Here is a 72,089-nt window from a genome sequence, read left to right as displayed (position 1 = left end):
TGTTCTCATTTTTAGTTATGGATAGTCTTTATAGCCGGCAAGATTATCACAGTCTTTCTATTCTGAACGTGCTGTGGTTTTCCTGCATCATTTATTGATTATTTGAAGCCTGTTTAGTCTAATATTGAGCTGTATCCTCTTTTGAAACTAGTGATAAGGATATCTATTTCATTATTTAATGGTAATATATGCCATTTTCCAGACAAGGTACAAATTCATGAACTGCTTTTTAAAGAAATAAAAATGCATAGACTCTATTCTTGTTATTTAGTTTTTGATTTTTTTTCCTTAATTTTACTTTTTTTTGTTTTTATTTTGATTGACTAGACAGATGGAAGCTGTGTTGTATCTTTTATTGTATTAGTAAACGATTTTGCTTTGGTATGTGTACTAGCACATGATTATTCTTAAACAGAAACATGACAATTGAATAGGCAAGATAATAAAATCTTCTTCTATTTAACTCATTCTGTGTTTTTTTTACGTAAATCATCAAAGGTTGCTACAAAAGATTTACAACCCATATATTTTTTTTCTTTGCTTTAGGAATGCACTCTTGGAACACCTTTCGAAAATTGAGCATGCTCCTAGTGTGCAGTTTCAGGAAAGGCCACCAGCTACAGATCCTCCAGAGGAGGTGGTTCACTACTATGATTAAATAATCTCCAAACATGTTTTGCATATACTTGGATGCTATCAATTTGTATTTTAATAAGTGAATCATACAATACAGGAAGATGAAGCTATGGATTGCCGCCCAGCTCCTCGAATATGGAATGGTGGATGTTATGATTCAGACCCTGAAGAGGACCAGAAGTCTCAAAATGAAGACTCAAACATGGAAAGTGATTCTTTGGCTGATTCTGAGATACCGGTGACTATCTAATACCTTAACTAGATTTTTTTCCATTATGTGCTCCATGCCTGATTTATTTTCAAATCTAACGATAAAATCCACAGTAGTTTCTTGTAGGATTTCTGCAATTTAAAGGTGTTGTAACAGTATTTCCTTGACTGTTAATGCTAATTATCTTACTAATCACTGCAGCCTATGGTTTGAAAAAAATACCTCTATTCAAATAGAAATTGAACTTTTTCTTTCATCCTTGCTATGGCTTTACTTTTAGTTGGTCATTTTCATCTACCGTGCTATTGAAACAAATTTACAGAATAGCAACTTTCTGAAAAATATGGAAAATATGAAGAAAGCGGGGGCCATTTTGTTTTAGAAAATAAAGCTCAGGAAATGGTATTCATTTCTTCTTGTCTTGTATTCCCTCTTTTGAATTGCTTTCCTGAAAAAGGAAACTATTCCTCCTAAATCCATTTGCCCAAACCCAATCCCCTCTTGAAGTGGGTCATTAAAAACAAATCTAAACCACAAATATCTGGGACATTTCCTGGTTGATAGAACTTCACTAGTTTCTGACTTCTATGAAAGTAACATGCTGAGATTTTCTCTCTTCACATTTCTTTCTTTCAAAATGTTTACAAGTATGCTGTATCTTGCTATTTTAAAACATTTGATGCTTTACCCTTTTTATGAAAATATTGGTTACAGCAAGTATTTAATTTAACTAAATGGCGTTAAACTAACATATAAGCTAAACAGCAGAATTAATCCTCAATTATTTCCTACTATAAGGGAGATATATAGATGTAAAATTGTTACTTTGCCACGATATGGTTTAATACTTTTCGCCTGTAGAGAATATTTTATCAATTCATATAGATGTGAAGGTGTTATTTGCAAAATGACCCGATATTTTGACCTTTTTTTCTTGACTGTGATCACATTGGTACAATCACATTGTGTAATTGAACATTCAGTTTGCATTCAGCTTGATTCTGATTTTGATTTTGATACAACATGACCTTGTTTGATCTGAATTTATTCTAAACCTTGTGATTTTTAATCTGAATAGGAATCTAAAATTTGTTTTAAGTTTTTATTTATTGAAGCCCTAGTGATGGATTTGTTAAAATCTTGAGGGGTTTGAATGGGAAATAAGGATGGATGTGATTAAGGCACCGAAAGGCCTTTATCCCTTTCTTTATTTCTTTTGGTGTTCTAAATGGAAAGAAGGGAAAAGAAGGAATGAGAAATGGGTGTTTGGGAGAAGAGTGAGGTAGGGATTAAGGGGATTTTTTTCTTCAAATTTGACGTTTTACCCTATATTTCACATGAATGATATACGTTGATGCCAAAACTAATTATAGTTATGAGTGTCATTATCATTATATTAGCATCAGCGATTCAGCATAAACTCATTAACTAACAACTATAAATAATAGAAAATATCCAAAAAATCACAAAATAATGGAATGAATGGGCAAATATCCAAGAAACTCACAAGCTATGGAACACAAAAGAGTTAGAAGAAATGGGCGCAAGAGGAATGATAACGAGGTCCTACTTTTGGTTGTGGATGATGGAGAAGAGAAAATAGAAAAAAAGAAAAAGAGAAAGAGAAAGAAAAAGAGAATGCACATGAGATGTGAGAAGGCAAAAGGATAATTTTCTCTATACCCCTTAATTTGGATTAAGCTATTCCTAGGGCGCGGTAGAAGTAGCTTAATCTGGATTAAGCTTCTTTTTTCCACCAAGAGTGGATTATGCCTTTCAATGGATGTTTGGCAAAATGTTTATGATTAAGGGACTTAATCCACCCCTCAATCCTCTATCCAAATATCCCCTAAGGCATGGATAGTAATGTGGTACTAGAAATGGTTAGTGCTTAAATGGATAGAGAAAATTGTTTGCAGGCCCCTTGTAAAAGTAGTGAATATTTGTTAATTTTCCCTCATAAAAATCATATGTGCTTATATATCTCTACAAAATGTTTTTATTTGCTTATATACTTCCCAAAATGAATGAAGAGAGCATACAAAATAATTAATTTTTTATTAAAATTTTTAGTTGACTTTCGGTTTGAGTGGTATATATTATATAAGCAAATAACAAAGATTTTAGGGGTATATAAGCAAATATCATTTTCACATGTTCATATAAGCAAGTTTCCATTTTTGCAAGGGCATCTAAGCAACAAACTCATTTTTTTACTGTTATATCATGAACAAAACTTGCTAATTTTTGGTCTTTAAGGCCACTGGCCTTATGGTGGTGCATACATTTCACCATATTTTAATTTGACTCTTCAATACATTTCCAATATCACTTTTTTTTTTTTTCTTTTTTGTCTTTGTATGATCCATTTCTTTTATTTTCTTTTTCTCTTAATAACCTACTTTAGTAATGTGTAAGACCTCATCATGTGTTGTCAAGTCCTTTCATTTTGATGACTGTAATAGTGACCCATTTTGGGGGAATCAAAGTAGATATTTTATTTTAGAAAGCAAAGTTTTCTTTGCATTAAATCATGTTTTTCTTTAATTACTGGATAATAAATTGATTGGATCTACTTGACTAACTGAAATTAATATCAACACATGGTAAAGTTATGAATTATGAGTTAATGTGAGTTCTGCTGCACAACCTAGGGATAAATTTATTGTAAAACTTAAGTTAGTCTATAGAAGTTTGAATAGAAGTAGTTGAAAATGCAAGACTAGTTTGACCAGTTTAATTCACATCTTGTGGCCTCATGCATAATTTAAATTAATTATAAGGCAATACAAACAGGCCCTTTGCATAGTAGGATGCAGTCTCTTGTTCTTTTAATATTGTACCCTTCCCTATAACTATTGATGACAAAGTGAAAAAAAAAAAACTATCCATGTCATTTCTTCACATATCTATAGCAGACCCTTCCTTGGTTGATATCACTTCTTTCAGACTCCACTTCCTTATTTCCCTTATCTTGTTTCAATTACCTTTTAATTGTGTTGGGTTGAGTTGGAATAAGTTGGAGCAAATTAGGTTTGGTTTTTAAAGTTCGAATTCGTTTTGGTAGGAAACTTTTAGACCAAGTTGATCAACCTTTGGCCTGACTAATGTTTACTAAAATAAATATTTTGTAATTAAATTTTTATTATTCCAATTAAAGTTTTATGTTTAGTAAAATCTAATATTAATTAATGATTCTTTTTATATATTCAAGTTTTTGTTAAAAAAAATGTAATTCCTATTGCAATTTATTCCTTAGTAGGTGTTTGGTAGGAGGATTTTTTTATCCCGAGTTATTGTGCAGTTAAACACTCCAAGTGTCTTGATTTCTCTTACATTTATATCATGCTACTTGTTCTGTTGCGCAAATGGAATTGTGCCCCAATAGTTCATCCTTCCTAAAGGAGTAATAAAGCTTCAAGGCAACCCAATATAGTGCAACTCTTATTGCTTGCTCCACTAAAAATATAGAAAGACATAAATCTTGTTTTGGAAGCTGGAATTGCCTTTTGTTTTCAAGTGTTAGCCTATGTTTAAGCTTAACCATTTTGGAACCTTCAAATGCTGACATTGACTCACTGACTTGTGTTGCTATAGACTGCAGCAAAGCTGCAACTCAGATTCTCATAATTGATAGTGGGTTACAGAACCCACTATCAAGGCTGCAAATCAACACAGAGGCATATAGTCTGTCACGCTAAATTAGGCCTATTTAAGTTGAGGTCAGTTTGACTAAGAATGTTCTGATTACACATGTATTAAATGTTCTTTTACTAGATTATGATAGAATTTTCCGAGGTTAATCGGCCACTTGTATGACCATTGTAGATCAGTTACACAATTTGGATAATTAGTCTGAACAGTAATTTGCTCAAATAGGCTTAATGCTTCATTTAAAATGGATGAAAGTAAATTTGATTTCATTAAACTTCGTTGAAGTTGGTTTGTCTAAAGGCATTTTATTTGAGCGATCATTTATCATTGATGTTCATTTGATAATGTATTGCATAATCGATCGTAAATTATAAAAAGATTTACTTGGGTAATTTAATCCAATGGGAAAACTTTTGTGATTGTGATTTTGTGTTAGATAAAGGCAAAACTAACTTTAATTAAAGTAACATGAGCACGATTAATGGACTGATTATGTGATTCAGGATTACATGAAATAAGAATTAACATAATTATGGCAAATTGCAATAAAATATTTAACTAATTAGCTAATTAGCTGTAAATTTATATAAACTTTGTAATCAATCTTTTCTCTGGCATTTTCATATGTTTCTTCACTAGACGGCATGCACTAGCCCTTGCTTTATTGTTTATAATATAAATTTTCTTCTCCAACACATATTAGAAGGGTGAAGGTCTAGTGTGTCATAATATATTACATGAGAAAATATTGCTTCATCTCATTTGGAGCAATAAGATTATCTCAAATTTGAAGTAGGACATATGATCTTTCTCACCGATTGCCATCTTATATATGTTCAACAGTTACGGATTATTATTTTAGATCAGTATCTATGTAGATTAAGACTTATTGTGTTACTTTAATTAGGCGTATCTCTCTGTTAGGAAGTTGTTATGTTTTGTATTTCTCGTAAGTCTAGAAAAAGGACCAGGTACCATTGATGAGTGACAGTAACGTTTGGTGTTTTCTATTATTTTCTTTGATTTTGCCACTATTTTTGAGTCTATTTTCTTTTGACCTTTTGCCATTGCTCTCCTAACTTTTAAGAGCATTGTGCTGGTTGTTAAAATTGGTCGGAAAGGAAAGCTTATTACTCTGTGTTGATTTGCAGCCTTGATAGTGGGTTCTGTTTTGGATTTTTTAATCAATTTATGAGTTTTAGTCATTGTAATCCCACCCATATTTGTTTTGGAGATTAAAGCTTTTTTCGTCCACCCTGCGCTTAAACAAATGATAAATTAAAAGGCAAAGCAGGGTAGATGCATAGCTGGCCTTACTTAACTTGGGCTGAAGCTGTCAAATGGGACTTGTGTAATGGGTTCATGACCCAAGCCTAATAAGGTTGCTTTGAAAGTCTTGCGTAACTTAAGTGAGATATTTAGTATAATACGGATATGGTCTACTGTAATGTGCTCATCCATTAACCCAACTTGTTGGACATGTACCCATGTTATTTATTTTAAGCACATAATATTCCATTTTAAATCAGGCTAATGTGCAATGTAGTATTAACTCTTTGTGCCAATCAAGGGGTTACCTATTTTACTAAAGCCTATCTATGTTCATTCCAAACCCTTTTAGCTTGTGTCTGGTTCACAGGTAATGTTCAATGTTGGCGGCCCGAGCTTTACTAGCTATTGTTCGGATTCCAAAGCCAAAATTGTTGGCATGCTTTGGTGATTTTCGTTTTTGTAAAAAGACACTCTTTAATTTCGAAGAACTTGCTTATGCCTTAATACAACCATGGACACATAGCAATGGTAAAAACAACACAAGCTATGAAGATGTATTATGCATAATGCCCTTGAAATAGATTTTTCCATAGCCAAAATTGTTGGCATGCTTTGGTGATTTCCTTTTTTGTAAAAAGGCACACTCTTTAATTTCGAAGAACTTGCTTATGCCTAAATACAACCATGGACACATACCAATGGTAAAAACAACACAAGCTATGAAGATGTATTATTCATAATGCCCTTGAAATGGATTTTTCTTAGAAAAGAATAACCCTCTTTTATACTGCACTTTTAAGAATTAAGAAATTTGAGGGCCTCCATTGTCTATGCTGTAAATACTGAAATGCCTACATCCATGAAGTTGGTGTTCTAGAACTTTTGGACACTTTCTGCACTTTGGAGTCACAAATCTTTTTTTTTTTTTTTAAATGCAATGAACCACTAGTTTTTCTGATGCACTACAGGCGAAGGAAATTCTCAATAATGAAGATATTGGTAAATATTATGTGGAGCAATATGCTTATCTTAAAGTCAGATTTGGTTTGTGGAATGCAACATTCCACTATGGATTCACATTCATAGGAATTAAAAGATGGGGATCAATTTGGTGAATATATTGCATTGATTTAATTGGTTCACATTAGAATATTTATAGGAATGTTACATTGAGTTGTTTGGTTCCTTAGATGGATGCCTGGGAATGTAACATGGTTCATATGTGATTTCCATGTATACAAATTTTGAATAATAATAAAACAAATAACTTGGCAATGCACTATATGTACAGAAAATAAGTTAATAGCTAACAAATAAGCGAATGAAAAGTTGAAAATTAAATATATAAAATCATATGCATTCTTATTAAACAATAAAAATTACCCAACAATTCCTAATTTGGAAAGTAGAAAGTCACTAGATGTTTGAGATGCTAGATCTTTAGACACTATGTTTGATCAGTAAGTGCAGGGCATTAATTGTCGTTGGTCTACCTCTTGCCAGTTTTATGATTTGGAGTCTAATTTCAGTTGTAAGTTGTAACTGTGATTGTATGACACAAGGGAGTGTATTAAATCATCATAAATTGAATTGGAGAGAAAATATCCAATGCTATATATATGCATGTCTTGAGATTAATACTTCCACATGGTCATGTAGGCAGATGAGTCAATTTTACGTTAATTTCAATTTTAATATGATTTAAATCTCTTCTCCTATGTTCTCTATTACTCTAAAGACATTTTTACTATAATGTTCACCATCCTTCAAAAAACAATGTGATTCAAACACTGAATACCCTGTGATACTTGGATACTTTAAACCTGCGTCTGTATGTTAGTAACGTGAATTATCATGTCATACATTCAACAGCTTTGGTGCAATGCACTTACGGTATGGTGAGAATTTTCCACGTTATGCATTGAACATTTTTTCGCTTTGAGGTTTATAAATTTTTCAATATATATATTATATATATATATATATATATATATATTTTGCATGAAATAAATCCTGTTTTCCATTATTAACTTAAGAGCAATGTGGTGATACTTTGCAAACACAAACATTATTTACTGTCTGAATTTTTCTGATAGTTTTTGTTACTAAGACTTGTTCTTTGATTGAAGCAGAACCACAATGATACTTAGATGCACCTTACCAGACTAACATCTTTCAAGGATCACGTCAAGTTTAAATTTTGTGCTCAACCAAGTAGCTATTTTTGATCTTTTCGGCAAAGGGACATGCTGTCAAGCTTGCACAGATTACCGATATCATGATGTGGATTTTGATTTACTAATATATTCTGAACTTGTGTAAATGATACATGTTTGGAAGGTGTAGGTTATATGCTAGTACTTGATCCAAATCTTTTATCGGTCAATTTAATTATGTAGCTCTATCATTTTAAATCTTCTGTGGATATCAGCTGTATTATTTGTTAGGTAAATGTAATTATGTTTCCTAATCAGAACACAAAATCAAAGTTGTGTGCACCTTTTCATATTTTACAAAGAATGGTTCTCCTGAAATGTCAGGTTTAACATGAAATAATTTCTCATCTTTTGGCCATGCTTGTATTGTAATTAATGTGTTGATGATTAAGAGCAGGTTTGGTCTATACTTTACACCAAAGAAAAGATCCAACTATTTGTTTGTAATGTGAAAGACAGTCTTATCCTGTTTGATTTATTTGAATGTTCGTCATTATTGAATTGATTTATTGAATCACAGATTCGGAGGATGAAAATTATTGTTTGTGATCAACTACTAGTGATTGTGCAGGTGGAGAGATTGGCAGAAATACTTGTTTTTCAGTGACCAGTTTACCAATGTCAACATGTATTATTTGTTATATTTATTTATTAATTTTAATTAGTGGGTTATGCTTGATTTCTGGAATTTGGAGTTCTTCTATGTTTGAAGTTTGGTATAGATTCAGAATTATGCTGAATTGGATGAAGCATCTATAAAATGATTTTAGTGTTAAATATAGGAGATAAATTATTCACTGATTTAATTCAGGGAAATGCATTTAAACCTGGTAATATGTTATTTTACCCACAATTTGTTTTTGAAGTGCCATTTTTGCCAATTGAATGTTGTGTTTTTTAGATTTCTTATAATGTACTCTTTCTAGTGTTTTTTTTACTTGTGTATTTTAGCTAAATTACATAGATTAATAAATTTGTTAAAACTTAGTTGGTAATCTAAAGTTTATAAAATTTTAATAACTTTTCAAGATTATATTTATTTAAAATATGTTAAAAAAAATGTGTAGTTGAATATGATTTATTGGAAGTTGTAAAAGTATATTAAATATAAAAGGTAAAATATAAAAAAAATAATATTTAATGTTTCACAAATTTTCTACGTGGACAAGTAAAAAGGGCCAATCAAAATCTCTAAAATGGGACAAAAAAACCGGAGGGATTGTTGTGGTAATATGTGATTACTACGTTTGGTTGAAAACTTTATATTACTCGTAATCTGTCATTACTATGTTTGGTTAGTTATGGTAATCACCTCAGTAATATGTCAAATTTACCAAAATACCCTTGTATATAAAATTTTGAAAAATTTAATTTAAAATAATTAGATAATTAATTAATTAATTAATTAATTAAATGATAGTAAAAAAAATTATTTTTTTTTTACATTTTTTAAAAATACCTTCGTATTAAAAATTTTGAGCAAATTTACAATTCTTTGCCATTCTTTTAAAAATAACTTTGTATTTAAAAGTTAATCCAAAGAAATATAATTTCAACCATTCTTTTGCTGAATTTACCAAAATACCCCAGCATATAACTTACAATTTTGAGCAAATTTAATATAATATATCAAATTTACCAAAAATATCTCCGCAGACATAGTCAATCTAAAAACTCATACATCTACCAAGATAATATTATCACAATTGAATACATAACAACACAAAGCAAATAAAATGTTTTAAGCATATAAAATTCAGCACACCTAACTAGTTGCACCAACACAAAAATAATATGTAACAAGCAATCCACATAATAGTACACACATTACTTGTTTTACTCAACATACATCACACAATTTAAATAGTCATAAAAACCCATCAAGTTTTAACTCTCATGGCAACCCCTAACACCCAAGTAAGATATTCCTTCTTACACTTATTAGGAAGTGAAAAGAAATATGACACCTTACTAGTGTCAGATATAATTAACCCACCAGCTCTGATTCTTTCCTGTTGGGACAAGCCTTCAATCTTCAGTAGCTCAGTATAAACTTTTTTCTTTGCCTCTGCCTCATCAGATAGGAATTGGAAGCAACTAGTAAGTCTTGAAATGTGTTATCCAAAACTATCAATCCAAGTTCCAATAGAGCTAATGGTGCTTGAGAACTCATCATTGCCAACGTCTTGACCTAATGGGCATTTACGCTTAACTTTCTTTGGATGCGCATCTTGTGATGGACCTGGTTGTGAAGTGGCAGTGGAAATGGCATTAATTGGGCTTAGATCAGGGACACTTGTATTTCTTCCCCATCTTAGTCAACAAAAGCAGCTCCTATAGATGGTTCGATATTTCCTACAGTTTCCTCGTTTGCAATATCTTTAACAGCATCAGCTGGAGTTTCAGCACCCTCCCCGGTGGCTGGATCTTTCCCAAATACCTGGCTTAACTCTTCTAAGAAGGCAAAAGGCTTGTTTCTTAGTCCAACAACACCCAGGTGACTCTGAAAAAAACAAAGAAATAAATTGTAAACATCAACAAGATTAATAAATTGTGAAGAAGTGTAACAAAAAATTTTAAAAATTATAAATTGTAATTAGATCAAAATTACCTTCACCTAATCATTAAAGATAGTAACATCACATATGATGCATTTTGTGTTACATTCCAACCAAAACCACTTGCATTTGGGCCCAACATCTCTTAAATGGCATGGTATTGTCTTTTCCTAACTTTACTCTTGACTCAATATGGGGTGAACCCTTGATATTAGAATTAGGTAGCTTCTCACGCATCCATTTCTTAAGCTGTACTAAATAACCAGGACGAAATTGACCATTATCAGCGTTCCATTTGCCAGATTGAGCAAGCCTAGTCAATCATTCAACTAACATGAAATCTTTTTCTACAGTCGAAACATGTTTGCTTCCTTGTTTTGCTTGTCTCTTGCCTTTTTTCTCTCTTGTATCAATCTCATCATTATTCACATTTTCAACCATCCTATGTCAAAAAATAAAAAAAAATAAAAAAAAATAAAGAACACATACACAAGTATTAACATAAAAAGGAAATAACAATATTAAATTAGTGTTATTTAAATAAAAAGCAGTTATACAACAACAACAACAACAACAACAACAATTAAACATATAATAACACATGGCTATACATACAAGATTACATGTCTATTGATTACACATGTATATCAATTAACCTACACTATATTGGCCTCTACTACGCCTCCACTGATTAAACATATCAACTGCCAAATTAGCACGCCATGTTGTCCAAGCATCAGACGCTTCAACAAAGGTAATTCTTTCACCATCTACGTCTTCTCCTACAATATCTTCTCCAATTGTTTCTTCTAAAGGATTAATAGGCATTTCTCTAATAACATGGTTGTGTAGCAACACACAAGAAGATATAATCCTACATTGTGTTTTCACAGAATAACATGACCTTCACCTCAAAATGGCCCACCTTCCTTTCAGTAGACCAAAACATCTCTCGATGACATTTCTAGCAGAAGAGTGCTTGTAGTTAAAGAACTTCTCAAGTGTGGTAGGTTGGCTACCTTTCCTCCAGTCATTTAAGTGGTATCTTTTCCCTCTAAAAGGAGTAAGAAACCCTTCTCCATTTGGGTAACTAGCATTGCATAAATAATAGTAACCTACAACCATGTTAAAGGTTGTTATCACTTTAACAAAACCAAATTTGAAAGCTAACTATGCTAAGCAATTGTATAACTTGTGGGACTCCTAAACCATTTCTCCTAGAAATCTCATCACACAACACCCAAGAATCAGCTACTGAACCTTCCCACCCCGGTAGAATATAATTAAACACTACAAGAAATTTACAGTTTTGCAACGGCCGAATCCATTGCAATTCTGTTGCAGCTATACATTTTGCAACGGTTTTGCAACGGATTAATGCCATTGCTATTTTGCTCGTAGCAAATTTTTGCAATGAGAACTAATCCGTTGCAAAATGGTTGGAACGGATTGGCAACACCTTTGCAACGGATTAGCATTAGATCGGTTGCAAATATATTATAAATTGGTAATGAAATTGTAATGGACTTGCAACCATTTTATTGCAAAGTTTGTTACAACTAGGTTGCAAATTTGTAAGGGATTTGCAATAGATCTTTTGATCCCAGACAAATCCATTGCAAATGTGTTACAAATTGGCAATAGATTTGCAACGGCTTTTCCCAAATATGTGCCAATTCTTTGCAAAGAGGTTGCAAATTTGCAACAACTTTGCAATGGATCCATAACAAGTCTCTTGCAAAGTAGTTGCAAAATATGTAACAGATTTGCAACAGATCCATAAACATGTCCCTTGCAGATTGGTTACAAATTTAAAACAAATTTGTAATGGATCCAGAACAAGTCCCTTGCAAACCGGTTGCAAATTTGTAATAGATTTGCAATAACATTTTGGATCAACCACTAATCCAATACAAATTCACTAATACCTTGTTATCATGTACATTAATGAATTCTAACATTATCATCTTAATAAAATATAGCACACACAAATTCTAATGCATTTGATAAAATATAACATAGTAACAAAAAGTAGTCATAGTAACATGCATAAAAAAAACATATAGTAGTAGTAATGTGCATAAAGACAAGTAAAAAATACATATAGTACTAGTAATATCCATAAAGGCAAATGAAAATACTCATGCCATAACTATAGGTCATCATCATCCTCATCATCATCATCATCCTCATCGTGATCCTCCTCGTCCTCCTGAGGTTGTGATGTTTGGCCTGGTCCAGATTGTATCATCATTGGCATGCGCTTCCATTCATGGCGCATCTGTCTCATCATCTTCTGGTTCTGCTGTAGCAAACTTTGGTTTTGCTCTTCCAAATCTGTCATTTTTTTTTCATGCCCTCCATCTCAGACACAATCTCTGGGGGGACCGTAGATGCTGAAGGTGGTGAGGGAGCTGATGTAGCACCACTACACAATGACTCTTGATACATGCTTGATGCATGAGAACCAAGACCATAAACTCTCTTCTTCTTTTCTCCACCAGAAGCCTCGAAGTACATAGCATCCATATCAAGTGGTGAAGGTTGTGAGCCATCTGGTAATGTTTGAGAAGCAGTCTCAACTATCTTCTGCATAGCATCCTGTAATTAATTATAATAACATTAATTACAACATGTATGAAATAATGTACACATAAATAAAATAATATAAGATAAATTTTGAAAATTACATAAACCGCCTGTGCTCGTGAATCAACACCTTTGCCTTCTTTATTCACATGAGTCTTGCAGAAGATATCAAACGCAGTAGGTGTCCTCTGAAGTGTCTTACTCTAATAAAACAAAATCATAACAAATTATTAATAGACAATAAAAATCATATATGCTTTTGATATGATTAGGTTGGAACACTCACATAATTATCAAACCACAAAGCAAACTTGGCAATATATGCTTTTGATATCACCATCATCACTTTCACCATGATGGATCCAGGTTTCATAATTCTCCACAAATCCATACTTGGCAATGTGTGCTTTAACAGTATTTTCATCCAAAAAATTCCGATTCCGACATTTGTTATGGTTGCATGGACATCTCATCAAATGACCATCAAGACAATTCGAGTGAGCCTTAGCAAACTCCACAAATGAATTTACCCCATCTATAAAAGTTGGATCAATTAATCCTCTTGTTCTCCTTTGATACATCCACTGTCGGTCGGGGCGCATATTTTGTATCTCTAAAGTAGCATTCACAAAGATGACAATGGAAGAATATATTAATCACATGAGAATTATAATTAGAAGGAAGAACAACTAATAATCTTTTTTGACATGTGTATCACTTTTCAAACAATGTATTCAAGGAATAAGTCTACTGTGAAAATTTGCATCACCAAACATTCAAGCACCAATGAAGATTCCCTTTAATTTAATAAGAACCAACACATCAATTTCAATCATATAGAGATAATTATTTATTAATAAAAAAACATATATATATATATATATATTAAGCATGTGACAATTAAAATTGAGCATCAAGATTTATCAAAGTTAATAATGGCTGGTGGCTACAATCAAATATTGATAGTTCATTTGGTTAAACTATAAATTAAGCGATAATTATTGGTAAAATTAAAAAATTCACCCAAACACATTTGATTATTTAGAGATAGAAAAAAAGAAACATTGATAGAGAGATGTATTACTATTTTGTCTGTACTATATATATATATATATGTCCACCTAAAAATAATAAAGAAGGAAAGAAGATAAAGGTGAGTGGATAATATGATGGAAGAGAGACAAAGTATGATGCACATCAATGATATGGTATGATAAATGTGTTGAGCAGAGCAAGTGGGATGAGAGGGGGCCAATGAGCAGGTGGGGCAGTTAGCCTTTTCATCAGTACATGCATTCTATTCTCCGATTCTCAATTTTATTTTATTATATTTTTTAGATAAAATACGATAATCATGTGTTTTATATATATATAACAAGTTTAACAAGTATTTGTGTTTTTTTTAAATTACTTTCAGTTTTGTTTTTCAGCTTTCAACTCTTTAATTCTCTATGTATTTGTATTTTATTTTATTTTTGTATTTCAAACATATACATATATACACACACATGCATGTACATCAATCCCTACTTTTTGTTCATTGCATATATGCATGCATGTTGGTAAGTAAATGAGAATGGCAGACCAACATATATAATATTGTCTGTACTCTATACTAAACAAGTGCCAATAATGCATGCAATTGGAAAGTTTAATTTAATAACATATAAACTCTAAAAGTTCAACAACTTAGGAAATATACAAAAAGATTCAACTATCAATAATGGCTTAGAAAATAATATTGTCTTGCATCAGCATAGAACCCATGTATTTGACTTGTTATTTTAATGCTTGATCCCTAGATGAATAAAATAAAAGATAATTGGATTTAAGGATGTATAAAAGGACAATTTTTGCATTTGAATATATATATATGCACACACACATATAGTGATAAAGATTGATATATTGAAAGAATAAAAATAAAAATAAAATAATGTAAATAGCTTAATTACTTGTTTGAGAAACATGAAGAGAATCCAAAGAGGGAGATCTTGGAAGGGATGGACGAATGAATGGTGGATGATGGTCTTCGAATCTTGTGAGTTTGTGGGTCTCTTGAAACAATTCGGATGTCAGAATGTAATGTTCTTATGAAGTGATCCACGTCAATACCTAAGAACTCACTGCATGCATCCATACATGTATAAGAAACATATAAAGCAAATAATATAAAAAAAGAGTAAATATTAATGCAAAATAATAGGAATTGATAATTTTTGTGAGCTTTGTATTTGTAGTAAACAAACTGAGATAGATTCTTGTATGTAGTAAGGAATGCAAAAGAAGTTTTGTTGTTTTCGATTGACCTTGGCTTAGGCCATTGGCTGAAGTCTCTGGCTACTATTAAGAATGTTACACAAAGGGAAATACAAGTATATGTAAAGCTTCCTCCAGGTAAGTGACTATTTTTGCATATGAACATCATGTTTTGTGCCTTTGCCACTTACTCAAATAATGTTTTCAAATCCTAATGAATATCAGTCCACCTGCATCCTATTCAGAAGCTCACCATGTCTTCATTTAATTAATTATACTCTTTATATATATATATATATATATATATTTGAAGAAATTTTAAAAGATGTAAAGATCTAGAAAAAGTTATTATAATGAAGATAAGACAATAATAATTCATTTATGTGTGTAGGGTAATTAATATTAGTTCTCTTCTAATTCAATCCAAATACATTGAACAACAGCAATATGTTTGTTATTTCACAACACATGATATCTTTATAACTTTTATTGTGTTTTACGTTAAGAGAAAATCAAATTATTTCAGATCGATCATTCAATTATGATGAACATGGTTGAGTTCAAATTCAAGACATCCACTAATTTCCATTTCTTTTATAATAATAATAATAATAATAATAATAATAATAATAAGTGACTCGGTTGTCTTGTAAGTCAAGAACTTGTTCCGTCACCTTAATACACAATTAGAAGATATTTTGAGGCAAATGAAGTATGTTTGACTGACTTAATTTTGTAATGGTTTAAGCTTGTACTTTGACACTGTGTAGCATGAGTCAGACAGTAACAATGTAACAAGGGTTCGTTCACCCAAATGAGTTGATGACACTAGAGGACAGTAACATGGGGTCAATTCAGAAGCCATTCAATTTTTTGCTGTCCTCCCTGAACACTAGTCTAAGTTGAGTGGCAGACAAAAGCTACAAAGTCCAACACCCAGCTGTCTCTTAGGTTAGAAAAACATTCACAGAGCCCCAAAACATGTCTCAAAGAGATAACATACTTCTCGGCCACTTAGATGACAGATAACTCACAGGAACAAAAGAGCAAAAAAAGGAACAAATAAAGCACTTGATTATACAAACAAATTAAAGTGGGGGATGCTAACCTGATGGTGGTGTTGTTGCTGGTGCTTGATGATGACGCATGATGGTGTTTTTGTTGCTGGAGATGGTGGCGACGATGGGGGCGGAGAGTCGGCGTGATGGTGGTGTTGTTGCTGGAGATGGTGGTGAAAAGCTTTGCCCTAAAATTTGGTAGAAGTGAAAAGTCAAAAGTTATAATTTGGACTAAATAAGAACTTGGGCCATGTGTTGGATTTCATCCAGTTATTTGGGTTCTAATTAATGTGAAACTTAGGGTCATTTTTATTCTTAATTTAGATTTTGGTTTTATTTATTTATTTAATTTTGGGGTGCACCATTGTCATTTTTATTTATTAATTGATTTTTTAATTGTACAAATAACTGATTTGATATATATATATATATATATATATATATATAATAGATTTAAAACTATAATTTTATGGAAAATATTTTGTAGGATTTTATATGTCTTGGGTTTTATTGTTTTTTTTAATTATTTTTTAATAAATTTCTAAGTTAAAAAAGATAATTAAAATTATTTTGGCATGTTCTTTTGGACTAAAGTGTATTATCTATACCTTAAATTATTTGGTAACCGGCATTCCTTGTTGGTGTAGATGCACTTGATTTTTTTTTTTTTTTATTAAAACATAACGAGTGGTGACGATATATATGTCGCTTAAAGAATATATATATGAAAAAGTTTAAATTTTTCAAAATTAAAAATGGATTTTTTTATTTACAAATATTTTTGTTGAATTTATATTTTTGGTTATACACCATCATAAATTACTTGTGCATGTTTATAAAGGTTTGTGGTGAGTAACAAAATAAAAAATCTAATTTAATTTTTTTAGAGTAAAATGAGATTTAATTTGGCTTTCTTAATAATTCTCAAGAACATAAAGTATATACAGTTAACAATGAGTTGTACAAGATATGACAAAATACGATTTCTATTTTCACTGATTCAATAATGACTGAACATATTAAGGAAAATATGGAAATAGTTTTGGGACTAATAACCAAATTTAATACTTAATTATGAAAATACTCATGTGATTATTATTTTAATGTATATATCTTAAATTTATCAATTTTTGGAAAAAAAAATGAAATAACTTAGTATTCTATATTATCATTAATTAAATTTAGAATATCTTAGTAGGTATATTTATATATATATCAAAAGACGGTATTGTAAGGCATCATAATTATATCCAAATTTTGACATAAAGTACATTTAATAACTCTAAAAATTATATAATATAAACAAAATTAAAATTAAAATCCGTAGCAACTTTATTACAATTCTGTTGCAACTTTGTAATGTCATAAGTCCATTGAAAGTATTGTTACAAATTTGCAATGGAACTTTGCAATGGAATCATTCTGTTGCAAATTCTTGTTTCAAAATTGTAATGCCTTTGCATACATTATCAGGCCGTTGCAAAGTCATTGCAAAATGTTTCCTGCGTACTTCCCTCCATATTTTTGTAACGGAAATTTATGTCATTGACAATCCATTGCAAACCTGTCCCAAACTAAGTTGCAAATCCGTTTCAAAATCACTCACTACTTTTGCAACAAATTTTTTGACTCGTTGCAAAAGCAATTGCAAATATTCAATAACGTTGCAAAGCTGTTTCAAGTATGTTGCAATTTTGCAACAGAATTCATCAGTTGCAAATATCTGTTTCAAATCTGTAATTTTTTTGTAGTGAAATTGCATGTCTTGGGAGCAGACACCTAACACATTAGTCGCGATCTCATATTTTCTTGTTCGATACCTAGGTTTGTCAGTTGTACGGGCATTTACTTTGATGTATGTTCCATCTAAAGCCCCGAGACAATTCTAAAAAATAGACTAATGTTAGAGTTGTAAGCTTTGATTTTTTTTAAAAACATTAAACAAATTAATTTTTTTACCTTAAACTATCGCCACCTGTCATCGGTTGAGTTCTCACGAATTGGTTCTGGTTGTTTGAATAAAACTTCATGGCATTTCAAAATTGCATTTAAGACACTTTTAAAATGTCGACTTATTGTCTCACCAAATCTAACAAATTCCCTTTTTGCTACTCTATTTATTTGGTCATATGAAATGGTATAGAGGAAAGATGCAACCATTTCTGCAATACACATGTTCCTTGTATCTCCTAGTTTACCAATTATGGTAAGTAAATCACAAAGATGATGAAATGCCCTTCGATCCATACGAATACTCTCAATGCAAGCTAGATCACTCTCAAAGACCAACCTATATATATTGACGTCCCTAATCAATTGCCTACTCGCTCTATTATAGGCTATTTATGGCCTCTTTCTTCTACGCCTACGCTCCAAGGCAATGACATAAACTAGTATAGTTAGTTTATTCATCATCTCCACATACAAATAAGCTATGGTTGCAAGCAAACCAAAATTTTCATGAGAGAAAAGATCCATCTACAGGGAATATAAGACGAACATCTTTGTAATATTTGAAATAGTCCTTATGAAAAAAAAACACAATAGAAAGTAATTGCATATAAATCAATGATGATCAAAATTTAAATACAATAGTTAATCACTTATAACATTAGAAAAAAAAAATTAAAACTAAATTCTTAAGTATACATTTACAATAATTGTAGTACATGCCATAGGATGACATGGAAAAATACATTGGAGCACATTTTCTATCTTGCATTTCATTGGGTTTCATTATACATATATAGCACATAGAATAAGGCAAATGACATAAAAATTGCAGGAATATGGTCATGCACTCTTATGTTTTTTCATGACATATATGAATGAATGGAAGTACTTTGTTTTGATTTGATGCTTGTGTTTAATTTCTTAGTTAATGTTTAATCTCTACTCTTTGTTTGCCATCATGAAAACTTTTTCTTTTCATCAATTTGCTACTTTTGCTGTCCAAGTTATCCAATTCCATTTCATGTCAATGACTGCATAATGTCTCTTCTATCTATCTTTGAAATGTATCATGGATCATAATTATTATGTATAAGAGTCCAATGTGTTGGAGACATTGTAGTAATGTTTTCCACTGGTTATGCAACTTTATCATGCTTGGTTCATGGCATGCATCTATATTTGGCCTTGTTCTTGGTATTATTGGGCTTGTATGGAATCATTTAAATATTGTTTAAGTTGTGGCAAAAATGATGATTGGTGGCTTTTTTCTATCCACAAAATAATGTTTTTTTTTAAAAAAAAAGAGGAACTTGAAAGAAGCTTTTATTAAGAGAAAACCTATGAACTAAGCGAAGAAAAACTAAAAAGTCAGAAGGAAAAACCAGAAAGGCAAAGCAGAATTGAAACAAAACAAACAAGACAAGATAGGAAAAAGAAGGAACCAGAAAACGGAGGTGAGGATAATGAAATTTACTTCTTATATAATTCAAAGATGAAAAGACCTTGAGGCATGCAACGACATAGCAGCATGGTGGTGCAGTAACACGAAGGTGAGGTGCACGGCGGAGTGGCACGATGGAGAGGTGACATGCCAATGCGGTGGCACGGAGGTGTATGGCAGGATGGCGGGGCGACGACACTGTGACGTGGCGATGTGTATGGTGTCGGCTAATGAAAGGGAGAATAAAACCTAGGGTTTTGATAAGGAATTATATTAAATTAGTGGGGGCATAATTGGTAAAAAAAACATGACAATTAAAACCAACCTGGTAATCTGGATGGACACCTATTTTGGTGGTAATCACATTACCCACCTTATTTGGTAATATTTCACTATTGGTAATCTCACATTACTATCAACATTACCACTGTTACAGTAAACAAACATGGTAATCTGAACACATTACCACCAAATTCTCGATAATGTTTTCACATTACCGTGAACCAAACGCCTTTCCCCCCGTGTAACCAAAGAAAAATAAAATCATCATAAATGACATTTATTGAATTTTGTTATAGCTATGTTACTATTTATGCATCCCTTTTAATTGATTCACAAAAATTACAAAAATTAATAAAATTAGTTGATACTTTTAAATCCATATCGACTTTTCAAATTTATTTTTACTTAAAAATTCATCAAAATTCTATTAATTTTTTATCAGTTCTCTCAATCTCAAAGCGGAAGTATTTATTGAAAAGTGCAAGAGTAATTAAACATAGTTTACATTAAAAATAAAGGATAAATTTAAAAAAAATTATTGAATGCAACATAAATTTCCTAAATAAATATATAAAATAAAACAACAAAAATTTCTATAAAAGGAGATAAAAAAGGAACGGAGGGAATAAGTAATTATTTAAATTATATATATATATATATATATATGTTAACAAATTTATATTTACGACTATTTAGCAATTGTTGTCATCAATATCATTTTGATTTCTATAAGCATCAACATGAGCTTCTTTTTCCATTCAATGTCTCTTTTTAATTCATGCATTTGTTTATTTCTATCTGTAATGATTTAAAATTAATAAAAAAATCTTGGGGAAATTGTTTTTTTTTGTTTTTTTTTATTTTAAGAAAAGAGCTAAACTGTAGGTATTTATTAAAAATAAAATAAAATAAAAGTAAAAAAAAAAGTTAAAAAAATAGAGAATTGCATAATAGTTTAAAATAGATAAAAGAAAATTAGATTCAAAAGATGGGGGTATTGATAGCTCTCATTAACTAATATAGAAGGCCTAGACCTTAATAAAATAGAGAAAGAGCAAAAGAATGTCGGCAACTGCCAACCTGTCAGATAAAATGTTCCAAGTTCTTGGAATGACTTCCACATTGAAATTTTGCAACTAAAGGGTCTGTTTTAAGTGCACAATCTCACTACAAGAAAAACATGTTTTTGCGACAAATGTTTTTGCGACGGCTTACAATTGCGTCACAAAACAAGGTTTTTGCGACGCTAAAAAATCTTCGTCGCAAATAATTAATTTTTTGCAACCAACTTAAATATCCATCATAACAACTATAAACTTTTGCGACCAACACATACACCCATTGCAAAAACTATTACTATTTGAGACCAGCACAAATAACTGTCGCAAAAACTATAAGCGTTTGCGACAACCAAATGTTGTCGTTGCAAAAACTATAAGCGTTTGCGACAACCAAATGTGGTCGTCGCAAAAACTATAAATTCTTGTGAACACTATAAGCTTTTGCGACCATCATATAAAGTCATTGCTAAAACTATGGGTTTTTGCAACAACCAAATGCTGGCGTCGCAAAAAACTATAAGTTTTTGTGACCAACATAGATACTAGTTGTTAAAACTATGTCCTTTTACAACAACCAAATACCATCGTCGCAAATAAAATTAACATAAACTTTTATGCCATGAAAATTATTAGCTTTTTTTTTTTAACTAATGTGCATTTTGTTGGAGTGCTTCATGCTTAAAAATCTACTCGCAAATTTAAAAAAAAAATAAATAAATGTAACTTCCACAATAATATTAAGTTTTATGAGATATGGAAATACTAAATTAATTTTGACAATTATTTTTAAACTCATTATGAATAAAAAAATAAATAAATTTTGAGTTCAATACTTCAATGCTCAATTTGCTTTTAATAGTTGTTAAATATGATTTCAATGATTTGTGAAAATAGACTCAATAAATAGTAATGATGAGCAAATGATTACTATGCTACTTGTATATTAATCATGCTCCTTGTAAATTAATCATGGAATTTAAACCTAATATTCTATTTGTCCATGTGATAAAATCATAAAAATAATGTATTCTTTTATTTTCTTAACATTTTAGTTTACTTTCAATACATCCAAATCTTTTGCGAGATTAATACTATATATGATTAATTTTTTTAGTCTTTAATCAGCATGTGTTAAATGTAATTAATTAATTAATTAATTAAAAAGTCAAATCTTGATAACTATGACACTCACTTTAATAAAAAACCCATTAATTGGGTTTTATAAAAATCCATTAAAGAGCACTCACAATTGTGATAACTATGACACTCACTTTAATAAAATAACCATTAATTAGGTTTTATAAAAACCTAATTAATGGTCCCTCATTATAAAATCCTAGCAGCCCATTTTTATCCCCTTGCCATTGTACGTGTCATGTGCATACCAAAATTTATGCTACCTAAGTTGACAAAAAAATTTTAAAAGTTTTAAAATTTTTAATAGGGAAAATTATTTTTTAGTTCCTGAAAGTTTAAAAACATCCCAGACAGACCCTCTGACATTTGAATTTGCCAGACAGTCCCTCCTTTTTTTGACAGCTTATTTTTCAATCCTGACAGTGTACTTTTCAATTAATGCAGCTCACTCTGTTAGTTTATTCTATTTTACAACATGTACTTCCCGCTTAAAATTATTAGTTTCCGCTTAAAATTTGGTGTTTTCACTTAACTACATAAGTTTTCACTTAACATATAACACATTTGCGTTTAAAATTTGATTTTTCCGCTTAAAATTATGGGTTTCCGCTTAAAATTTGGTATTTTCGCTTAAAAACTGAGAGTCAACCCAGTTAATATCTGTTACCTTTATGTCAACGTCAATCACCTTTATGTCAGAAAGGTCTGGAAAATAACCTGTCAGAAAAAAGAAGGATCTTTTGGGAATACTCAAAGTCATGGGGTTTTTTTGTGAATACCTGAACTTTGGAGGGATTTTTTGTTCATTTCCAGTTTTTAATATTATATAATTTTTTTTTGTAAAAAATCGCTTAACACACTACATAACACATAAATTCTTCTTTTATCTCTCTGTACATTTCCAAAAAAAAACACCGAATTTCTACTTCCAGAAAAAACCAAAATTATTTTATTTTTTAAAATAAACATTTCCCAAAATTATTTTTTTAAAATAAATATTTCCCAACAAAAATAAAACCAAATTTCTAGTCCCAGAAAAAACCAAATTTCCAAAAAAAAAAAACATTTCCCAAATATTTTTTTTTCATATTTTTTTATAATCAGACCACTTTACGATAAAATTATAACTTTGGGAACCGGCTTGCAATTGCATAGTTTTCAATTATGCTTTGTCTTGCAACTTTAAACCCTTGCTTTCATGAAATAACAAGTAAAAAAATATTTAATTATAACTTTGAGACGCTATGTAAAAGCCACAAGTTCAAAGGAAAAAAATTCAACAATGAAAAAAAAATATATAAATGGGTTGGTAAAATTCTCACTTTTCTTGTGAGAGGTCCGGTCAGAATTCAATTGCTAATATATATATATATATATATATAACACATCAAAAAACAAAAAATAAAAAAACCCTAACAATGAAAACCCTTCTTCTCCATCTCCACCCACTCACCACCACCAACCTTCTCATCGGAAAACCTAATTAATCGTCTCCTTCTTCTCATCGTCTTCTCAAACTAATAGTTCATCTCCTCATCGTCTTCTCGCCGTGTCTTCAACGCCGCCGCCATTTCACTAAAAGCTCTTTGCGGCCCAACTTCCTCACCCCCATTTCACCTCTCCCCCTCCACCGCATCGTCGAGTTCTTCATCGGTCCTCATTGCTCCACCTCTCTTCTCCGGCCACCGTCTTCTCTTCTCCCTCGCATCTTGACATCTCGTCCTCATCTCTAGGGCATAGAGAGTTCGAGGAGCTTTCCAAATTGCCGAGGATTTCATCCCACTTTTGAAGTTTGTCTTTGATTTTTAATTTTTCTCGTCCAGGTGATGCAATCTCAGTCTCTTTCTTTGGTCTTCAATTCCCCTATTTTCCCCCATTCTGTTATTTTTCCTCTAAAAATTCTCTGGATTGTTTTGATTGATGGCCAGTTTAATCCCCAGGCAATTAGTGAAGGCTGTGTTAATGCCTAAACCCCGATCTTTTACTACTTCAATCTCCACCTCTAATGCATGAAATTCAGCATACAGGTTTGAAATAGCTTCAATCTATCCACACCCTACAACAATAATCCTTTTATGAGCATTGATAATAGCAAAACCTACTCAACTAACCAGCTTATCAACTATCCAACTTGCAACAATAAAAGATAAAAATAAGGAAGAGATGGAAGATACTTCTATTGAAAATGAGCATTTGCAGAGAATTCATTCACATGGTCAACTGTTATAGATGCAATTTTATTGAAGTCAGGATGAGAAGAATTTAAAAAAAAAATACTGCATCTAGCTTTCCAAATGTTCCAAATTACAACAATATTTACAAATGCTTTCCATATTGATTTGGTTGTGTGCAAGTTTTCAATCTAATACCCCCTAGCAATATCAGATAAGATAGGATTGTGTGTGCCGAGCCCTTCGGCGCAAAGAGTGAACTCTTACACGACTGAAACTGAAAGAAGATGACATCAAGGGGAAGTAGACCCCTCTCCGGGTTGGCCTGCCAATAAGCGTTTTGAAGTTCGGGTGGAATTGATTGATCTTTACTATCTTGGGCCATAGTAAGTGAGCTTTTTAGCAAAAGCTGAAAAGATGATTAGTATCTTCTCTATGGAGTTTATAGATAATACAAGAGTGTTCTGAAACTAAGTTTAAAGAATGGAGGAAACCCAAGGTTTTGATTTTATCATGAAAGAGTAACCATAAGAACGTTATTACTTTGGGGGCAACATTAAGAAGCCAAAGATTTCCCCATTCAATCCATGTGTAGTGACCCAAAGAGGCATTATTAAAGAAAGAGTAAGTTGAGATAATACTTACACCTTTAGAGTTTGGAAGCCAAACCCAGTGGTTATTGCTATTTGTATTGATTTGCTTAAAATTATTAATAAGGGAATTCACACGATCATTCAAGAAAGTTTCAATATAACTCCAATTCCAAATTGAATTATCAATAAAATTAGAAATTGAAGTCCATTGTCGAGAAAATCCATATTAATAAAAGTTGGTTTGTAATTCAAAGGAATGCCAAAATGCCAAGGGCCATTTAAAAGAGAGGTGTCCTGGGGTTTGATAGTGTTCATCCAGTGATGGGGTTTGATAATGGCTGGTTCTTTTGCACAAATCTCTAAAGAATCAAGAAATACTTAGGAGTGATACGCAAATTTTACAGGTGAAGTCTACCATATTGAAGGTTAAGGATGTCAACCCAGATGGAGTTGTCATTGTTGAGATATTTCAAAAAACTTTTAGAGAAAGAAGAAATTTTCAAATATCTAAGATTATGAATAGCTAACCTTCTCTCAGATTTATCATGTGTAGCACTTTTCAAAAGATATTAGAGGAATGCCACTTTGATTACCATTTTGGATAGAAACTTCTTAGTTAGAGTGGAGATATAGTCTAGAATTCTGTCAGGAATAAGGTACACAACTAAGTAATAATTGGGATAGACATGAGAACACTTTTGATAAGAATAACCTTACCTATTATAGAAATATGTTGATTTTTTCATAAGGCGGTCAGGTTATCGATTCTATTGACTAAGGTTTGAAAAAATTAAGTGATAATTTTTAGGAAAAATAGGAATGTCAAGTAGCTAAAGGAAAAGTATTGATTTTAAATTTCAAAATGGCACAAATACTTCTAGAAAGTTTCTTGTTAAACCTGTTTGGAAAATAAATGGTAGTTGGAGTTATTAGGCCTTTGTCCAGTCAATTTAAAATATATAGAAAGACACACACTGATATTACAAGTCACAAACTTAGAAGCTTTAGATTAAATCATTTGCAAACATTAGATAATTGAAGTTATTAGAAATATCGGTGTCAAAACTTAGGATTAAATCTAATAGAAAGGCATAATTAAGATTGGTATTTACGTTTTGAGAGACCTGGATAAAAAGGTAAGAAGAAAGAGAGTCACCTTCCCTAACGCCGTATTAGCTATAATGAAATTTATGGGGTGATCATTAATAAGGAAGAAGAAAATGGAAAAGGAGATACAAGCTCTGATATAAGAAATCCAAAAAGTAGGAAAATTCATTTTAGCAATGGTTGCAAGAATATTTAGCATTCCCAAAAATCATATCATATGATTTTTCGGCGTCTACTTTGGTAACCATCCTAGGAGGCTGTTCAAATCTCAATTCAAAGAATGCACTACTTCCTTGATAGCAATGATGTTATCGACAAAACTGCGACTTTGAATGAATTAAGCTTGCTCTTTGCCAATTATATTGGAGAAGATATGTTTCAACTTATTGGTTAGGATATTAGCTATAATTTTATAACATGTATTGCAAAGAGATATTGACCGATAATTAAAAACAATCTTGGGATTATTTTTTTGGGGATCAATGCTACATTGGTTAAACACCAAGATTTAGGTAACCGAGAAGTATTGAAAAGTAGTTGACATCATTAAAAAGCTTATCTTCCATTTCATGCCAAAAGAATTTAAAGAACTCCACATTAAAGCGATTCGGTCTTAGATGCTTAAGGGACATCACAATTCTATATAGCTATAATTTGGAGATCTTTCTATTAGGGAACTCACTATCAAAAACATAAATAGATGGAAGATCAGAAGGAAGTGCATGCAACTCAATGGGAAAGAAAAAGTTTGCTCTCAACCCTAAAAAAGAAAAAAATGGATGATAGATGTGTTTTGAGTAACTTGTTTGTCTAAATGGAGGCTACCACTAACGTTTATAATGTGAAAAATGGCTATTCTTATGTCTATTAGTATAGGCACAATTATGGGAAAAAGGAAGTGTTAATAAAGTCACAAGAGGCTAGACCTCTGCAACTATTTGAGACAAGTTTGGTGTGGACCCCGCACAAAGCTTGATTAGTTTAAAAAAAAACAAAAAGCATTGTTTCCCCCACTTATTCCCTATCCTTTTGTCAAGTTGCTCTCAAATCTAGTGATAATGATGTGGACCCCGCCCATGCATTAAACCTTGCTTAGGATGCTAATCATTTGTTTTCTTTTTCCCTTAATCCTTCTTCTCCTTGTCATCTTGCTGTTAAAATTTTGTTAGAATGAGGAATTCCCGGAGGATTTTTTTGGGTTCCATCACATCCATGTTTTGCTATCAAACCAAGTTTCAACCTCCTTGCCTCCTTCCTCCCTCCCTTGCTTTCTTCATCTCCTTGGTTTCCATTACTTCTCCACTTAGAGCTTCAAAGGTGAGGAGCATTACGGAGCACTGTAGCGACCGGTGATCAAGCCGGAGAGGAGATCGTCATTGCCAACTTGTCACCAAACCTAGAGGTATAGTTATTGATGATTGTCCACCTCGATCAAAAGCTTAACCTCCCATTCATAGCATGTTTGTATGCCAAGATGAAAACTTGTTTGTGTATTTGCTTATGTTTGCTTCAAGATTTTTACCCCTTTTGAAGGAATATATATAGGCATATATTTGCATGAAACCTGCAACCTGTTAATGTTTTTTTCTCTTAGTTTGGTTCTACAACTTTTGTTGTTGGTGGAGTGGTTTTGTAAAGTTGATAGCATTATTGTGTTAATGTGTCTAAAGACTAGAGCTTGGTTGTGAATCTGCAGAAATGTTTTTGGTGTTAATGGTTTGCATATTTTTGTTTTTATTAGTCAAGGCATTGTAAGAGAATGAGGGAAGTTTTGTAGTGGAATGTGTTTAGAATTGGATGGTGGAGTTGTTCTCATCAAGTTAAAATATTAGTTCAAGGCAAATGTCAAATGAGTGGAGGTTAAGCATTGGATCACTTTAAATTTAATCATGTTAATTATTTAAGCTTTTAGGGTGTGTTTTAAATTCCAGCATGAGTGCATGCAAGACAATTATTGTCATTTATTTTATTTTATTTTATTTTTATTTTTGGTTGCTCTCTAGAAAATGCTTAGGGTACTACTTGATGAGTGTTTAAACTTGCGATTAGAGTAATTTTGTTTTAACTATGGTAAATCATTGGATTTTAGGATCGTTTTAGGGAGTGGTCTTGGATCTCATTTTTTTGGGCTTAAGCTAATATCAGGTAAGTAATCTACCGATAACTCCGTATTTTCAGTATTTGAGAAATTATTTTATTCTGTAAAATAATTATCTAGTATTTTGTTATTTTATTTTGAATATCTATTATTTTGTTAATATTGAAATTATTTATCTGGAATATGTATTTTGAGGTATTTTCTTTAATTAATTATTTCTATTTAGTTGTTGACTTGGTAAATCTAAATTGGTGTAATGCTAATTAAATAATTGCTATTCTTTTTAACTTGGTTATTAATTTATTATTTATACTAAGTGTGTGGTTACATTCAAACGATTATTTCGACATTTATAAAATTCGTTTGTTTGTAGGCATGGGTTAATGATTCTGCTATCATTTGGATTGACTTAGTTAATTCCATTATTTATTTAGTTATTTAATCATTTAATTTAGTTTTGAAGGAGCTGGTGTTTTGAATAATTTTAAATACTTCATGTGCTTAAATTTTTTATATTTCATTTATGGTTATTGATTTATTTTCCCTAAAGTGAGATTTTTGATATTTATTAGTATTTCGAATATATATATGAACTTGAGAAATTTTTAGAAATTTCGAACTTGTACTCTGCAAATATTTTGTATCTGAATATTTTGGTCTCCAAATGAACGATATGCAACCCTGTCAGTGGGGGTTAAACCCTGACCTTGTCGACAAGTAATTTTGGGAAAAATGAGAGCTGCAGTTTCGCACAGCTGTCCGTTCGGTGAAATAATCAACGGCCACCGGTATTCGATCTCGGGTCACCGAGGGTAAATAAATGATATCTCATTATTTTTGGCTCGGATCCATCACTGAGGGATAAACAAATGACCTTTTGGCACTTCACGTTGAATTTGGAGACATACTCTTGAATTTGTTATGGGTTTGCCCTTTTGATTTTTGAATTTCGCAAAAAACACAAATATTCAGTCCCCGCCTTTGAAATTTTCTCAGTATTTTTGATATCGTATTTCTGGGTTTTGAATTCCGGTAAATCATATTTGTAAATATTCTTTATTAGAATATTTCACTTTGTATTTTGTTTTGTTTAAATTATGTTTTGATGACCTATGCTCATTTCTTGCGAATAATTATTCGCAGTTCAGAAATCTGGAATTCTTTTGATTTTAGTTATCTTGAATAGCGTTACTACTTGAGAACTATACCTCTGTTGAACCATTTATTTTGTATTTGTTTAAACTATGTTTAAACTTTGAATTATTCTTAATATCTCGAAATCGAGATTCAGTAAAAGCTCTGTTGTTTTTAAAAACAATTTTCGGATTACTAACTGGGCTAGTGAGCTCATGGATTTGTTTTAAATCCTTTTCAGATCAAGAGTGGTAGACCGTGGTGGATCTTGAAAGACTGCCTGTAGATGTTGCTTGTCCTGTGTAAAATTGTAGTCCTTGTCATTGTCTATCACTATGTCCCTGTATTTTGTATTTTGGACTTCTGTATCCCGATTTTGTGTACTTTGTAGAGTTTGTAATCCTGTAACTCAGTTGGGTTATTATAGTTTTACTTGTCCTAGATCAGATTTTGAGGCCTTGCAGGCCTATGGGGCTCACGCCTTGTGGGTCAGCGGCCGTTTGTCTGCGCACCGGGTCTGGTGAGCCGGGTTCGGGGCGTGACATTTGGCTTAAAAGGTAATTATAATTTCTAAAAACACATATAAGCTGAAAGCTAAAATCAAAGTATGATCAGAATCAAGCGGGATATCATCAGGATTCATATTCTCATGGTTCTTAATTTTAAGATCCAAGTACTTGATATCTCTTTCCAAAGAAGGTATACCCCTAGAATTTTAATTAATTAGGTTTTTTCCATTCAAAAGATGTGTAAAGGAATGAAGGGGGAGGTAGTGAGGATTAAAATTCCAAGTATTCTTGATAATATTGTGGCAATTAGAATGCTCAAGCTAATAATTCTCGAAATGAAATTTTTTTTTTATTAGTAGTATGAGCCTGAGGCTTGGTGGTCAAAAACAAAAGAGTATGATCATAAGATATGCAAGAAAGATGCATAAAAATGTAAAAATTAAATAGAACAGACTAATTATAATTAAGCAGGTATTGATCTAACCTAACCCATATCTGAGCATTACTAGAGCGGCCATTGCACCAAGTAATTAAAGTCAGCACCAACAAAATTAACCTCTAGGAGAGACTTTTTAGCGATGAAACTGTTAAACGAAAATTCTTTGAGAGAATAGTAAGCAAAAGAACTACCTTCATGATCATCAGAAGAACAGATAGTATTGAAATCATCCATAATAACCCAAAAAACATTTAATAAATAAATATGAGTTAATTCTTTCCATAAGATTCTCTATGAAGCAATCGATTGTGTAGTATATACAATGGATAGGATCCAAGTGTTAGAGATCTGGGAAGAAGTTGCTAGATGGAGGAAACATTAGGAGATAGCTATGGGTGTCACTAAGCTGATTGATATACACTATAGCACTATAATGCTGCTCAAAAGCCCCATTAAGGTTATAACAACCCAATTCCAAGCTTTCATGAATTTTGAGCAGAACCAGAGTACTTTCTTATCATCCGCCATGATTTCAATAAAACCAATCAAGAGGAATTATGAATTTTGATGAGCTATTTAACTCGATTAATCGTATTCATGATACACCCCTTGCGTATTCGCATGTGCACGAGTTGTATGAAGTAGTATAATGTACCCAAGTGGGTTCGGTAGTCGAATCTACAGGGACTAGAAAGCTCTTGATACTTGTTAATTTCCTACTATCTAACCTAATCAAAGGGTTGTGAGAATTCTATCAAAGAGACTAAAGTAAGATGAGGAGAGAAAGGATTGGACAGAGTTTAGAACTAGGTGAAAGATCAATGGAAAGAGCAGCACCTTAAACTACTTCCCTCAACAAATGCAATGACTCCTATAATGACTATCCAGTACATCTCCTTGGATTGAGGGTAAAACCCTAAAGCGGAGGGTTTGACACCATATGCCATATCTCTTGGCACGCACTCAACCCCTTTCCCCTATGTGTGTCCTAACTAGATGGGCTTCTCATTCATCATCTAGCAAGCCGAGATACAACTATGGTAAACAGACACATCGAGTTTTGCAATTACAACTATGGAAGAAATACACATCGAGTCTTGATAACGCAACCATGACAATATGCACATTGAGTTTTGTAACTACAACTATGGCAATCATGCACATCGAGTTTTGCATCACAAGATAAACCATAGAAGGAATCTCAAGAAAACTCCATAGTCAAAACATTAGGAAATCAAAGCATTGTAAGTTGAGGTTCATAGCCCGGGGCATCGAATGACGGTTAACCCCTCATGGTCTTACAAAACAAACAAAGATAAAGGACATAAAACAAAAAGAGAATCCATGAACTCCCTTTTTTCTTCCCAAACCTTATCGAAGAATGCCCAATGAAGTTGCCGCCGACTTCGATCCACTCCTTCGGTGTTCTCTCAGCCCAAATCTAATCAAATTGCTGACTGGAGCAGCCCCAACCAGTGTCCAGAAGAATAGAAATCGAATCCCCATCATAACCCTAACTTTAAACTTAAAAAGACTATCCCCGATGGAAGCACGACCATGCTTTCAGCCATGTTCTTAACCATGCTCTTTACGAGATGTCTTGGGATGTGTTTTTGGCATGATGAGTAGTAAACCTGTAATCTGCACGGGTGTGCTTCCCGACCATAATTCCAATGCACAACTATGCTCAGAGCCTGATCTCGTGCTTCCTTTCTTGTGAAAGCTCTTGTAATCTGCACAGGTAGAAGCATAGGTGTGCTTCCCGACTATCTCAGGTGATTGATCTTGTGCTTCCCTTGTTGTGAAAACTCTTGTAGTTTGCATGGGCAGAAGCACGGCCGTGTTCTCGACCATGCTTCCAATGCATGACCATGCTCTGGGCTTTGAAAATGTGCTTCTCTTCTCCTGAAAATTTTCACTGCCCTAAGATTTGCACGGGCAGAAGTATGAGGGTGCTTTCTGATCGTGCCTCTTGTTCTGCAATGCAGTTTAGCTCATTTTGTGCCGAATTCATTCCAAATCTTGTTCTCTTGTCTTAAGACCTACTTGCTCATACAATTAAGCATAAATACCCAAAATGGCATCGAGTTACAAATAATTACATGCTGAAAGATAAGTTAATCATGCAAATAAGGTATGTACAATGTCTATATAACATGCACTCATCAATCCAAGTTTGTAATTCCAACAAATAGTATTACTAGACGTCATGATAATAAAAATGAATGATAAAGGTAGGATAAATGAGTAGAGTACATTGGTGAGTGAATCCCAATGGATGGATGTAGTTTAAATTTCCATAGATTGTGACTCTAGTAGCTCTTATGTGTAGGAGCTACCATACTGGATAAAGTTCTTGTGGGTTATATTTCCATTGCGAATGCAATCTTCGGCTTGGTCTAAAGTTATCTCATCATCCATTTCCAATGTGTCTCTTTGGAGCATTCTTTTAAGGTGTATTTTAATTCCATATGCCCATCACCCGAATCATCATTTAGAGCACAAGAGCCTCTAAGATAATTTGAGCTATTTTGGTATGTTGAAGGGAAAAATCTCCTTTGGAAGATTGGTCTATTATACCAAAAAATGTAAGAAGCTATAGTGGAGTATACTCCTTTGTCGTATCGTCATCTATGCAAACCTCCTTACTTTTAGACTATATTGTTGAAGCAAGAGGAAGCCATTTTAGGAGAAGGATAATAAGGGAGACACTCTTCTAGAATTCTAATGGGGTCCTTATCTAGAGAAGGCTTGCATTGCAAGGTAGAAGAAGGCTTGTTGATGTTTCTAGTAGGCATCCTCATGTGTGACCATTAATGGCTCAAGAAGAATGCCAAGGATCTCACTAATGTATGACCTGATTGGATGATCGAGGCAGAGAAGGAGCAAGGATATGGCCACCACGCCCTCTTGTACTCCTACCTCCACATAGTGAGAGAGAGGATTGCATAAGGCTTTTGGGAGGAAGCTCCATGTGTAATAAATTTTTCTTTCCCTTTTCACCAGTAGGACGGTCTTGAACATGTGCTACTCATGTGAGGAAGCTTATAGTGATCCACTATGGCCATAACCTCATTGGTGATGAGAACCTAACATCCATAGGCAGATATCTAATTCTTGGGGAAGTTCTTGAATTGTCTTAGCTGTTAGACAGTTGACGCACACAAACCATGTGATAGGTCTAATGCGTGTAACTCCACAAGTATACAAGTTGTCAAGTAATACCCCATGGATGAACACGAGGGTCATATTCCTCAGGATACGAGGAGAGGGTTTAATCAATAGCCTAACGTCTACGGTGATTAATCTAGTAAAGTAAATCTACTTCTACAAATTAACTACTAAAATACAATTGAGGAACTTGAGGTGCAATTGGAAGGAGTGGATACCTGTATGGGAAGTCCCTTAGAACTTACTTGTGATCTGAAATAGAATATGACATTGTTATCTAGTGATGGACTGGGGAAATTCAGAGGCCCACTGGTCCAAATCTCTTGGCAACTAGGTTTGAAGCACTAGGAACATAAGATGGAATCTCTTTCAACCCAGCCTCCTATGTTCGCCTTAAGATCAAGAACTGCAAATCTAGCTATACCTAACCCAAAAATCTAGCTATACCTAATCTCCCAGCAAATGCATAGATCTAACAAAGCATGGATGTTCTAATGAGTGGGAATCTCTTCCTCACAGCATCAACACAATTATCAATAAGCAAACATGCAATGAATCGTAATCAACTAGAAAAATCCTAGATACGTCGACATACATTTCCCTTCGAATTGGGTCCTTTTATGGATAAAGAATAATGATCAAAGAATAATAATAATCCACAAGAAAAGTGTCAAGAATCATAAAACTAACTCCCTCCAATAGATCTCCGATGGTTGAGGTTGAGAAGATCCCAAGAATATATATATCAAAATGGCGTCGAATCTCTTCTCACGCCCTCCACTATCAATATGCATTGAGACCCACTTAAGAAATTCTCCAGAATCCATTAAAATTAGGTTGAACCTCGTCTCCAGCCGCACTGCACTCCAGAAATCTGGCCATCTCTCCTAATCCTGCAAAAGAATCCTTCCTAAAATAAGAATACCTATGATTATTTATAATCTGAGTCCGCCATGAGGTCACAATGGCCGTTGTTCAGGCTCTTGTAATCTCAGATCTTTTCTTGGGCTATAAGTCACACTTGGACTCAATCTGGCTTTGGGCGTTGTGCAATATAACCATAGGCATTTTATGTACAACAGCCGTTGTGAAAGCCATTGTGGCTCCTGTAATGTTGTCCTATAGATTTTGCACACTAGCATAATCGGACCACAGCCATGATGAGGCCGTGGTGATGTTCTGAAACTTGTGTGTTGGTCCAATCTATCTCAAATTGCCTACATATTCACTCATTTGGCCCTAAAATGCAATTAAAGCCTCTGCTGATTAAAAAAAAATGCAATTCTGTACTACTTTGGTGCTAAACATAAAAAATTACATGCTTGAAGTAGTGCAAATGATATATAAAATATGCATGTTCAAGCACTTATCAATAGTATAGCAAGCCATGTGCTACTTGCTTAATTAAAGATGCTCGTTTCGGAGGATCCGACTTCAACTCTAGTTGAACTCTAAGATCAGATTGGTTAGAACTTGGAAAGACAACTATAAACTAATCTTGCTAGAGATGGTAGGTAGCTTTTCCTTATCCAACTAAGCCACATCAATAATAGAATGTAGAGAGGTACTCATATTGAACTACAATGAATGTTCTCTGGTCATCATTACCAATCCAAAACCTCTTTTGAGCGGCTGAGAAAGATCCAATTCAACACAAATACAAGCATATTTACCGCGATTTAGTGAGACAGTTTGATCATCTATTTTTAATACTCTTCCAACATTCCATGATATGTCCTCCAAGGCCTCATATTCCCACACTCTAATAGGTAGGTGGTGGAGTTGTAACTATACAGCTATGTTAGCGAGTTAAGCATTAATTGGCTGGAAATAGCGAGTTAAGCATTAATTGGCTGGAAATTTGGTTGCCATGGAGAAAATTATAGAATTAACTATTTATTAAATAGTATAGATTGCTTGGTTCATGAGAGCTACATCTCATGAGGAAGAAGCCATGCTGTAGTATAGACTTCACAAGATCTAAAAGTGGTGTTTTACCTAAGAATTTTCTGTATAGTACATTAGCAAATTAAGTTGTATCTTTGGGAATAAAATGTATAAAGAAAATTTAATCGTGACATGTCTAGTGAAAACTTCAAGAAAAACTTAACTGGAAATGAACAAAAAGTCCCTTCAAAATTCAGTTATTCACAAAAAAACCCCATGACTTTGAGTATTCCCAAAAGGTCTTTCTTTTTTCTGACAGGTTATTTTTCAGACCTTTCTGACATAAAGGTGATTGATGTTGACATAAAGGTAATAGATGTTAACTGGGCTGGCTCTCAGTTTTTAAGCGAAAATACCAAATTTCAAGTTGAAACCCATAATTTTAAGCGGAAAAATCAAATTTTAAACGCAAATGTGCTATATGTTAAGTGAAAACTTATGTAGTTAAGCGAAAACACTAAATTTTAAGCGGAAACTCATAATTTTAAGCGGAAAAATCAAATTTTAAATGCAAATATGCTATATGTTAAGTGAAAACTTATGTGGTTAAACAAAAACACGCAATGTTAAATGGAAACTATATATTTTTAAGCGAAAAATACATGTTGTAAAATAGAATAAACTAACGGAGTAAGCTGCATTAATTGAAAAGTACACTGTCAGAATTGAAAAGTAAGCTGTCAAAAAAAGGAGGGACTGTCTGTCAAATTTAAATGTCAGAGGGTCTGTCTGGGATGTGTTGAAACTTTCAGGGACTAAAAAATAATTTTCCCAAAACTTAATTATTTGCATATATATAGCACTAAAAAAAATTTAATTTGTACCAGCTCCACATTAGAAAGATGATAATTTTTTCGTTTGCCAAGTGAGAGGTTTACGAATGAACTTCCTCTCATAACATTGGTTAAGATGAAAGGCTTGTCCATCTCATCGATAAATAAATAAATAAATAGATAAAAGTAAAAATATAAATAAATAGATAAAAGTAAAAATATAAATATAAAATATAACAAGTAATTTGCATGTATATTCCCATAAATAACATGTAGTTCCAAACTTTAGTGTATGTCCCAGTGGCTGTTGTTAACCTAATTATGTTAATAGACTTCTTGATGGTGACAATATTAGTGTGATTGCTATCGTTTTGGTTGCTTTATATATATATATATATATATATATATATATTATTCACAATGCCGGAGATTATATAATTTATGCAGGTATTTAATTAGGCGAATACCCATAAAATTTCCAGTTTATTAACAAATGCTGCTTTGCGTAGGTTATGATAACTCTACAAGTAATTACTCTTTCTTTGCACTAACCTACACTCACAACATGATTAATAATGGGATATTATATCATTTATGAAACACCACCAACTCTTCCTTGTCTAATACTTAATACTATATTATAATTTTCTAATCAATCAAGCTACAAACATTTTTAAACATGAATTTTCCAACACTTAATGCCAATAAGTTGAAGCATCATCTGTAGAGTAATTAGGAAGTAGGCAATCAGAACAAAAAAGTTGGTGCCTTGCCCACTCTCAACTTGCCTTATTCCTTTCTATTTGTTTCACCTAAACAAAAATTTATCAACGAAGATGATGGTTAGGCCAACGGTAAGTTCAAAGGTATGAACCCTTTGTGCCAAAGCAAAGCAGTTAGATTCTTGGTCACCATCTAAAACCAACTACTACTACTCATCTTCCTTGCCTTCCAACTCCCATTTCATTATTAGTTCAACCCAAAGCAATCATTCCTTTCTACATTCTCTCATTTCTTCCCCCCTCCAAGTCTTCTTCTGCATTGCACAACAATGCTCTCATTGATGCGAACATCATCGTCATCATCATGAACCCTCGATATCATGTAATGTCACATTTAGGCGAAGATAACAACAATGGCACCGCACGGTCTCCCCCGGCTGTGTTCTTGGCGAGAACTGCTGTGAGAATATCAAGAGCAAGATGGTTTAGTTTTTTGAGGCGAGTGTTTAGGTACCAAAATGGATCGAGGTCGGATGTTATGTCTAACCCATTTAACTCGAAGTCATGGATTTTGTTGGAGTTTATTGTTTTGATAGTGCAAATTGTTGTGATCACTTTGGTTATTGTGATTTCTCATTCCGAGAAGCCTATTTGGCCTCTTAGAATTTGGATTGCTGGTTATAATCTCGGCAATCTTCTTAGCTTGCCTCTTCTTTATTGGCGATACCATTGCCTGTCTCGTGGCGGAGATATCTCTGACACTGAACAACAAAGAAGGAATAACACCGAAGAATCAAGGTACCTAATATATCTGTATTTACAAGAAAGTAACTATTAGTCTTTGCGAAAAAATTAGTATTTATATTCTTCAATAATTTCATTGCTACTCAATTAATCTAATGGTACAAGACAACATACCCTCAAGAACATTTGAAGTGATAAAAATTATAGCCGTCTTTTAATTGAATCAAGATCTAGTGCATGATTTGCATTGTGTTTAAGTTATATTAATTATTTGAAGTGTATATATTTACTGTTTGTCATAAACCACATGTTTATCATCTAAAATAATGTGCACATTGTCATAGTTTCAGATAATTTAGTTTATGCAGTTAGTTAGAATTAATGTTACAAGTTCTGCACTCAGCTAGAACAACTCATTCATTTATATGTACACATTTTTTTTTTATGCAACAAAAATAGATTATATGCAAATGTTTTATTAAAAGTAAAGCATGCCATCATAATAATAATAATACTAATAAGAATAATAATAATAATAATAATGTATTGCTGTAAACTGTCTCAACTTACTCCAACATGCATGCAGGAGTGCACACATGATGAATAAATCAAGGACACTCTTGGAGCTATTTTTTGCTATATGGTTTGTGATGGGTAACGTGTGGATCTTCGACACACGATATCGGTCATTCACACGAGCGCCAAGGCTGCACTCGCTATGCATATCGTTGCTCGCATGGAACGCGATCGGCTATTCTTTTCCTTTTCTTTTGTTCATCTTGCTTTGCTGTTTTGTGCCTTTGTTAAGCCGAGCAGTTGGCTTCAACATGAACTCCGCATCAGAAGGAAGAGGTGCTTCTGATGATCAAATTTCACATTTGCCTCAATGGAGATACAAAGATGTTGAAGCCAACAATGTTCAGCATTCTCACCAAAATTCAGTAAGCTTCATTTATGACAACTTTTTTTTATGTGTTGTATTTTTATTAAAGTAATTAATAGTACCATGTCAATTAATTTATAAAATATGATTTTAAATATACCTGTCTAGTCTTTCATTTTATCGGTTTAAATTTTGAGGTCAAAATAGACCCACATAAATTTGTTAATTTATATTAAAAAAAAATGTGAAAATCTCAGCTAATCTATTTATATACAATCTGAAAGTGTATGATGGATCAAGACTTTTAAACTGATTGTTTGGATGGTTTTTATTTTTTTTGTTCTCATAACTTGTTAACTTGACATGTTTTAAATAGTTTAAAAAAATGTTTATAAAAATATTTAGGACTTAATTTAATTCATAAGAATTTTATTTTAGTTTTTTTGTTATTTTATATTTTATATGAATTATACTGATTATTTTATGGTTGGTGGGTTGTTGGATATAACTCAAATTATTTTGGGTCAATAAATGGAACAATTTGTTTAGATGAAGATGGAGTGACACCAAGCAAAATCCATCTAACGATAAAATTAGCTCTTTTAGATTTGTAATGCATTTATAGTATTAATTTTTTATTTGACACCAAGCAAACTGAGCATGTGTAATGCATTTACAAAATTATTTACAATAACTTAAGATATGTAAATTTAAAGTATAGATTTTGTAGTAACAATTTTAACGTATTCAAAATATTATTGGAAATTAAAGTTAGAAAATTATTTTTTTATTTACATATTTACGATATTTATATAAGTAATCAAAAAAATAATTTGATACATACTGACTATTGGTTAAGTAAATTTCTAAATTGGATAATTTCTTAAAAAATTTAAAATATTAGACATGTATTTTTAAAAATAACATGATATCAATTAAAATTTTAAAAAAAATATCACAATATTAAAATTCTCTGGATAAATTAATATTTTTCCACAAGAGCTTATTAAAATTTTTAAATCAAAATTTGCAATGCACAGTTAAATAATTTAAATTGCCTAGTCAGAGATTTGATCTTGCTTTAGATAGAGAGTCAAGATTACATTTCCTATATATACTTTGAAAGCATTCAATTTAATTAAAAGAAAAGAAAAATTAAAATTTACTCAAATTTGATTTCAAATTTAATTAAGTTTAGGTCGTAAATTGAGCTATGTCTGTTGCTTTTTCTTTGACAGGAATGTTGTATATGTCTAGCAAAATACATTGACAAAGAAGAAGTGAGACAATTGCCATGTCTTCATCTATTCCATCAAAGATGTGTTGATCAATGGCTAAGGATCATTTCCTCATGCCCTCTTTGTAAGCAGGACATTGACAAATAAAATTAATATACATGAGCATCACATTTCATTTACATTATTATTATTTTTTCTTCAATAGAAGCTCTTCGCCCCCTATTTCAATTTTAAGAAAAAATTAGAATGATAATCAAATACTAGTTTAGTAGCTAGCATTTACAATCACCAGCCTATTAAAATGTTTCTCTCTACATTTTTTTACCAATTTATTAGTAATCCTCGTAAATATTTTTCCATTGATACAAGCTCTTTTCCATCTCATTTACATTACTATTTTTCTCATCCTCTTTATGTTGACATGTGTACTAGCATGAATGTATCTATTTTATCTATTAAAAAATTTATAAATGTTAGCATAAAAATATGTAGTGCAGCTTGAAATCTAAAGCTAGCTAAAAAAAATATTTAAATAAAAATATAAATAATTACAATTCAATTGTGCTCAAATTAAGTCATTGTTCTCACAACAACAAAAAACGTGATTTGCGACACATTTTTGCGACATAATAAATCCAAAAATGTGTCGTAGATCACAATTTGCAACATAATTTACGACACAGTAGAATGTGTCGCGTTTCAGATGTCGCAAATTTTTGCGACACTTTTAAAGAATGTGTCGCAAATTTGCGACACACAATAAAAACGTTGCAAATTCATCGCAATTCATTTGTCTTTTGAGACAATATTTGCAATTCAATTTGCATCGATATGCGACATTATTTGCTACACATTTTGTGTGTCGCAAATTGTGTTGCAAATGTGAGATTTTTTGCAACAAAACTTGCGATACATTTTGATTGTCGCAAAATTTTGTGTCGCAGCTTGTGTTGTAACTGTGTGACAGTTTTTGCAACAAATCTTACAACACATTTATATTGTCACAAATTGTGTTGCAAATTATGTTGCAACTTTTTGAAACATTTTGCGACACATTTTTATTGTCGCAAATTATGTTGCAAATTAATTATTCATAACAAAAAAACTGCGACACGGTTTGTGATTATTTGTAATAATTTTTTAAATATTTTTTACAAACTTGTTTTAAACTCAAACTTACAATTCTCAACAATAACTTCTATAATATTTTGCAAAATAAGCATTCCGATTTATAAGTATCCAGAACAACAATTCAATACAAAATATAATAATCCAAACATATAATACAATAAACCAATACAAAATGTAACAGTCCAAACATCTAATAAGACAATCCAATACAAAATATAATAGTCTTAACATCTAATATAACAACAAAAAGTTATAAAAATATCTAATGTAATAATCCAAAATATTACATTCATTTTGTTGTAATTTCATCGACACCCTTATCTTCCTATTGGGTTGAAGGTTGTGGCTATTCAATATCCTCTGAAGTGTGAGGGGCATGGGAAGAAAACTTCCCCCGTCCTGATAGTAGCATGTGAGGTACGAGGAGCTATCTCAAAATTTACTTGAATACCTTGAGATTGTAAGAGAAAAAGGATGTACTGGTTCCGTTACTTCTGCTCTTTCATTCCAGCTTACTTATAACCTCTGGAGGGATAGAAGCAACAAATTGCTGAGTAGTTTGTTTTTCTGAATCATATTTTCTCAATGTCGAGCATTGTGTCCCCATATTCATGTTCATTCCACCCTTCTAATGGAGAAATTTTCCCTACAAAAAATTGAAGTCAAACACCATATGCATACGAGAAACATAAAAAAAGAAAAAGAAAAGAATAGTGTCTATTCCCTCGCATGTGCATATGGGACATACAAACAAATAATTGATCATGGATAATAAAATATAGAAAAGTGATGCATTCAAAATTGAAGCAAATGATTGCAAATCTATGTTTACATGTATGGCGAAGCACTTGGAGACCGACATCGAGCTTTTAAAACACAAACACCATTAGCATATGTTCAAATTTAAATAAGAAAACCAACATAGTTCCAGTATACTTGGTGGAATAACATCTATGTTCACAAACAGAACTACAGAAGAGGTTGATAGTAAGAAAAGAACCAAAATTTCCAATACAAGTATCTTCAACTTTATATCTATACATGCATATATATCCAGATAAAACCAACAAATTATCTAATGGCGCAAGTAGTGCTTACAATGAAAGGTCCTTGCACCAAGATATTGGCTTAGAGTGGGTATTTGACCACGTCTCCTCCTAGCCTGAAAGGAGAAAATTGGGAAATAAAATAATGGTACCAATCTAAAAACCTGATCACATGCAAAAGAATAAAGCACAAAACTGAATGAAGCTTGCATTGCCACATGATATTGAAGTAGAACCAATGCAAGTTAAAATAAAATTGTTAATTGCATAACCCTTGCTTATATTGTCTGGTTTTGCTTGATCAGGTTTGATTTGATTGTTAGGATAAAGCTTTTGAAGTTTGATGAAGAGCAGCTACGCACAGCTAGCCTGCTTCCAAAAACATTTCAAAGGAACAACACCTCTCAAAAATCACTCAAAGCATCAATCGCCTCAATCAACTTAATAATGGAATGAACTAAATCATGATATTGGTACATGGGTCGCCGATAGAGCTCTCACCGAGTGGTGAGAGTTCGATTCTCGGCTGAGGGCACATTTCTGGGAGTTGTGAATAGTGGTTGTGTTCGGGTGGTTCCAGCGCCCACGTGAGCGCGGCCCCGTCCCCACTTATTCCACCGAGGCTTGTGCACGCCCCTGGGGTCTCTAGTGGGTTCGCCCCGCTCTTCTTCCTCAAAAAAAAATCATGATATTTGAAATGCTGCTTTACCTTTTCAACAGTGATAACCCGACCTTCAAGCACTGACCATCAAGATATTTGAGGCAACGGTTTGCATCTTCAATTCTCTCCATGGTAACAAAGCCAAAGCCACAAGACTCTCTTGACTATGGATCCACCACAAGACGTAATCAATCACCTGTAGACATGCATGACAAAAGAGAAAGACATATAGAAATCTTCATATACACCAAAACATTGAGAACATACATGAAAACTTGTTAAGAAGAACCATGATGGCTAAACTTATGGAGACACGTCTTTCTTTATTTATTTTTATTTTTATTTTTTTAATATTTTTTTTAAACAAACAAAGCTAAGACATATATACCTTTCCTTCAGTGGCAAAATACTTCTCTAGTTCATCCTTTGTAACATGAGAAGACAACCCTGTCACAAACAAGTTATTTTCAGGATTTTCAACATCACTGAAATCTAGGCTCCTGGCAGTGTCCCAAGTGTGCCATTAGCAAAAATAGAAAATTTTATAACAGAATTAGAAAAACATTCGGCCACAATACCTGGAGCAAGATCTGGACAAAGACCTAGAGCTAGATGTAGCATCTCCATAAGGGGAAGGGAAGCATGATGCATATATTGGGAACAAGTTTGCCATTTCATCCAACTTCACTCCCTTCACTTCCAAAGTAGAGCTAATTTTGGAAAAAGAACACATTTAGATAAACATAAGTATAGAACTATCACTACACCATAATGGGTCTTTAGCGGCATTTATTTTGCGGCGTTTTTTCCAAACGCCACTATATTTATGACTTTAACGGCGTTTTTTCATAAATGCCACTAAAAAAATAATTTACCGGCGTTTTCCTGCAAATGCCACTAAAGTACTGTAATTTAGCGGCGTTTTTTGTAAAAAAACGCCGCTAAATTCAAGATGTTATGAAATTTCAAAGTCATAAAATTTATATTTAGCGGCGTTTTTTTACTAAAACGCCACTAAAGTCATAATACTATTAAATTTCAAAGCACAAAATTTATGTTTAGCGGCGTTTTTATAATAAACGCCACTAAAAGAATGTAATTAGTGGCGTTTTTAGAAAACACGCCGCTAAATTTCTGATATGATAAAATTTGAAACTAATAAAATTTATATTTAGCGGCATTTATGACTAAAAACGCCGCTAAAGTTATGATATAATTAAATTTTAAAAGCCAAAAAATTTAGATTTAGCGGCGTTTTTTCAAAAACGCCGCGAGATGGTAAAATTTTTTTTCATTTGAAAATTTATAAAATTAAAAATTCCGTGGCGTTTGTCCCAAAAAACGCCGTGAAAATCTAATTTTTTTAATTTAAAAATTACAAAATTAAACTTTAGCGGCGTTTATGCATAAAAACGCCGCCAAAATTTATTTTTTTTGAAAATTCAAAATTTGCGCCATTTTTTTCGAGAAAATTTGAATTTGGCGCCATTAATTTTAAAATTTTTATTTAGCGGCGTTTTTTAAGAAAAACGCCGCTAAATACCATCAGTTTTTATTTTTTATAAATACCCAAGTTATGATGAAGATGAAGAAGATGAAGATGAAGAATGTGATGACGATGATGACGACGCGATAAGAAGAAGAAGAAGAAGAAGATGATGATGATGATGATTATGATGATGATGATGATGATGAAGAAACTAGAAGAAGAAGAAGAAGAAGAAGAAGAAGAAGAAGAAGAAGAAGAAGAAGAAACAAGATGTGAAGAAGAAGAAAAAATAGAAGAAGAAGAAGATGATGATGATGTTGAAGAAACTAGAAGAAGAAGAAGAAAAAGAGATGATGATGATGATGATGATGATGATGAAGAAACTAGAAGAGGAAGAAACAAGATGTGAAGAAGAAGAAAAGAGGAAAAAGTGAAAATAATAATAATAATAATAATTAAAAAAGAGAAAAGAGAATAAATTAAAAATAAAGAAAAAAAATCTAAAAAAAGAAAAAAATAATATTAATAATTAGAGTAGTTGTTTTTCTTTTTTATAAAAAAAAATCAGGTTAAAAAAATTTACATTAATTTTTTAAATTATTTTTTAAAAACGCCACTAAAGAACAGATAAACGCCGCTAAGTTAGCGGCGTTTACAAATAAACCGCTAATATAATTCGTAAATTAATTATTTTATAAGGTATAAAACGCCGCTAAAGGAAATAAAAGCGCCGCTAATTTAGCGGCGTTTATCTTGAAACGCCGCTAATTGCTGGGACATTGCCGACACTATCTTTGGCGGCGTTTTGCCAGGCGTTTTCTGAAATCGCCGTTATGGTAATTAGCGGCATTTAAAAACGCCGCTAAATGTTAAATAAAACGCCGCTAAAGACCCATTATGGTGTAGTGTATGCACATTCCAAAATTTGCCTAATTCCTATTCAGACATTCTTGAACCAAATTTAAGCTACTAAATTTAATTATTCAGATATTCATATAAGGATGTTTCAGTACTCTGATTAACTAATCTACTTTTCTAAAGAACACATTCATGTTTAATGTAACGTCAACTCTTTCTAATAACATTAATTTTGTTCACAGAATAATTAGCATGCAAATGGATGGGAGTACAAGTTGGCATCATTCTTATATTGAAAGTAAACCTTACAACTGCAGACATTTGAAGAAAAGAGATGGATAGAGATAAGAGGTGATAGATATATGTGTCTTCTATTTTTCACCTTTGGCATAGTAGTTAATATGTCAAACTTGATCATAAGTACTTGAGAAGTGTTAATTCATTTGAGGATTGAAAGTGTTCATTTGCCAACTTCGTCTTCCTAATGTGATGTCTAGGTTAGGCAGCTTCTTTGGTGAGCTGGACTAGATATTCTCCGATTGCAAGACTCTTGTGTTCTATTAAGCAATGGAGATGAACACACACACACACACAGATATATATATATATATATATATATATATATATGTATTCAATGTCCAAAAAAGATTGGAATATATATAATAAAGGGTTTGGATATGCTAAGATTTAGGGCATTAAAGCATTGATAGCTAAGCTAGAATATGTTATAAAAACAATTTAGCGCAAGAGGAATCTAGAACAATTATCTTCTTTTTCGTAAAGATAACTATGAGTAATAAGCTAACCATGATCTCAACAACAATCATTTGGTTTATTCCCAAAAATTGATGCTTGTTATTTTATAGATGTTTCAGTTATTAACTTATTTTACTTCCCTATAATACTTGTTAAGTATAAGACTTATTTGCCTTGATATTAATGCCAAATATTGTTATTATTTAAGGAATTTAAAATCACTGTAAGTGAGTTAATGAAACACAAATGACACTTTTTCATTTTTAGTTACAAATGACATGAGAATAAAGAGGTTATGTACCTCTTCCATATAAAAAGGGAAAGTTATATATTTCATGTATAATGTAATTGTGATGTTTGTATTGGGCTAAGTGATATATTTTTTAAATTATATATACTCAGTCTCTTGAAAATCAACGACACCCATGTTTTCATTCTTATTTTTTATTTATTTCTTTTGAGCAAGAAAATCACTCTACCAAGCAGGGCCCCATCTCTACTACAAGGTTATTAGTAATAATTCTATATGTTACTATTTATTATTTAGGGTAAATTACACAATTGGTCACTGAACTATCCATGTGTTCCTATTTTGGTTACTAAACTAAAAAAAAAATATATTTTGGTCACTTAACTTATGAATTGCTTGCAATCAAGTCATCATTGCTTACAACGTTAATAGAGATGTGGCATGCCTTTCCATGTCATGAGGAGCCACCACATTAGCTAACCAATGCGATTAAAAAAGTTTATCCCTCTTTTCCTTTTTTTTCCCATTTTTCCTTTTTTTCTCTTTTTTTTCTCCTTTCCATCAGATCCCTTGAACTTGAACTTCTTCCTTTCACTCCACTGTGGACACTCTAACCAACATGGCATCAGCTAGTAGAGCAAGCAATCACCAAAATGGTGGCCATGAGGAGGCTGAGGAAGCTAAGGTAAGTCCCCTTTCCTTTAGTTCTTTCCCTCTCCTTTCCTTTGTTCTTTAGTTCTTTATTCCTTTGTTCTACACCCTAAATAAGCTAGGAAAAAGAGGAAAAATTTACATTATCTATATTCTTGGTTTTCCCATTGTTAACAACATTAATCCAATATTTAAGAAAAATCCAGCTTCAACATCTTCAACAACTTCAACATCTTCAACAAATGGTTGAGACAAATGAAGACAACCCAACTTCATTGTTTATATGATCAAATTACCTCAAACTAAAAAAAAAAAAAATAGAATGGACAAACATGATTAAGGCAACTAAAGATCATCATCATCTCTGATACCACTTAGATTTGTCATGCCCGGAACTAGGTCTATCAAGCCCGGTATGCCAACAAACAGCCGCATTCCAACAAGGCCGAGACCAAGTGAGCATGCAAGATCTCAAAACCTGTCTCAACATAGCAGATAACATCTAACAAAATTACAAATTTCAAAGCAAAAGTACAACAATGTCGGCATACAAGAATATTCAAACTAACAAGATTAACAAAAACAACAATTATTCAGTGCTAGTGTTTAGGTCTACTAGAAGGGTAGAACATTATTAACTTGCTAGAACTAAGTGGTGCTTTGCTCAACGACCCCACTAAGCTACTTGTCAAGCGACCCTATGTCTGATCTTAATAAATGATGAAAACACATTTATGAGCTTAAAAGCCCAGTAAGTAACCACTAAAAATATTGGTATCATGACAATTCTCAAAACTAGGAATTTAAGTTCAAATTATATAACACACCACAATACTTGTCAAAATACAATGCAAAACAAAATAATTTAGCAAAATACAATCTATGTCAGATAATCCTGAATATACGTCTCCCAAATTCACTATTGTCAAAACAAAATATCAAAGATCATTTATTTAAACTCAGTGACCCGAGTCAGAGGTTTAGAGTTTATTTATTTACCCTTGATGCGAAACTATAGCCTCTTAACAAAGTTTCATGTCAATACGATCAGTGTTTAATCTCCAATGACAAGGTTGACGCATAGTTAATTGGAGACTAACATATTTATGTCAAATAATTTTAATATTAAAAAATCAAACAAACTATCAAATTTTTAGGGCAGTGCATTTCAAAGTAATCTAGGAACAAGAAGAAATGCCAACATTGGCATGATCCCATTTTATAGTAAAATAATCCAGTTATTTAAGAAATAAGTGGCATGTTGAATAATTCAATAATTATTTAACAAATGTTTCTATAATTTAACCAGTAAACAAAATAAATAAATAAATAAAAGAATTAGCAGCTAACATGCTAATCATTATTCAAATAATAATTAAAATATAAGTAATTAGATAATTGAATAAATAAATAAAGTTTAATAATTTCTAAAAAAATATATAATGAACAGTAATATGCACTGAATTCAAAACTTAATAACATTTAAATAGTATATGAATAGTTTTTAAAACAAAATCAAAATTATTAAATAATTATGTAAGCAATTATCGGTAATCGAAACTTTTATATATGCATATATACACATTTATATGTGGTTTACTTACCTCAAAGACTTCAATTTCCAACTCACATTTGATAACCAAAATTAACCCTCTAGGAAGGGCCTTAAAAACATAAAACAGACTCCAATTACTCAATATTTCCCTAATATCATGACATCCATAAACCGTGTTAAATTCAATTATATCATATGCTTGCCATGAATTTTCCTAAAAGAACAATAATACATTAGCTAAGTGAGTATAACAACTATAAGATGCCACATGTTGTAAAGAATATCTACCTATATGACACTGGTTTTACTAAAGTTACAAGACATTGCATAGTACTTATAAAACACCAGCAATAGTAAATATTCAAGAATGAAGATCCGGCCCCACCTACTAAGCCCATGCATTCAATGGCATGGAAAACAATAAACAAAGAAAAGAAAGGTAGCTACGTCTAAAGTTTAATGGCATGTAAGAAGAAACACTTAACCTACAAAGCTATAACACAGACATGAGTATGCATTTATTTGACCAAGGATCCTATTGGATGAATTAGTCAACAATTTAAAACCAAACACATTTAAGCAAGGGTCATATACTAAGCTCACATAATCAAGTTCCTAGCTCTCAGCTCTCAAACATGGATGGTTAAGACCAAAGCTTTCAAAGACTACCAAACACTAAGAATAAACAATGAATTTCTACAAACATGAGGGTATAAATTCTACAACCCATGTAATTGTGCCCCCTTTTAAAAAATATAGCACATATGTTGCAACTCATCAAGAAAAAAAACAAACAATTCATATGCAGTAACAATGATTAACTAAACCATAACCTACCCGATCATCAAAACCCATCATATTCACCACATAATTAGATCAAAATATAATACTTCTAGATTATATAGCACCCAAAAAACAACTAAATCCATGGCTTACTGTAAGTATAATTACAAGTCCTGGCAAGGAAGTAGGCTCTGCTAATGCAGCGCAGGCTTGGCATAGAGAAGATTCTTTAATAGTTAACATAAAGGCATATAATCAGCACTCCTAAAACTCAAGTCAAGAAGAAATTCCAACTAATAGGCTATTTCAATCGTCTATCAAATAGCAAAAAGTCAATAATCAATCACCATTAAAGATACATATCCCAATAATTAACCTAGCAAAAATTAAAAATTTCACATGCACGGCCCAAAACATATAAGATGCACAATAATAAATGCAAACTTTCTCACCAAGCCTCAACTACAATCTAAATATCACTAGATTACAAGTTAATCACCAGCAAAGATTTCCAAATTTAAATTGATACTAATGAACCAATCTAAAAAAAATCACCTACCTTGAATATTTGAAACCAAATTCCCATCAAACGATCTCCCGACCTCACCATCAACTCTACCAATCCGGCTTCCTATAAGATAAGGTTCGGGTATCAAGGTGGAGAGTTACGACAATCATTAGATTACGTAAAATGGATACGGCGGACCCCGAAAAAATTAAAATTATTGAGATAAGACAAAGTCAGATAATCAAATAACATCGATGGCTAGGATTAAATATAGGTGGGGTTCACAATCTTTATTATTATTATTATTAAAATATTTTTTTAATTATGTAGAAGAATGAGAAGTAGAAAATTGAAAAAATTGAAAAAAATTGGAAAGAGCAGATGTTTTTGGATTTTGAAACAAAAGTGATAAAAATATATAGGGAATTAAAAAGAGAGAAAGAGAGAAAGTGAGACCCCGACCTTGGAAGTTGATGAGTATTTATTTATATATTGATTCTACAAATCTAAGCATATGTGAAGACTACACTCTACTAACATGAATAAGAAATATCCCAGGATAGAGGAAACTTACCCCAGGACAAAAATAAATAAGAAAATTAATGAATAAGATGGAGGAAACTTACCCCAGGATCAACATTAAATAAATATCCCAATATGGAAACCTCCATCTGCTCTCTCCATTAACAAGTTTATACACCAGAATGTTAATCTTCAAGCCTTCAAAGATGATCACAAACTAGGATCTAGAAATTGGAACAATCGCAGACAACGAGCTGGAAATTGGGAAATTTGCTACAGTTGCTATATTTTCATTTCTCTGTGTTATATGTACAAGATATAGAAGCCTTATATATATAACACATTATGTGATACTGTTGGGCCTTAACATAACTTATAAAACAACATTCAAAAGGCCCAACTATAGTAACAATAGCACTTTGGTCCAACACCCCTCCTCAAGTTGGAGGGTGAGAAGATGCTGCAAACACACCCAACTTGGATAGAACATGTTGATGTGGAGGACTTGTGAGACTATTTGTGAAGACATCTGCTAATTTCCCTTGAGGACCTGCAATTGTTCTCTAACAAAATGGCAATCAAGCTCTATATGCTTGGTCCATTCATAGAAGACTGGATTCTTGGCTATATGTATGGCAGCCTGGTATCGCATTTCAATGGTATAGAAAGGATTGATGGCACTGTAGGTTCATCCAACAATCTTGTTAGCCACACAAGTTCTGCACAAACCCTTCTCATAGATCTGTATTCTGCCTCTGCGGAATATAAGGCAATTGTTTGTTGTTTCTTCGATTACGAAGACAAAAGAGTTTTACCAAGCAAAATAAAAAATCCACTTACTGATTTTCTGGTGTCAGGACATGCAGCTCAATCTAAATCATAGTCGACAGTTAGAGTAAAAGATGAGTCTGCATTCATGAGTATACCTTGATTTGGATTCAGCTTAAGGTATCCAAGTGTGTCCAGGGCTGCATTCATGTGAGGCTTACAAGGCTTGGACATAAATTGGTTGAGAAATTGCACTGCAAATGTGATATCTAGTCTTGTATAAGACAAATAATTATGTTTGCCTATTAGACGTTGATATGAAGCAAGATCTTCACACATAGTACCTTGATAAGGTCTTAACTTAAAACTTCTAGCAACGGACTTGAAAAAACTGTAAGTGAGTCACAATCAAAATTAGAAAGAAGATCCAAGGTGAAATTGCATTGTGTTAAAATCAAACCATTAGGTTCTTGAAGTACTTTAATCCGAAGGAAGTAATGCATTAGACTCAAATCCTTTATCTTAAACTATGTATCAAGAAATAACTTCAAGGCATTTATTTCATTTTCATCATTACCAGTGATGAGGATGTCATCAACATATACAACCAAGAATACTGCAGAATTCTCTGATTTCTTCTAAAATAATGAATAATCATTCTTTGAGTTTTGATATCCTTTAGTTCTCAAAGCATCTGAAAGCTTAGAATACCATTGTCTTGAAGCTTTCCTTAAACCATATAAAGATTTTTTGAGTTGGCAGACTATGTTTGGACCTTGTACATTAAGACCTTGGGGAATATTCATGTATATTTCCTCATGCAAATCTCCATGCAAAAATGCATTGTTAACATCTAATTGGAAGATCTTCCAATTCTTTTTAATTTCCACAGTAATCATGCTTCTCACAGTAGTCATCTTTACTACCGGAGGAAAAGTTTCTCTACAATCCCCTTCTTCCTTTTGTGTATAAAACCCCTAATGACAAGCCTAGCTTTACATCTCTCAACTGTCCCATCTGGATTATGTTTGACTTTGTACACCCACTTTCAACTAATTGGCCTTTTATCAATAGGTAATTTAATTAGGTCCCAAGTATGGTTTACAATTAATGCATCAAACTCCTTTTGCATTGCTCCCCGCCAAATTGGTTCTAGAACTGCCTCTTCATAAGTTCTAGGCTCATGCATAGAGGTAATTGATGCAAGCAACCTTTGGTTGTTAGAATTTAGAGCATTAAAACAAACATGATTGGGTATAGAAAGAGAATTGGCAAGGGTATGAGAGCAATTTGGAAAGCAAGACAAACTGGTATTGGTATTGCTACAAACATAATCTTGCAAATAAGCAGGCGTTGACCTTGTCTTGTTTAATCTTCTTAAAGAAGAAATTGATTCAATGGAAGGTGAAGAGATTGGTTCAACAAGTGAATTAGATCGAAAATTAACTCCATCAGGAATGCTTGTAGGAAGACAATTAGGTTCTGTAAAATCAACATTGTGAAAAGGAAAAATATCTTCATGAAAAATCACATCTCTAGAAACAGGAATCTGGTGTGTTTTGATATCAAGGACAAGATACGCCTTTTTACCAAAAAGATAACCTACAAAGATAGAGAGGTTGGCCCGAGGTTGGAACTTGTCATTAATTTTCCTTGGAGGAGATACATAAGATAAGTACCCAAAATCCTTGAGATGAGAGTAAATGGGTTTGGTTACAAAAAGAAGTTCAAAAGGAGTTTTTCCATGTAAAATTTTAGAAGGGAATCTATCGATGAGATATGTTGCAGTTAAAACACATTCCCCCCAAAATTTCAACAGTAAGTTGGATTGGAATAGTAAATCTCTTGTTGTTTCTAGCAAGTGTTTGTGTTTCCTTTCAACAATTCCATTTTGTTGTGGGGTGTAGATACGAGATGTCTGATGTAGGATTCCTTTTTCAGCAAAAAAATCTTTGGCTTCATGACTTGTTCCTGGTTCAACAACATTATCAGTTCTGATTGTTTTGACATTAACAATGACTTGTGTTTGAACCATATTAATGAAGGTTTTCAGGATTTAAAAGCCATTGCTTTTGGTGCTTATGAGATGTGTCCAAGTGTCTCTACTATAATCAGCAACAATTGTTAGGAAATATCTATAACCTTGGTGAGTAGGAGTATGATAAGGGTGCCATATATCTACATGCATTAGTTCAAAGATTGAATTGGTTTTGATTTGATTATGACGAAAAGGCAACCTATGTTGTCTAGCTTGTGGGCAAGCATTGCAAGTCAATGAGGAGTTAAAAGTTTCCAGACACTTATGAAGAAAATGCAATTTTCTCATTTTATTCAAAGGCATATGACCAAGTCTATGATGCCAAATTTTTACAAAACCAAAAGCAGAACCATTAGAGGCATTACATGAGTTGTTCAGTAAAACATCATTTTGAAAGGGAAGGAAGGTACACGCAGAACATTTTTTGGGGTTAAATTATCAGCAACTTTCACATCTCCAAATTGTGCAACTAGAATTACTTTTCCATTTGGTAGAGCTATAAGGAAAGGTTTGATGAAATTGGCGAGGGTGAGAAACATTTTAGCACCAGGGCACATGTAATTACTTACCCCAAAATCAATTATCCAAAGTGTTGGTGAATTTCTAGGTTGCTTGCAACTATTACTATATGCACATGAGTTAACAACATGATGAATGAGTTCAAAAAGTCTACCAGCAAAGTTAGCAACACCAGTTGAATCAGTGTTTAGGTTAGGAGCATTCGAAGAGGCATTTCTACTCAAAAGATCCATCAGCCATGTGTATTGGTCCATAGTCAATCCAGGAATATGAACACCAGAGATGTTATCATTGTTATGACCTTGTTGGAGACCAAGACTCACATTATTTATCTGTACTTGACAAGAAAAACTCTTCTGTCTTGAATCTCTATCAGGAAATCCATGCAACTTGTAACATCTCTCTTTTGTATGTCCAACCTTCTTGTAGTAACAACAAAAAATGGAAAGCCTCCCTCGTCCAAAGTTTTTGCTCCTTTGCAAACCTCTGTCATTATTGTATATGTTGCCAACATTCATTGATACAACTTCAAGATTAAATTGATTGCCAAAAGACACTTCCCTTTGTTTCTCCTCTTGTACTAGTATGCCATATGCTTGGCTGACAGTGGGAAGAGGTTTTAGCATAAGAATGTTGCCTTGCACTGCCATATACCTTTCATTTAGGCCCATAAGGAATTATATCAACTTCTGATCCTCTTCAAAACTCTTACATGCTTTCATTGCCCCACAAGTGCATGGTGAAAAGACCCATAAAGCTTGGATCTCATCCCAAAGTTTCTTAATCTTTGTATAATATTCGTCAATGGAGCTTGAACCTTGAGATATCTGATTCCACTCTTTTTGTATCTGAAACAGTTGAGCACCATTTGATTGACCAAATCACTCGTCCAATTCATCCCAAATTTCTTCCATTGTGGTTGAATACAACACACTCTCAGAAATTTCCTTTCTCAAGGCATTGAGTATCCAAGAGATTACCATCTTATTACATTACTCCCAATGTTGAAGATCTAATTAATTCTCTTCAGGTCTCTTGAATTCACCACTGATAAACCCTAATTATTCTTCGCCGAAAGGGTTATCATCATTGCACGTTTCCAAGAGCCAAAGTCGGAACCATCGAAGACCTTGGACACGAGAATCATCCCGAGATTGTCCAAGGGATGAAGATATAAAGGATTTGTAGGAGAACTTTGAGAAGATGAAGCTGCCATGATTTTGGGGAAGAAGAGAACAAGAAGAATAGAAAAAAAAAAATATTCCGGAAATTAGTGTTGAAGAGCTTCCCAATTTATCACTTAAAGCTTTGATGCCATGTTAATCTTCAAGCCTTCAAATATTGATCTCAAACAAGGATCTGGAAATTAGAACAATCGCAGACAAATAGCTAGAAATTGGGAAAGCTACTACAGTTGTTGTATTTCCATTTCTCTGTGTATATGTACAAGATATACATGCCTAATATATATATAACACATTATGTGATACTGCTGGGCCTTAAAATAACTTATGCAACAACATTCAAAAGGCCCAACCAACTATAGTAACAATAGCACTTTGGTCCAACACAAAGAGCCTTGCATGGCTTTTATAGCTTCTTCATTATATGTAGTCACCAAGTCTACCACTATCACTTTCTAAAAAGACATAGCACAAAAAAGTTGTAATGGTCAAAGCCTAAAAATGGTATTGAATCCAACGATGATTATGATATTACAAAGTGGGAAGTGTTGGATAGAGGATAGAATTTGAGAAGAAGATGTGTCATTTACATGTGATTCAAACGGTGTAGAGGCACATTTAAACGATGGTGTGTAGTTTATTGGGTTTAACTAGTTAAATATGGAGGACATAAAATATTGTAAAAGTCTACTTATGAAGATAGGGTATCTTCAATTTCATAATGAAATGAAATCTAAACATAATAAGATGATAAAAGAAAATACCATCACATATTGAAGAAAGAGAGATCAAGAGCAGTAGTATCCAATCTGAAATAGACCTTGAAGTTGCTTATGTTGCTAAAAGAGGAATTAAGAAGTAGGAACACAAATATACTAAGCGATGAATGAAAATAAAGCATAAATGTGAATTAATAGGCAAAGCACATCTTAAAATGTGGGTTGGGTACACAAGATAAAGACACCTAAGCTGCTATATCAAAGCAACATAATTGGCATGTTTTTTTTTTAAATTAGAAAGATAAATTCTATAAAGGCCCTACTTCAATTGTCCTGTAGACTTTCACTTGTATTGAATCCAAACAAATGGAGATGAGAAAAAGATTTGGAGTACTAATAGAGTATTCATGGTATTTCCTAATTTAAAAAAAAGAGTAACGCCATTTCATCTAAAAACTCTTCCCAAACTCATTACCAGAATGATGAGGATGGCATGTGGCATCCACATCAGCTTCTTTTACTTAGCCAATTTCAAAAATAAATAAATAAATAACAAAAAAGAAACCTCAGCTCTTACTCTTGATCTTCCTCTTCGCGCCACCATCACATGTCCCACACCACCAAATGTGTTTTGTTTTCATCACGATCTCTCTATCTCTTTGTCTGGCTGAGTGACTCTCCTCTGCCACCCCATTGTTTGCCGCATATCGCATCCTCCTCGTGCTTCATATATATATATATATATATATATATATATATATATATATATATATATATATATATATATATATATATATATATATATATATATATATATCCTTCTCTATTTTTAAAAACACTAATTACCCCTAAATTCCCGTTAAATTCATTAATTTCAATCCAAGCACTATGAAAAACTTTGATCTTCGATAAAAATCATTCTCCTCGAGAAAAAAGTTTCTGCCCTTTTTTTTCTATTTGGTATTAATTTTAGGTTTTGTAAGCATGCCAAGCTTAATGATTGAAGCTATGACAACGGCTGTTTCTTTTAGCCTTTCTCCAAGGAGAAATGGCCAACAAGGGATTTTGGTTTTGATTAAACATCCCTCTTTTCTTGCGTACATTGATTTTGAATTTGATTGTTTATTTAAAATAACAGTAACTAAAGTTTAGATAGTGATTTTGAGAAGTTTGTTGATGCATTAATTATAGATTTTCTATCAAACCTTTTGATACGTTGACTCCTTTTAATATTTATACTCTTTTTTCTTCTTCTTCTTTTTTCTTTCTTTTCTTTTTTTTTTCATGTTTAGATACTTGACTACTACCATGTGCCTCAATGTCCTCTATGCAGATATTTGACCTTTACAATGTCTATTTGAGAATTTTTAATCTTGTCCTTGATTCAATATAACTGTCAACTATGTTATCAAATTCTTTATTTATTACTAGAACTATGTGTTTACTTTGTTAGAAGAAATGTTAATTTTTATTTTGGACCTCTTGATTAAGAATTGTTGTTACTAGTCATTGACATTATAATGTTCATCTTAGATCTTTGCATTCAATAGTTCTCTTGGCATCTTCTTGTCAATTTGTATTAGTTCACTATTTAATTTCTTATTTGCTTTCTAACTACTGCTTTGCACTAAAAGGTCTTCTAGGTTGATTTTAACAAGCTAGAATATGAAGGTGTCCTTTAGGAAGTCCTTTTGTTGGGTTTATGGTTTTGATAATATCTTTGTTTGATTGTATAAAGTTTATTCTTGAGCTAAGTTTTGATGATAAATCTTTTTTTTGCAATTGTACAAGGTTATAGATGGGATAAGAAGAATGTAACTACTAAATTAGAATTTTAAACCATCTTATCGTAGAAGCTAAAACTGTGGCATCGGTTGATTTCAAGACCCAAATTTATGGCTTTGTCAGTAAAATTATAAAATAAAATTTATTTATTTTAAATTTCTCTTTTTTGATATGTGATAGTGTTTATTGTAGTTATTAATTATAATAATTATTCGTCTATCAATATAGATCGAAATCAAGAACAATATTATAAGTATTGAATAAAAGTAAAGCAAGAAGGGGACAAAAGCTAAATCTTTTAGTTCACAAATATTGAGCAAAGAAAAAGGAAAAGTAGTACAACTAGAATATTCATTATGTGAAAATTTCTTCCAACAACAAGATACTACTTAATTCTGAAGAAGAAGTTTATAGTCTCTATATTAACTATGCTCACAAGAAGGGTTTGGGTACAAGATCGGGAGATGATGAAAAGTTAAATAGTACACATCAACATATGCAAGAGGTGGCAATAGGGTATCTACATCAAAAAACTTTAACCCAAGATTGTCCATCAAAACAAATTGTCAATCGAAGGTTAATTATATTATTGTTCGCAATGAGGTGTATTTCACCATTTCTTGTCCATTACGAGCATATTAATGTATTTAGTCTACAAAAATTTCATTTTCATATGTTAAGAGGATTGAACTTAATGACCAAGCAAGCATAAGTTTAAGCAAGAATTTCATTCCTTAACAGTTGAAAGTGATGAATATGAAAATTTGACATATATTGAAAATGATTGCCTAAATTATATTGTGAAAGAGAGTTAGTTCAGGCTTGCAGTCAGGGAATGCGGAAGCACTTGGCAACTATTTTTCTCACATGCCATTTAAGAAATATATTTTGGGCAAATGCAAGGTCTATAACATCCTGTGAAGCTTCTGGTGATGTTACATCTTATAAGACAACGTACTTAACTAATAAGTATGATATGCCTCCACTCCATTAATTAGTATAATTAAATCATCATAGATAAACAATATTATTTGGATGTGGTTAATTATCAAAGGAAGATACAGAAACCTATATTTGGTTGTTTAAGACTTGGTTAGAATACATGTCAGGCAAGGCTTCTAAGGCGATAATTATATATCATTGCATGACTTTTCAAAATGCAATTAGGACGATCTTTCCAAATTCTCATCACTGTCTTTGACTTTGGCATATTATGAAGAAGGTTAATGAGAAACTTGGAGGATTAACAGAATACAAAGCATTAAGGAAGATTTTGAAGAATATCATTTATGAGGCAATGGATATTGAAGAATTTGAAAACATTTGGATGAAGATGATAAAAGATTATAATATTGAAAAATGAATGGTTAAGTTTTCTATTTAAAAATCATCAACCTTGTCTCCTACAAATGTGAAAGGAGTTTTTTGGCTTGGAATGACTACCATTCGAAGAAGTGAAAACATAAATGCTTTCTTTAATTTTTTATGTTGGTCTAGCAACATCTCTAAAACAATTTACGGAACAATATGATAATGCATTGAAAAATAATAATGAGAAAGAAAAGAAAGCTAATGTTGCTTCTTTTAGGACAAGTTTTCAAGTACTAACTGATTGTCATTTTGAGAAGAAGCTACAAGAAGCTCATACAATAAAAATTTTTTAAGTTGTTTCATGATGAGTTGAGAGAACATTATTTTTCAATCTTGCACTTGTCAGTTCAAATGGGCCAATATAGACATTTTGGATGAGAAACATATATGGCAGGTTCTTATTGAGAAGAATATGAAAGATATTCCATCTAAATACATATTACCTTGATGGAGAAACGATATTAAAGACAAGCATACTTACGTGATGAATTTTTATAATGGTGCACAAGCTAGTGAAAGGAAAGTGAGATAATAAATTATGCTCTTCTTTTTCTAAAGTTACTGAAATAGTGGTAGAATCTATTGACAAATACAATTTTTTGATGAAATGTGTGGATTAGGCAATAAAGAAGCTGATGGATGATTCAAATTGTTAGGAAAGTCGCTATGATCAAGTTCAACTACCGTTGTTGTTGGAAGAAGATCATAAGCAACACCAAAAAAACTTCACCTATAAAGCTTATAACTCCCTTAAAGTAGCAGAGCAAGGGCAACCAACATCAAAGAGGGAGAAGTCAAAAGTTGAAGAAATAGTCATTAGAAAAAAGATTAAGATACTTATATCTTTTTTGAAATTTTCCTCAATTCTATTTACAACCTTTAATATGATAGTTGAAAGAGTTGTGGTATGATGGCGTTGATACATATGATTCTTCTAAACGTGAAATGTTCAAGATGCATGTTGCTTTGATGTGGACAATTTCTGACTATCCCAGGTTAAAAAATCTATCTAGATGGAATATTTACATCGAACATGCCTATGCTTATTTCAACTATGCCCTTGAACCTTGTTGTTGCCTCATAGTTGGAAATGGTGCTTCATGGGCCATTAACATTTTCTTGATGGTGGCCATAAATTCATAATGAAAAGTATTCGATTTAATGGAAAGAAAGAGTTGCGCACTCCTCCGAGATTACTATCAGGTGTAGAAATTTTTCAGCAAGTTAAATATATTAATATTACGTTTGGTCACTGTGTGGATAACCAGCTTATTGGAAAAGGAAAACATGGTGCAAGTACTTCTCGAGATAGATCATAACAATGGAAGAAGAAAAACATTTTTTTTAGCTTCCTTATTGGGAACATAACTTATTGCATTACAATCTTGATGTAGTGCATATAGAGAAGAATGTATGTGATCAGTGTAATTCAGGATTTCCACTTAGTACATATAGTGATTAAAAGCAAAGATAACCTAAAAGGATTATCAATGCAGTGCATGGTTACATATTACTAACACTTGCCTGTACTCAAAAGGGTGATCCATATAGTTTATGGTTTCTCACCACTAATAGTTGACAACCATGAATGAGAAAATGGTACTAAAACCCTTTAAGTGATATATATATATATATATATACAACAAATTCCCTAGAATTATGAAGGGGGGAGACACCCTCATCTAATAAAGGGCAAAGATTCCTCCAAGTAAGAATAAAAAAGAGGCTTTCTCAACCAACAAAGAGAACAACTTGCTTCAAGTTATATAGAGAAGAGACCCTTTAAATGGCTAAAAAAGAAAGAAAGAAAGAAAGAAGTGCTTCTTAAATGATGATGAAGAAAGACACTTTATGTGATGAAAATAGAGGCTATTCTTATGGAACAATGAAGAAAACAAACTCATGTGACGGTTTATGGATTTATGCATTGATAAATAGAGTTTATATGAAAGCAAGGGTCTCTCATATGTTCATAGATACAAAGGCTCAAGTCAATGAAGAGAAGAAGGTTCAAACGCTAATGATATTAAAAAAAACACTAAAGTAATCAAGTTAGTGGCTCAATGATACGATGATTTGAAAGGGTCATAACCTAATGATGTAAATATAAAATCAAAAATCAAAAGCATAGAAGCGTCAAGATTTTAAAATGTCAAATGAATGACGAATATAACTCTAAATTTTCACGACATAAAGAAGTCAAAGGCCTAAAGTTCAACAAGTCTTATACAAATATGAAACATCAAAGTCATAGGAGAACAAGTTCATGACTTAGAAACATCAAAAGATCATAACTTGAGACCCAAAAAATAATTCATGATTCAAACAGGAAAATCAAAGAAAATCAAGGTCAATGAGTCAAATGAAACATATTCAAGAACACTTTTCAACAAGAGAATCATGAGAAACAAGATTGTCATCGTCCCTTTCTTAGAAAGTCAAAAGAACTCAATTCATGTGAAGATAAAAAAAAATAGAAAAATACAATTCCTAGTCTTATTAACCCTAGTCAAATCCATGTAATTGTTACTTTATGATATTAATATAATTAATTATTTATTTTATTTAATCTCCATTTGCACTTGTTTTTAATCGGAGTTTCCATGATAGAGTTTAGGGTAGTTAACATTAGGAGCTTGGAAGCTATGAAACCTCCAGCACTTATAGCAATAAGTAATTAAAAATTAATTTATATATATTATTTATTGCTAGTTAACTCTAATAAGCTTGGGCAAAAACAAAGGACCTCAGAATAATTTATGTCATTATTATTTACAAAGTATCTTTTCCCATAAAAATAATACTACTGTGTTTATAACTATTTTATTCAGATGCATTTAAGTAATCGTTCAGCTAAATTCATGAAATTCAAAATAAAACTTTCAATAAACCAAACAAATTAATATAAGTTATGTACTCCCTCCGGTCCTTTTTACTTGTCTCATTTTAAAGATTTCTTTGGTCTTTTTTACTTGTCCATTTAAAAAATTTGTAAAGCATTAAATATTATTTTTTTTCAAATTTATCCTTTATATTTAATGTAGTTATACAACTTTCAATAAATTATATTCAACTACACATTTTTTAGATCATATTTTAAATAAGAGTAATTTCAAAAAGTTAATATAATTTTTATAAATTTTAGATTATCAACTAATTTTAACCAATTTTTTTAATCCATGTGATTTAGTAAAATGGACAAGTAAAAAGCACTAGAAGGAGCATCATACTTATCTTATACTAAATTTAATGTCTATGTAAGTGTTATCTTTGACTTGTATGATAATTCAATTTGAGGAAGGATTGATCCATTTTGCAAATCAAACACACTCATAGTGTAAACATAAGTAAATAATAATGAAGTTCATTTAAATGCAATTATATTGTATTTTATTTGCTTTATGCCAAACAACTAAAAGCAAATCAGTATTTATTATAATCCATATGTATAAACTTCTTGTTTTAAAATTACATACATACATGCAATGTTTTAAAACTTGGATTGACATGGTCATTCAACTGAACCGCTTAGGTCACTGTGAGGAGGAGTGGAAAAGGGACGTAAAACTTATATTTGGCCCAACTAACCTGGTAAGTGCTCAGTGAACCAATTGACATGGTATTTTTTTAATTTTTTGTTAAACACCAAAATGGCACCATTATGGATAATTAAAGGCAACTACAATTACTTTATATTATATCATATAAATTTATATACAATTAAAATTATATATATATATATATATATATTAGGATCAACCATGGTCAGACCGTTGACTCATGACCCAAGAGCCTTCCATAAACATCCCTAGGTCGAATTTCAAAACATGGCATACCAGCTATGTAAACCTCAATTATGAATATGCCATCAAAATAATTCTCATTTCTCCAACCAATTGAGATTTTTATCTACATATGTAGCCTATGGTCTAATTTATTACCTTTCAACATTGAATAATAAATTTTTATCAAAAATATTAATAATGGAAAATATTTGAAACTTCTTTCTAAAGAGATTCATGTGCAAAGGTCTGATACTAGAATTATTTAAGAGAATTTTCTTATTTTATGTGTGTTAACAAACAATTTAAAATACCTTGACTTATTAAATAACATGATAAATTTTACAAGTAGTCACTAAACTTTAATATTTGTTGAAATTGATCACTCATCTTTAATTTGAATCAAATTAGTCACTTACCTTCAATTTGACAGCACCGGCAGGTCACCCATTCGTTTCCCATCCCTCTTTGTTGAAGTGGCCAGCAGAGAAACCCAATCAGCATATAGCTGGCATGTCATAAGTCTTAGATGGTAAGCTTACATCAGCCATGTCATCCACTTGGTGCCATGTCACCACAGGACATCCCACGTCAGCATAGACATCTCCATTCTTGAGGGAAGACGGGCAATGCCCTAGCTGAAGAGCTAATCATCTCTTTCATTGTTACCAAAGCAAGGGAGATCTAGAACTCAGTGGAGATGACGAAGAGAAACTTAGTTCTGCAGTAGCCGATGTTTGCCACTAGTAAGTGAAAACCAAATTACAGCTGATGGTTGTGAATTGGGAGAGACACACAGTTGGGGATGAAGCACCGAACTACTATAAGGCTATCCTTGGAAACCCTAACCCTAGGATGTAGATCTATCTTGGTTTTCTACTTTGTACTACATAATGATGTAAATGTGGAGTTAATTTTTACTTTTGAAGTAAATTAATTGTGAGAACTAGGGATAATGTTGTCTGTGTTTTGGGGGTTTATGCAGAACATACAATTTTGTATATGCATTTAGTAGTTAATCATTGTTATGTTGTCTGATTTGAAAAAGTGCCTTTGAAGGAGTTGTCCATTTCGAATGTGGTCCCCGACAGAGATAGCTTTAAAATTGTAGAATGTGATATTTTTGTTGGCCATTATCTAGTTTGAATGATATAGTTTGGTGACCAAAAGACCACAAAAAATAATAAAAGTTGGTAATGTAATGTTGGGCATGTGTGTGTTCATTTAGTATTTTTTGAGTGTCATGCAGTCCATTGTAAGCAATGTTAGAGAGTTTATATGTCTTAGATGGTTTTTTTTTTATTTTTTTTACGAGAAGGAATTTAGTCCTCGGTTATTCACATCTTTTCACATGAATAACTGAAGAATTGTAGATGTGTGTGTGTGTTCATTTAGTATTTTTGAGTGTCCTGCTGTCCATTGTAAAGCAATGTTTGAGAGTTCATATGCCTTAGTTTATATGATATTTTCCTTTGCTATTATATAGTTTGAATGATATAGTTTTGTGTGTGTGTGTGTGTGTGTGTTTTAAGAAGATATTTTGTTCTCAGTTATTGACATCTATGCATATGAATAGCTTAAGAATTGTAGATTTTGATATTTTCCTATGCTATTATATAGTTTGAATGATATAGTTTGTGTGTGTGTGTGTGCGCTCAGCTTTATTTTCCCAATCTAGATATTCAGTTTGAATCATATAGTTTTGTGTGCTTAGCTTTAGTTTAAATGATTGTGTTTTGTGTGTGTGTGTGTGTGTATGAATAAATTAAGTGTCCTGCATACTACTTTATTCACATGAATAACTTAAGAATTGTAGATGTGTGTGTATTCATTTAGTATTTTTCGAGTGTCCTGCAGTCCATTGTAAAGCAATGTTTGAGAGTTCATATGCCTTACTTTGAATGATATTTTCCTTTGCTATTATATTGTTTGAATGATATAGTTTTGTGTGTGTGTGTGTGTGTGTGTGTGTTTTAAGAAGATATTAAGTTCTCAGTTATTTACATCTATGCATATGAATAGCTTAAGAATTGTAGATTTTGATATTTTCCTTTGCTATTTTATAGTTTGAATGATATAGTCTTGTGTGTGTGTGTGTGTGTGTATGCGCGCGCTCAGCTTTATTTTCTCAATCCAGATATTCAGTTTGAATGATATAGTTTTGTATGCTTAGCTTTAGTTTGAATAATATAGTTTGTGTGTGGGTGTGCATATGAATAAGTTAAGTGTCCTGCAGACTACTTTATTCACATGAATAACTTAAGAATTGTAGATGTGTGTATGTGTTCATTTAGTATTTTTTGAGTGTCCTGCAGGCTGCAGTCCATTGTTAAGCAATGATATAGTTTTTTTTTTGTGTGTGTATGCTCAGCTTTATTTTCTTAATCTAGATATTCTGTTTGAATGATATAGTTTTGTGTGTGTGTGTGTGTGTGTATGCTTAGCTTTATTTTCACAATCTAGATATTCAGTTTGAATGATATAGTTTTATGTGTGTGTGTATGCTCAACTTTATTTTCTCAATGTACATATTATATAGTTTTCAGCTTTTATTTTTTCAATATTGCTATTGATAGCTATGCATATTAATAACCTTAAACTATACTTTTTTTTCAGTACTTAATGTTGATTTGTGCACAGTAAAGGTTCATTATATTGCTGGTGATGTAGAAGGATTAGCTGGCTTTGTGGATTTCTGTTGTTATGATCAGATGTCAAGAGTTGAACTGATAAGTATTGGCAGAGAGTTTAATCTAAATGTTGATGGTTGCAGCATTTGGTGGTCAGATAGCAATGGCATGAGAGAAATTAAAACTGACATGGATGCTTTGACAATGGCAGAGAAGGTAAACTCTAATAGGGAAGTATGTGTTTGGTTCAAGCTTGATAATTCTGGCTTGGATGAGGAACAAGATACAGAAAAAATGCATGAGGAAGACAATGACTTGGAATGTCTATTGCTTGAGATGGGGGATCATAAAGAGAAAAAGGGAGATGAAGACAGTGACTTGCATGATAGAGACTACAGCTTTAGTAATGACTCAGATGCAAAATGTAGGGACACTAGTGAAACCCACATGGTTATTATGCATGTCAGTGGAGTACCTCCAAGTCTAGAAGGAGATATTGGAATGGACTCTGAGTTTGAATTTTCTGATGATTTACATTCATGTTCTTCAACTGATGAGGATGGGCTAGACTCTGACAAGGCCAAATACTCTAAGTTTAATAAAGATTGTGACATGAAGAATCCACAATTAAGGATTGAGATGAAGTTCAAGAGCTTTAGCCAATTTAAGGAGGCAGTAAAAAATTGTGGAATCAAAAACAAATATGTGATGAAGTTTAAACCAAACTCCAAGAAAAGGTGCAAAGCCATATGCAAAAAAGGTTGTCCTTTCTACCTTTGGGCTTCACCGATGGTCAAGGATAGCAACACAATACAGATAAAGTCTGGTAGGTTGACTCATGAATGCACTAGAGATCACATTAACAGGCATGTAAATGCTGAATGGATAGCAAAAACTTATCTGGAACAATTTAGGGCAGACCCTGCATGGAAGATTCAAGGGATTATCCAGGCAATGAAGACCAATCAAGAGATTGAAATCAGTAGGTTGAAGGCCTATAGAGCTAAGTGCATTGCACTTAGGTAATTTGCATACATGTTTATTTATCATCATATTAGCATGTTAAATTTTTAATTTCATATATCTAACTGTTTTAAATTTTCATTTGTTTGTCATTGCCTTGTTTAAGACTTATAGATGGTGATGAGAAGACCCAAATGGGGAGCCTATTTGACTACAGGTTAGAGCTAATGAGGACTCGTCCAGGTTCCACCATCAAGTTTAGATGTGATGTGGGGGTGTTTCAGGCAATGTATATTTGCCTAGCACCCCTTAAAGAAGGGTTTTTGGCAGGATGCAAGAAAGTCATTTCACTTGACGGATGCTTCCTAAAAGGTCTATATGGGGGTCAACTTTTGACTGCAGTGGGAATAGATGCAAACGACAGCATCTACCCAGTTGCATGGGCAAATGTCAGAAAAGAAAACAAAGATAATTGGAAGTGGTTTCTGGAGCTGCTAGCAGGAGATTTGGAAATCACAAACAACTTACATTGGTTATTCATGAGTGACAGACAGAAGGTAAATTTCCTTGAACTTTAATTTTATACTTGCAGTTTCATGTTGGTGTATTCATGTTCTGTTCTGCCAAATAACTTATATATATTTTTTTGTGTTTGTTTCTTGCTTCTTGTTCATCTTGTCAAACTGACAAAATGGTTAATGTGTCTGTGGGTGGTGGGTACACTAGGACTTAATTCCTACAGTAGAGGAACTCTTCCCTAATTCTGAACATAGATTTTGTGTTCGACATATCCATACCAACTTTAGGAAAAACCTTCAAAGGAAAGGTTCTTAAGGATCATGTTTGGAGTTGTGCCACAACTACAAACATACTTGCATTTGAGAAGGCCATGAACAAGCTGAAAGAAATGTCCCAGGGGGCATTTCAGTACATGAAAAACATAGACCCTCACCACTAGTCTAGATCACACTTCCAATCAAAATTCAAATGTGACATTCTCCTAAACAACATGTGTGAATCCTTTAATGGGCACATTCTTGAGGCTAGGACTAAAGGAATTGTCACCATGAATGAGATGATTAGAACCCAACTAATGATAACAATTCAAAAAGAAGGGATTCCATGGAGAGAATCATAGGAAACCACTGCCCTTGGATAATCAAGAAACTAGAGAAATCTAAGCAATTAAGTTTCCCGCATACAACAACATGGTTTCAGGTGTCTCAATACCAAATTTCAGGACCTGATGGACAGTATGTAGTTGATAAGGACATAAGTACTTGCAGCTGTAGAAGGTGGCAATTAACTGGTGTGCCTTGTCCTCATGCAATTTCAGCAATATACTATAATAATGGCAGTCCTAAAAACTACTTGGACGAGTGCTATTAAGTGAGGACCTACCTGAACACCTACAGACATACCTTGAACCCCACCAATGGTAGGGATCATTGGCCCAAGAGTGATCAGGGGCCAATGATACCACCAGAACCAGTCAACAAGAAATTGAGCAGGAAAACCATGATCAGGAGAAGGGAAGCGGATGAAGAAAGTAGAGGGTACACTAATGGCAAAGTTTGCAAGAAAGGAGTTACAATGAAATGCAGTGTTTGTGGCATTGCCGGACATAACAAAAGATACCATGGGCAGGTAATCTGGCTACTGTTAATTTTTTATTATTCTCAATTGTTATGCTCCAACACTAAATAATTGTTATCATGCTTTAATGGCAGGGGAGAAATTCAAATGTGGGTGGGCAGCATAGTGGACAACAGAGTGAAGCAGGGCTGCAGAATCCCATGGACAACATAGACCCCCAGGTTCTGGAGAAGCATTTCACATTGGTATGCTTCTTATTTTATTTTTCTTAAATTGTAGCACCACCTTCCAGAGCCAATGTGGGGGTCATTTACATTATGATGATGTAATTCATAGTTGGACTCATTGGCCATGGGTCATGACCATGTCCCAGCAACCTCACAACAACAAATATCTAAAGAAGCCATGTCACAGGTGAGGGGTAGTGAAATTAAAATTTATTTTGATCTAATTTATATTAACTTAATTGATCTGATTTTCTATTTTTATTCTTGTTACCAGTAGATAATAAATGCATCATGTGAAGGAAACTCTAGCCAAACAATTCATGCAGCTAATACTAGGAGACAGAAGTTTGATACAATAGGAGGCAAAAGCAAGACACCAGATCCTACAAATATTGCTCCACACATGACACTATCAATCAAGGGAGGGAAAAAAATAGGTCCAACTGATGAAAGACCACCAGTGATTAAGGTTCAGTCAAGAGATAAAGAGGATATTCAGAGGAACAAAGATGTTGATGCTCCAAAGAAAAGGAAAATCTGGGTCCCTCCAAGAGTTACAAATACTGGGAGTGGCACTGGCAATGCTAGAGGGCCAGCTTGATAAGTTAACTTCATCCACAAGGCGAGGAGCAGGCCAATGGATTTTTGGCTGATGGTAATGTTGATGCATCATCTTTGTAAAAGTTGTTAACACATAATTATGTATGTTGATAACCTGAATCCTCAGACATGAATGCTCGCAGGTTATAAACATGTTTTGTATGTTTAGACATGATTATGTGTGTTAATAGTGAAACTTGGTAGATTTCTATATCATATAATTACAATAGCTTGACAGTGATAATGCATAAATTTGGTTCACACCATTTTTGTATGATTTTCATGATTTGCACTATTGAAACTGAGTGTGATTTACATTTAGTAAATTGAAACAAGTCTAACTACGCGATTCTGTAAGACAAATCTAAATTGAAATAAGTCTCTTCATTTATTTAATTTGCTCAGAATGAACAACTTGCTAAGAATAAAAAGTATGAGGTTTATTTAATTCATACTTGAGTTATTTGTGGCAAGAAAAAAACCATTGTCATTGTCTGCCTTTGTTTTAGCATAACAACACATCCATTCCAAGGAGGAGAGAAAAAAATGGGAGAAACTCAATTCACATCCTCTCTCAAATTCAATTGACATCCTCACAAATTGCATCAATTCTAACTGATAAGTTCCGTAAGGAAAATAAGATGAAGTGAATTGGAATGAGTCTCCTCATTTATTTAATTTGCTAAGAAAGAACAAATTCCTAATGATGAAAATCTCAAGAAAAAAATCCACTGTCCTACTAAGGCTTTGTTTGATCATACCAAGGCACACATTTGAAACAAAACCAGCATTTCTCATCTTCAATTTTGATCATAACAAAACCAACCCTCTCGTAGCACAAGGGACGACGATGGCTGCACAGGGTTAGGTTATGTTAAACACCCTCTCCCACAGAAGTCACCTCTAGGGAATACTTAGCTTTTTCTAGGCGTGCTTTCATCTCCAGGACTCGAAATCCTACTGGTTTCCAATGATGTTGTTGCCTCTCCAAGGTGAATAATGAAGATGATGACCAACGTGGGTTGTCCTATGGTGACATGACACATCTTTGCACTATATGGATGACTTGGCTGATGTGGACTTGCCATCTAAGACTTATGACATGTCAACTGTATGCTGATTGGGTTTTCCCGGTGGCCACTTCAGCAAAGGAGGGTGGGAAATGAACAGGTGACCTGCCGGTGCTGTCAAATTGAAGGTAAGTGACTAATTTGATTCAAATTAAAAATGAGTGATCAATTTGAATAAATATTAAAGTTTAGTGACTCCTTAAAAAATTTATCCTTACATAACAAGTTCAAGCCAAATAACAATAATTAATTCAAAGCACTCAACTCAATGAGTCTTCTTCTGTGATGAACCATTAGTATCATGCAATTTATTTTACTTCTTTAAAAAAAAAAATTTAACATGTCTGAACATTTAAATTTTACATTTTATATTATTCAACATTTTGAGTTGCAAGCATTTGAAAGCTATATTTATATTCTGAAAATATATTTATCTATATAATTTCTTATACGTGCAATAATTTCAAAATGTTTTTTATAAAAATATTAATAATTAAGTGCAATGATCCACGTCAATACGATATAATAATTAAGTAAAGACCTTACATTTTCAAAGGCATATATATATATATATATATATAACCACTTTTAAAAATACTACATAAACTTTGATTATGATCATTAGGATTTATACACATTGCTATGCATATTATAAGGCCGTTCTTTGCAAATATCTCTGCCCATGACTGTGGCTAGCTAATTCATTGTTATAAAGTATATATGTGATAGTAATGGTTCCTGTTGACCCCTCTTAACTTTATGCTATCTTGTCACCGAAAGTTGAAGGTAAATAGCCAATTAAGGACATTAATAAGACGGACGGCTATCCAACATTTCATGCTGAAATCATCTCTCATTTGTTTGCCATATTACTCGTTTGGTTGCCATCACATCAAGATTTCAATGAGGTTGAGAAAGGGAACAAATAGTGGATGTGACACACCAAACCAAATTGTGAGCTCGGCTACTAACGGTCAAATTTTATTTTATTTTATATTTTATTTTAATAAATACAAACAAATCAACTTTCAGTAATGGACATACTTGGTACTTAGCTGTATAACAAGTGTACCATCTACTTGTGTAATCTAAGGTTTGAATCTATATTTTTAACAAAATAAACACCTTATACAATAAATTCAATACTAATAAACTAAATGGTAGTTATCTTATATATCATTTTTCAATAAAAAAAAAAATAATATTCCGTTAGTTTAAAATTGTTTATAGTGCTAGCATCATAATAATTGATAGAGTAAGGCATTTCGACTTCTATGCAAAATTCAAGGGTTCAGTTTTTCCTAATACATAATTGAAACATAATAAAGAAAAAGAGTGTGTATTGATTTGTTCACATTGTCAAAAAAACTTATGAATTATTTAATTAAAATAATTTAAAATATTAATATTTTTGTTAAAAAATTATGCTTAATTTTATTAAGATAATATCAATCAATTTATTGATGGACGGAAAATTATTTTTAGTTGTCTAATTTGAGTTGAATTTCATTTTTGTAATTAACGACTGTTTGATCTATTGATATCAGGTTTCTTACATAGGGTGTCCACTTCTCTAAAAATGAAGGTTCAAATCCTAGCTCCCGCGAGGTATAGGTGTTCAAGATCTCAGCTTCTCGTATGTGGCCATCACTGATATATGATTTGTCCATATTTATCCAAAAAAAAAAAAAAATTCATTCTTCTAGTAGTATTTTTTAATATGTTTGATATTAAAATTTATATATTTTATACTGTTGATGGTAACTGGGTTGTCGCTTTGTAGATTTATCATTATTTCATAAATTAGTTTTAAAACTAAAAAAAATGTTTTCAAAAATTTTAAAATAATTTATGCGATATTAACGTTTCAAAATCAGACAGAGCACAACACTAAAAGAATCAACCTCAATTTTACATGGATTGAAAAGATTAAAATTTGATTATTATATGTTTTGAAATATGACAAATGTCACTCAAAATCATTTCTAAAGATGAAAATGGGAAAAATAAAATTAATGAGTAAACAAAAGCTTAGAGGTCAAATTAATTAATGATAATAATATTTAAATTATTTATTAACTAAACAATATATAATGGAAAGGTTTTCACCGATCTCAGTATAAATACAAAGCTTTCAATCCTAAACCATAAACTTTAAAATTGAATGAGTTTTGTTAAAAGTAATTAATAAAAAAATAAAAAAATTAGTTGCCAATATTAGTAATTTTAGAATAATATAAGTATGTAACATAATATTCTTTTTATGAAATAAAAATTTGGAAGCAGATGAAATCCTTTTTGACATGGCACACTACTTAGCATGACCATGATCTCTTGCATTTATTAATAATAATGAAGGTCTGCTGTTGGTGGCCTTTCTTGTGTCCCACCTGAACTGTGAATAGTACAGATTCTTGCCATAAGTTTTGGTTGGACCAAACAGAAACAATCCTGCAACACATATTAAAGTATGTGCACTAAAGACCATATTAAAATGAGATGTGTAGTACCCACTGCTTTGCTTTTACAGTGCCAAGATCCCCATTTTTCCAAATCCAATATCGACCATTTAAAAAATATTAATTTAATGAAAATTTAATTAGACCCTTTCTCACCTTGCACAGATTTCCTGTAATGCCCTCCTTGGTTTTGTCAAGGTTGGTTATTTCCCCTGTGCTAATGAAGAGCTTGCTTATTTACACTTTAATTATTACTTCTGTGGTCCTTTTTATCTATGCATTTTAACCAATTCATATTTATTAAAAAAAATT

At 32.4% G+C, this 72,089-nt stretch overlaps 3 protein-coding genes and 2 long non-coding RNA genes across 7 annotated transcripts in view; 4 read left to right on the top strand and 1 right to left on the bottom strand.

Moving 5' to 3' along the window:
• LOC120251538 (histone deacetylase 6) overlaps positions 1 to 8,336 on the top strand; it is a 10,763-nt gene extending 2,427 nt beyond the window's left edge. Inside the window, exons 4-6 of one of the 2 annotated variants that reach the window (XM_039260089.1) lie at positions 547 to 637; positions 734 to 874; positions 7,903 to 8,336. In XM_039260089.1, coding sequence (XP_039116023.1) covers positions 547 to 637; positions 734 to 874; positions 7,903 to 7,923 — 253 coding nt within the window. In that variant the 3' untranslated portion in view covers positions 7,924 to 8,336. The remainder of the gene's footprint in view (positions 1 to 546; positions 638 to 733; positions 875 to 7,902) is intronic. The other variant, XM_039260090.1, reaches the window with a different exon arrangement.
• A 19,066-nt stretch (positions 8,337 to 27,402) lies between these two features.
• Positions 27,403 to 29,871, top strand: LOC120251877. The gene is made up of 3 exons (XR_005533514.1): positions 27,403 to 27,600; positions 28,288 to 28,343; positions 29,672 to 29,871. It is a non-coding gene; the product is annotated as an uncharacterized LOC120251877 (long non-coding RNA).
• A 7,365-nt stretch (positions 29,872 to 37,236) lies between these two features.
• Positions 37,237 to 40,035, top strand: LOC120251174 (E3 ubiquitin-protein ligase At1g63170-like). The gene is made up of 3 exons (XM_039259713.1): positions 37,237 to 37,789; positions 38,322 to 38,676; positions 39,857 to 40,035. Exons 1-3 carry the CDS (start codon positions 37,356 to 37,358, stop codon positions 40,001 to 40,003), a joined length of 936 nt encoding a protein of 311 aa, XP_039115647.1. The 5' UTR covers positions 37,237 to 37,355; the 3' UTR covers positions 40,004 to 40,035.
• Positions 40,036 to 41,194: 1,159 nt separating this feature from the next.
• Positions 41,195 to 50,352, bottom strand: LOC120251113. 2 transcript variants are annotated; one of them, XR_005533354.1, is made up of 8 exons: positions 50,171 to 50,352; positions 49,596 to 49,667; positions 43,273 to 43,404; positions 43,083 to 43,141; positions 42,743 to 42,890; positions 42,306 to 42,402; positions 42,086 to 42,149; positions 41,195 to 41,633 (listed from the first exon to the last, which is right to left on the bottom strand). It is a non-coding gene; the product is annotated as an uncharacterized LOC120251113 (long non-coding RNA). The 2 variants fall into 2 exon arrangements; XR_005533355.1 differs by lacking the exon at positions 42,306 to 42,402.
• A 16,418-nt stretch (positions 50,353 to 66,770) lies between these two features.
• On the top strand, positions 66,771 to 68,249 carry LOC120251356. Its single transcript, XM_039259895.1, has 4 exons — positions 66,771 to 67,472; positions 67,556 to 67,666; positions 67,758 to 67,835; positions 67,926 to 68,249. Exons 1-4 carry the CDS (start codon positions 67,299 to 67,301, stop codon positions 68,247 to 68,249), a joined length of 687 nt encoding a protein of 228 aa, XP_039115829.1. The 5' UTR covers positions 66,771 to 67,298.
• The last annotated feature ends 3,840 nt before the right edge of the window (positions 68,250 to 72,089 follow it).

Source organism: Dioscorea cayenensis, chromosome 20 (genome assembly GCF_009730915.1).
Source record: "Dioscorea cayenensis subsp. rotundata cultivar TDr96_F1 chromosome 20, TDr96_F1_v2_PseudoChromosome.rev07_lg8_w22 25.fasta, whole genome shotgun sequence".
Taxonomy (NCBI): domain Eukaryota; kingdom Viridiplantae; phylum Streptophyta; class Magnoliopsida; order Dioscoreales; family Dioscoreaceae; genus Dioscorea; species Dioscorea cayenensis.
Note: the sequence above shows the minus strand (reverse complement) of the source record. Positions and strands in the feature narration are given on the sequence as shown.

Bases quoted from the DNA above. Each gene is read 5' to 3' on its own strand.
- LOC120251174 (XM_039259713.1), top strand. From the start codon at position 37,356: ATGAACCCTCGATATCATGTAATGTCACATTTAGGCGAAGATAACAAC. The intron at 37,790-38,321 runs GTACCTAATATA...ACATGCATGCAG, and splicing joins AATAACACCGAAGAATCAAG to GAGTGCACACATGATGAATA. The intron at 38,677-39,856 runs GTAAGCTTCATT...TTTCTTTGACAG, and splicing joins AGCATTCTCACCAAAATTCA to GAATGTTGTATATGTCTAGC.
- LOC120251356 (XM_039259895.1), top strand. From the start codon at position 67,299: ATGATACCACCAGAACCAGTCAACAAGAAATTGAGCAGGAAAACCATG. The intron at 67,473-67,555 runs GTAATCTGGCTA...CTTTAATGGCAG, and splicing joins ACAAAAGATACCATGGGCAG to GGGAGAAATTCAAATGTGGG. The intron at 67,667-67,757 runs GTATGCTTCTTA...TGTAATTCATAG, and splicing joins TGGAGAAGCATTTCACATTG to TTGGACTCATTGGCCATGGG.